The sequence below is a fragment of the Arachis ipaensis genome, chromosome B3 (assembly GCF_059453495.1).
Source record: "Arachis ipaensis isolate K30076 ecotype BB chromosome B3, ASM5945349v1, whole genome shotgun sequence".
NCBI lineage: Eukaryota > Viridiplantae > Streptophyta > Magnoliopsida > Fabales > Fabaceae > Arachis > Arachis ipaensis.
Genome location: NC_142438.1, coordinates 108,262,243 through 108,334,331, shown reverse-complemented (window position 1 = coordinate 108,334,331; position 72,089 = coordinate 108,262,243). Strand labels below are relative to the sequence as shown.

The 72,089-nt window shown below is 35.9% G+C and overlaps 1 protein-coding gene across 1 annotated transcript; it reads right to left on the bottom strand.

The window, feature by feature from the left end:
• Positions 1-50,706: 50,706 nt before the first annotated feature.
• On the bottom strand, positions 50,707-51,631 carry LOC107630738 (dirigent protein). Its single transcript, XM_016333954.3, has one exon. It carries the CDS (start codon positions 51,520-51,522, stop codon positions 50,950-50,952), a length of 573 nt encoding a protein of 190 aa, XP_016189440.1. The 5' UTR covers positions 51,523-51,631; the 3' UTR covers positions 50,707-50,949.
• Positions 51,632-72,089: the final 20,458 nt, after the last annotated feature.

Sequence of the window (72,089 nt, the reverse complement as noted above, 5' to 3'; positions counted from 1 at the left end):
GTTGAAGGAAGTGAGAGATTCAACTTTTTATGAGCTTTTAGTTGATGTCCTTGATCTTTTAACTTGTGTTCAGTATCATTCAACTTAACCTTTTTCTCTTCATTGATCATTTCTTGCTCCTTTGCCTTTTCTTTCCATGTGTAAAATTCTTGCTCAATATTAAAAGCATCTTTGGATGTCTCTGAGCAATTTTTAGAACCTAACTTTAAAGAGAGATCTATACCAAAAGAACCTAAACTAAAAGCAGCTTTCCAGTTTCCACAATACATAACAAGCAAGCTATTAATTCACATAAGGCAACCATATGAAAATAGATGTCATCAAATTGAAGTATACAATTCATTTCACATTCAAGTATGTATGCAACAAATATTAATGAAGTGAATACTAACATACAAGAGATTAATGAAGAAATACTTTGCATCCCCTGTTACTCTGCATTTCAGCCCAATTTACAGAAAGCAGCAACATAAATCCGACTTGCATTATTCCTACATCCCTTTATGTCTTCAAAATATCCTCCACTATTTTATCTCACAGACCATTATTCAACCTGATAGAATGTCTTGCTCCATCAAGACAAGAATCAAAATGATTCCAGCAATATGCTCAGGTTTCTAATGGATTACATGCCTTACCTCTAGGTCCATAAAATAGCATAATGGTCACAAGCAGCAACATCATTAAATAATAAAATTTGCCATTATGATTCAAAATAAGTCGTTATTATTAATAACTAAATACAAGGTAAGCAACTCAATATTCATACATTAAAAAAAAGGTAATCCTGCAATTCTAAAGCATGAAGGTCAAGGGAATGGCACAAAATCTTGCATAAGAGTCATGTCAGCTTGCATAACATACAAGAGAGTATTTATTATCACTTATCAGCACCCACCTATAAATGAAAAGTTGACTTCACTACCCTTCTTTTAGTTCAAATCTAAACATGATAGTTTGTGAAACTAAGCTCATTTGCGAATGTTCGCAATCTTGTACATTGCCCCATATGCTAATCATGGACAAAAAAGGAAATTGGAAATTTGAAGCATTGAGTACATTAATTACAAAACTTTCAATTTTGATGATTGGAGTATGTTTTTTTAACAAGAAATGGCGGCACTGTTGGGTGGTTCTTTAAAAAACCCTACATTCATTTTTTCTTTAATAAAACTGATCAAAGGGAAATTAAATGTGCTTGATGAGCGGATAATTTATACCCTTTTTACCATTATTTTTAGTATGTTTTAGTTACTTTTTATTGTATTTTTATTAGTTTTTATGCAAAAATCACATTTCTAGACTTTACTATGAGTTTGTGTGTCTTTCTGTAATTTCAGGTATTTTCTGGCTGAAATTGAGAGACCTTAGCAAAAATCTGATTCAGATGCTGAAAAAGGACTGCAGATGTTGTTGGATTCTGACCCTCCTGCACTCGAAGTGGATTTTCTGGAGCTACAGAAGCCCAATTGGCGCGCTCTCAATTGCGTTAGAAAGTAGACATCTTTTGCTTTCCAAAAATATATAATAGTCTATACTTTGCCCGAGATTTGATGGCCCAAACTGGCATTTAACGCCAGCTAGAGACCCTTTTCTGGAGTAAAATGCCAGAACTGGCACCAAAACTGGAGTTAAACGCCCAAACCGGCACCCAAGCTGGCGTTTAACTCCAAGAATGGCCTATGCATATGAAAGCTTCAATGCTCAGTCCTAGCACACACCAAGTGGGCCCCGGAAGTGGATTTCTGTACTATCTACACTTAGTTACTCATTTTCTATAAACTTAAGTTACTAGTTTAGTATAAAAACTACTTTTAGAGATTCATTTTGTAACTCATGACATTTTACATTTCATATTGTATCTACTACAGCATGAATCTCTAAATCCCATAGGTGGGGGTGAGGAGCTCTACTGTGTTTCAATGGATTAATGCAATTACTACTGTTTTCTATTCAATCACGCCTGATTCTATTCTAAGATACTCACTCATACTTCAATATAGAGATTATGATGATCCGTGACACTCATCATTATTCTCAAATCTATGAACGCATGCCTGACAACCACTCATGTTCAATCTGAGCTCAACGTAATCATTGGGCAACAGCTTGAGTGTGTATCTCTTGGGTCTCTGATCCACGGACCGAGTCCGTGAAATTAGAACCTTCGTGATAGAGGCTAGAACCAATTGGCAGCATTCCTGGGATCCGGAAAGTCTAAACCTTGTCTGTGGTATTACAAGTAGGATCTGGGAAGGGATTACTGTGAAGAGCTTCAAACTTGCGAATATTGGGCGCAGTGACAGTGTGCAAAAGGACAAGGGTCCTATTTCGACGCTAGCGAAAACCAACAGATGATTAGCCGTGCGGTAGCTGTACCTGGTATTTTTCATCCGAGACGAGAAATCCGACAGTTGATTAGCCGTGCAGAGATCGTACCTGGTATTTTTCATCCGAAAGGATCATACAGCTTGCAATTGAAGGAAGCCATGCGTGTTTGGAAAAGAAGACAGTAAGAAAGTAGAGATTCAGGCGACAGAGCATCTCCGGTACCTCAACCTGTTCCTCATTACTGAATCACAAGTACCATTTATTTCATGTTATTTACTTTTCTTAAACAAAAATCATTTTTATCATTGATCTCCTGACTAAGATTTACAGGATAACCATAGCTTGCTTCAAGCCGACAATCTCCGTGGGATCGACCCTTACTCACGTAAGGTATTACTTGGACGACCCAGTGCACTTGCTAGTTAGTTGTGCGGAGTTGTGAAAAGTGTAATCACAATTTCGTGCACCAAGTTTTTGGCGCCGTTGCTGGAGATTGTTTGAGTTTGGAAAACTGACGGTTCATCTTGTTGCTTAGATTAGGAAAAATTTATCTTTTTGGGTTAGAGTCACTAAAATTGCGTCTTCTATTATTGTTTTTGGTTAAAATTTTAAAATCCTTGTTTTCCTCTTTCTAGAATTTTTTCCGAAATTTTCTATATAAATAAATAAAAACCAATAAACTAATAATTGAGTCTTTTGTTTGAGTTTAGTTTCATGTTTTAAGTTTGGTGTCAATTGCATATTTTTATTGTTCTTCATATTTTTAATTATATGTTCCTTGTTCTTTCTTAATCTTCAAGTTGTTCTTGTTTATTTTTCTTGTTTGATCTTTAGTTTTTATTGTTTTGTGTCTTTCCTTGTTTTTCTTGTGTAGTTTCGAATTATTAGTGTTCAAAGTATAAAAATTTTTAAGTTTGGTGTCCTTTGTGTCCTTACTTCCTTAAAAAAATTTTCAAAATTTGTTCTTGGTGTTCATCTTGATCTTCAAAGTGTTCTTGGTGTTCATCTCCACATTCAAAGTTTTCTTGTTTGTTTTCTTCGTTTTGATCTAAAAAATTCTAAGTTTGGTGTCATTTTATTGTTTTTCTCTTTCCTCATTAAATTTAAAAAGAAATAATATATATTCCTTTATTTACTCATCAATTTCGAATTCCTTAGGTTGACTTAGTCAAAATTTTTAAAATTTGGTACTTTCTTGTTAGTCAAGTTAAAATTTCAATTTTAAAAATTTATCTTTTTAAATCTTTTTCAAAACAAATTCTTTTTCAATTTTCTATTTTTATTTTTGGAAAATATTTTACAATTTTTTTCAAAATCTTTTTCTTTTTTTATTTATTTTTCGAATTGCTTGTCTTATTTTATTAGTTTGATTGAAAAATTTTAAATTTGGTGTTTTCTTGTTAAGAAAGTTTCAACCTTTAAAAATTTTAAAATCATACCTTTTTCAAAACTTTTCTTTTATTTATTTAATTTCTTACAAGTATCTTTAATTTTAAGATATATCTTTTTCAAAACTTCCTAACCACTTTCTCTCTCTTCATTTTTCGGAAATCCTCACCCATAATACTTCAAATCTTTTTAATTAATTAATCATTTTAGTATTCGAATTTCTTTTATTTCTTTTCCTTTAGTTTTTGAAACATATATCCTATTTTCTAATTATTTTATTTTATTTTCTTTTGAATTCGGTTTATCTTTAATTAAATAAAATAAAAACAAAAATATTTTATTTTATCTTGTGTTTTATTTACAATTCACATCACTTCCCTTTCTCATATGCTAACCCCACTACTGCTTCATATGGGAGTAGTATTTGTATACCCCCCGTCAGAGCCAGCAGTTTTGAGCTAAACCCTCAGCTCATTATCATGGTGCAGCAAAATTGCCAATATTTCGGTCTTCCATAGGAAGAACCTACTGAGTTTCTGGCACAGTTCTTACAAATTGCTGACACAGTACGTGATAAGGAAGTAGATCAGGATGTCTACAGATTATTACTGTTTCCATTTGCTGTAAAAGATCAAGCTAAGAAGTGGTTAAATAACCAACCTACAGCAAGTATAAGAACATGGAAACAGTTATCAGACAAATTCCTGAATTAATATTTCCCTCCAAAAAGGATGACACAGCTAAGGCTGGACATCCAAGGCTTTAAACAAGAGGATAATGAATCTCTTTATAATTCCTGGAAGAGGTACAGAGAGATGCTAAGGAAATGCCCTTCTGAAATATTTTCAAAATGGGTGTAGTTAGACATCTTCTACTACGGGCTTACAGAAAAGGCCCAGATGTCTCTAGACCACTCAGTTGGTGGATCTATACACATGAGAAAGATAATTGAAGAGGCTCAAAAGCTCATTGATACAGTTGCTAGAAATCAGCATTTGTACTTAAGTAGTGAGTCCTCCATGAAAGAAGAGGCTAAAGCACTATCCACTGAACTTAGTCCTCTAGAACAAGTTGTTGAACTCAATCAGCAATTGCTTCTTATAACAAAATAGTTAGCAGAATTCAAAGAGATGTTACAAGACACTCAGAATGCCAATAAGAATATAAAAGTACAATTGGATCAGACAAGACAACAGCTATCTAAACAGATAACAGAAGAGTGCCAAGCTGTTCATTTAAGAAGTGGGAAGACACTTAATGTCTCAACTCAAGGCAGCAGAAAGCCAAGAAAGGAACAACTGACAGAGGATGATCAACCCATTACCCAAAATCTCTCTGAGGATAGTAAGAGCCTAGAGAGGAATGATTCTGGCATTTGGGGGTGAAAAAGTGGCGTTAAACGCCCAGTGGATGTCCAATTCTGGCGTTCAAATGCCAAAAAAGGGTGAAAAGTGGCGTTAAACGCCCATGCAACTTCCAATTCTGGCGTTCAAACACTAGTGAGGGTTTAGACACCTGCAAGTGCTGATAACAACCCCCTTAAGCAGGCTTCTCCAACCACTTCTGTAGGAAATAAACTTACAGCAACTAAGGTTGAAGAATATAAAGCCAAGATGCCTTATCCTCAGAAACTCCGCCAAGCAGAGCAGGATAAAAAATTTGCCCGCTTTGCAGACTATGTCAGGACTCTTGAAATAAAGATTCCGTTTGCAGAGGCACTTGAGCAAATACCCTCTTATGCTAAGTTCATGAAAGAGATCTTAAGTCATAAAAAGGATTGGAGAGAAACTAAAAAAGTTTTCCTCACTGAAGAATGCAGTGCAGTCATTCTGAAAAGTTTACCAGAGAAGCTTAAAGATCCCGGAAGCTTTATGATACCATGTACATTAGAGGATGCCTGTACCAAGACAAATTTATGTGATCTTGGGGCAAGTATCAACCTAATACCTGCATCCACTATCAAAAATCTTGGTTTAACTGATGAAGTTAAACCAACTCGGATATGCCTCCAACTTGCTGATGGCTCCATTAAAATTCCATCAGGCGTAATTGAGGACATGATTGTCAAGGTTGGGCCATTCGCCTTTCCCACTGACTTTGTAGTGCTAGAAATGGAGGAGCACAAGAGTGCAACCCTCATTCTAGGAAGACCTTTCCTAGAAACTGGACGAACCCTCATTGACGTCCAAAAAGGAGAGATAACCCTGAGAGTCAATGAGGATGAGTTTAAGTTGAATGCTATCAAGGCTATGCAGCATCCAAACACATCAAAAGACTGCATGAGCACTGACATCATTGACTCCTGGTGGAAGAGGTCAATATGACTGAGAGTCTCAAATCAGAGCTAGAGGATATTTTTAAAGATGTTCAGCCTGATCTGGAGGAACCAGAGAAAAACAGAAGAACCTCTGAAAATTCCTCAGAAAGAGGAAAAGCCTCCTAAACCCGAGCTCAAACCACTACCACCATCCCTAAAATATACATTTCTGGGAGAAGATGACACTTTTTCTGTGATCATAAGCTCTACTTTAGAACCACAGGAAAAGAAAGCATTAATTCAGGTGCTAAGGACACACAAGACAGCTCTTGGGTGGTCCATAAGTGATCTTAAGGGCATTAGCCCAGCCAGATGCATGCACAAGATCCTATTAGAGGATGATGCTAAGCCGGTAATTCAACCACAGAGCCGGTTGAATCCAGCCACGAAGGAGGTGGTGCAGAAAGAGGTCACTAAGCTACTAGAAGCCGAAATTATTTATCCTATTTCTGATAGCCCCTGGGGGAGCCTTGTCCAAGTTGTCCCTAAGAAAGGAGGCATGACAGTGGTTCACAATGAAAAGAATGAACTGGTTCCTAAGAGAACAGTTACAGGGTGGCGTATGTGTATTGACTACAGAAGGCTCAATACAACCACCAGAAAGGATCATTTTCCTTTACCATTCATTGACCAGATGCTAGAGAGACTAGCAGGTCATAAATACTACTGCTTTCTGGATGGCTATTCAGGTTACAACCAAATTGCAGTAGATCCTCAGGACCAAGAGAAAACAGCATTCACATGTCCATCTGGAGTATTTACCTACAGAAGGATACCATTTGGTCTGTGCAATGCACCTGCAACCTTTCAGAGGTGCATGCTCTCTATCTTCTCTGATATGGTAAAAAAATTTTTGGAAGTCTTCATGGATGACTTCTCAGTATTTGGAGACTCATTCAGCTCCTGTCTTGACCATCTAGCACTTGTTCTGAAAAGGTGCCAAGAGACTAACCTGGTTTTAAACTGGGAAAAATGTCACTTTATGGTGACTGAAGGAATTGTCCTTGGGCACAAAATTTCAAACAAGGGAATATAGGTGGATCAAGCTAAGGTAGAGGTAATTGAAAAATTACCACCACCTGCCAATGTTAAGGCAATCAGAAGCTTTCTGGGGCATGCGGGATTCTATAGGAGGTTTATAAAGGATTTTTCAAAAATTTCAAAACCTCTGAGTAATCTGCTAGCTGCTGACATGCCATTTATCTTTGACACAGAGTGTCTGCAGGCGTTTGAGACTCTGAAATCTAAGCTAGTCACAGCACCAGTCATTTCTGTACCAGACTGGTCATTACCATTCGAACTAATGTGTGATGCCAGTGACCATGCCATTGGTGCAGTATTGGGACAGAGTCATGACAAGCTTCGACATGTCATTTATTATGCTAGCCGTGTTTTAAATGACGCACAGAAGAATTACACAACAACAGAAAAAGAGTTGCTTACAGTGGTTTATGCCATTGACAAGTTCAGATCCTATTTAGTAGGATCGAAAGTGATTGTGTACACTGACCATGCTGCTCTAAAATATCTCCTCACAAGATGGGTGTTGCTTCTGCAAGAGTTTGACATAGAAATAAGAGACAGAAAAGGAACCGAGAACCAAGTAGCTGATCATTTGTCTCGGATAAAGCCAGTAGCAGGAGCGTCTCTCCCTCCTACTGAGATCTCTGAAACCTTTTTGGATGAGAAACTCTTTGCCATTCAGGAAGTATCATGGTTTGTAGACATTGCAAACTATAAAGCTGTGAGATTCACACCCAAAGAGTACAGTAAGCAGCAAACAAAAAAATTGATTTCTGATGCAAAGTACTACTTGTGGGATGAACCATATCTCTTTAGGAGGTGTGCAGACGGAGTAATCCGTCGATGTGTGCCTAGAGAAGAGGCACAAAAAATCCTTTAGCATTGCCATGGATCACAATATGGAGGACATTTCGGAGGTGAATGAACAGCCACAAAAGTTCTCCAATGTGGCTTCTACTGGCCTACTCTCTATAGAGACTCCCGAGAGTTTGTACGTAACTATGACAGTTGCCAGAGAGCTGGTAATCTGCCTCACGTTTATGCCATGCATCAGCAAGGGATCTTAGAGATTGAGTTGTTTGATGTATGGGGTATTGACTTCATGGGGTCTTTTCCACCATCATACTCAAATACTTATATTCTGGTGGCAGTAGACTATGTATCTAAATGGGTAGAAGCAATTGCAACACCCGCTAATGATACTAAGACTGTGATGAAGTTCCTCCAGAAGCATATTTTCAGCAGGTTCGGTGTCCGTAGGATACTGATCAGTGATGGAGGCACTCATTTCTGCAATAAACAGCTTGACTCTGCTCTAGTCTGATATGGAATTAACCACAAAGTGGTGACTCCATATCATCCACAGATAAATGGGCAGGCTGAAGTCTCAAATAGAGAACTAAAACGAATCCTGGAACGGACTGTAAGTACCCGTAAAAGAGATTGGGCAAGAAGTCTGGATGATGCTCTGTGGGCATACAGAACAACATTCAAGACCCCTATAGGGACCTCTCCATACCAGCTTGTGTATGGAAAAACTTGTCATCTGCCAGTGGAACTGGAACACAAAGCCTACTGGGCAACCAGATTCCTCAATCTTGATGCTAAGGTAGCTGGAGAGAAAAGATTACTCCAGTTGAATGAGCTGGAGGAATTCAGACTCAATACTTTCGAAAATGCTAAAATTTATAAAGAGAAGGCAAAAAGGTGGCATGACAGAAAGCTGTCATCTAGAGTCTTTGAGCCAGGACAGAAGGTTCTGCTGTTTAACTCCAGGCTCAGATTGTTCCCTAGGAAATGGAAATCCTGGTGGAAGGGACCATATGTGATTACAAGTGTGTCACCATATGGATATGTGGAGCTTCAGGATATTGACTCTAACAAAAAATTCATTGTTAATGGACAGAGAATTAAACATTATCTTGAAGGTAATGTTGAGCAAGAGTGCTCAAAATTGAGACTAAATTAACAGCTAAGTAAAAGTCCAGCTAAAGACAGTAAAGAAGCGCTTGTTGGGAGGCAACCCAGTCATTATCAAAAAATAGATGTTTATAACAATTATATAAGTCCATTTAATTTTGTTATTCATGTTTGTTAATGCTTTTCAGTGAACAAGTCAAGGAAATGAAGGCTCAGAACATAAAGCAGAGGAATCACAGAGAAAAAGAGCTCACTAGCGTTAAAACGCCAGTAAAGAGGCAATTTGGGCGTTAAACGCTAGAATAGGCAGCATTCTAGGCATTTAACGCCAGAAATGGTAGCATTCTGGGCGTTCAGAAAAACACCCAGTGAAGAAGGATTTCTGGCGTTTAACGCCAGCCAGGGTACCTGGCTGGGCGTTAAACGCCCAAAATGGCCACCAGATGGGCGTTAAACGCCAGAATGGCTATCATTCTGGGCGTTTAACGCCAGCACAGCAAGGGGGAGGTAATTTCGTTTCCAATTCAAATTTTTTCGAATTTTCATGTTTTAATTCATAATTTTCTGCATTAAAATATTACAAACATTCACTTTTTAATTTCCATTCCCAAAAATTACTAATCTTATAAATTCTTTTTAATTTTTTTTCAATTCTTTGCAATTCTTTTTCAAAACGTTTTTGAAAACTCATTTATCTTTCCAATTTCTTTTCAAATATTTTTAATTCATTCATATCATCTTTTATTTCTTAGATGCATAAATGAAAATTCATATTTAACTTCCTCATATCTTTTTCAAATCTTTCATATTTTACAAATTGTATCTTTCATCAATCATATCTTCCTATCTTATCTTTTTCAAAAATAAATTGAAACACATTCCCTCCCTCCCTTGTACATAAACATTCAGCCAGCCCCTCTTCCCTCGTCATTTGAATCCTTCTCTCCATCTATTCTTCTTCTTTCTTTTTATTTTTGCTTGAAGATAAGCAAATCTCTAAGTTTGGTGTGATTCCTGTAATCCCTGAGCTAAAACAAATGAATCTCATGGCTCCCAAAGGAAGACAAACCACTTCAAGAGGCAAGAAAGAAAGCAATCCAAAGCCACTATGGAAGCATGAGAATTTCTGCACCAAAGAACATGCAGACCATTACTTCAAAATTATTTGCAGAAGATCAGTGATCCTAGAAGTTAGGTTCAATCTGAAAGAAGATGAATACCCGGAGATCCAAGAACAGATTTGAAACAGGGGCTGGGAAGTCCTGGCTAATCCTGAGATACATGTTGGGAGAAACATGATCCAGAAATTCTATGCAAATCTGTGGATGACGGAGAAGCAAAGATTAGAGGGAACTGCTTTCCACTCCTTTCGGACCATGGTCAGAGGGAAAATTATTCACTTCCACTTTGACAAGGTGAGAGAAGTTCTCAAGCTTCCTCAACTACAAGATGATCCAGAATCCTTTAATAGGAGAATGGCCAAAGATAAAAGGCTAGATCAAGTTCTAGAGGACATATGCCTCCCTGGAACCGAATGGATTACCAATACAAAAGGTTTCCCAAACCAGCTAAAGAGAGGAGATCTCAAACCAGTTGCTAGAGGCTGGCTGGATTTCATTGGGCGTTCTATACTCCCAACCAGTAACCATTCTGAAGTCACTATCAAGAGAGCAGTGATGATTCACTGTATTATGCTGGGGAAAGAAGTAGAGATTCATCATCTGATTCCTGGTGAAATTTACATATTTGCAAACAAGGAATCCGCTGATGCTAAATTGGCTTACCCAAGCTTGATCAGTCTGTTATGTAAAGATGCGGGGGTACAGATAGGCGTGGATGAATATATCCCAGTTGAACGCCCAATCACCAAAAAGGTGATGGATGGACCTCAAGTTCAGGACAACCCCATCAAAAGGAGGGCACATGAGCTCCTCCCAGAAATTCCTCAATTTGAATATTGGGCCCTTTCCAAGTAATTGACTTATATTCTGGGAATGCATATCGCATTAAGAATATCGATTCCGATGTTGAAGTTAAATCAGTAAATGGAAAATATTAAAAGCGATATCGATGTTGGGAGAATAATGTTTAATATATGAAAAGAAACAGAAATAATATAAAGGAAGTTTCAGAAGTACTATTTTTTTTTAAAAAAAAAACAACATTCTAAATCTTCAAAGATAAGGCTCTGGTAGTTCTTCTAGCTCGAATCGAAGACGCGCTCTTTCTTCATCATAAGAAGAATAAACCATGATCTCATCGTGCTCTTTGATTTGCAATCTCTCATATTTCCTCCTGATTTCAGCTTGTCTGTTTTCTATTCCACAATGGTCTCGAAGGAGATCTTGCTTCTTCTTTTGTACTTTAAAATAGGGCCCGTCCAACAAAGCTTCTTCCTCACAAATTTAGGCAAGTTCTTTTTCAAGCTCTTCCCTGCGTTGTGCTAAACGAGCTCGAGTGTTAGCAGCGTGGGCAACATTGACTTCATATTCCTTAAAATCTTTTTGTGTTGACTTATAGAAAGTATCAAGCTTAGTGGATTCTTCTTTGATGGTGGCTATCCCTTTCTTCACTTTATCCATCTTGTTTTGAGAGATGGAGAGATTGTTGGTAACCATTTTGAATTTTTTCATCACTCTGAAAAAATTGAGTGAGACTTGATATTCGAGGGTGTACATAAAATATCGGAGAGGATGGTGTTAAAGTCATCTTGATTTACCCACTTGTCGATGGGGTGTGTTAGAAGGCTAAGAAGGGAAGACAATCTTTTGATAGCTTGAGGAGTCAATTTTTTTGGGAGATTTTGTTCTGATAATTCTTCTATGGTCAGAATCGAAGTCGACATCTCCATTTTATGAGTAATTTTGGACATAACAGCAAGGAGCTCAGTTAAATCAGCATCTGTGGATTGGAAACAGTATCTAAAGGCACTTCTTTGATCTCAAGATCATATTGTGAAGATTGCCCAGGCTGATTGATTGAATATGATGAGATTTTGACCCCTGAAATAAGTTAAAAAAGAGATGCTTTCGTTTTAGTATCTTTTTGTAGGTGGGCTTGCTTCTTTTGAAGGAGAAGGGTTGATGGTAAGATCGACATCAATTGAAGGAGAAGAAGGGAAATCATTCACAAGTTAAATTGGTGGAGATTTTGCTGTAATCGATTATGTGTTCCTCGATGATTGGCGGATCGATGTTTTCAACAAGAGCGGTGGCCTCTTTAGTTATATGCTGATTGGGTTGCTGGACCTCTTGACTAGTTGATAGGTAATGAGAGATCACATTACCACTGGAGGATGAACTTGAATGATGCATTCTTTTCTTGTCAGAAACTGCTTTTGCCACAGAGGTGGAAGTAGGTTGTTGAAGGGGTGCATCTGCCTTCTCCTATTAAAGTAATAATAAGTAAAATAAAAGATTAAAAGCACTAATTGATAAGATTGATGTCGTGTTAGTTGTGAATGTACTTTAATGGTTGTATCAGGTTCAAAATTTTGGGAGTGAGTAGAATTTTTTGATGAGCTACTTGATTTAGAACTGTTGGAAACAAAAGAAGAGTCGCTCGAATGAGAGGAAGTTACTTTGGTGAGGGTTTAGCATTTCTATTAGAAGATTCTTCACTGGAAGACTATTTTTGTGATAAAGGAAAAGGGGTTTAAGATAAGAACTTTTTTTAAAAAAAAGGTGAGAAACTTAACAAAGTTTTGCCTTTTTTGCCGTCGCAGTCTTGGTAGAAGTTTTTTGCACCTTTCATTTATGTTGTCTCGTTGTCTCCACTTTTCTTTTTGAAGCTTTTTAAGGAAGTACCTTAGAGGGATCAGGAAAGGTTTTTATTGCTTTCTTCATGATATGATCTAAAGAACGATCATATTGAGAGTAATAGTTGTTCCACCATTCGATGAAGAACTTGGTAACAAAGTCACTATAAAGAAAAGTTAGGGGAGAATAATGACTTTGATTTTTATCACTGAGATCGAGACATTTTTTGATATCTTCTTTCGATTTGAGGGTAACATGACAAAGAGCTGGGGGTTTTCTTGGAAAAGGAGCTGAAATAGCTTGTGAGAAACTCAGTTGTCTAGTCACATAGTGAGGGGCATGAAGGGTTACTTTGAATTGTTACTTTTTGTATTGAGGTATGCCTATTGGGAAGATCTGGATAGCAAGAACATTAGACCAAGTCACATTATTCGAGACATGGCAGGTCCTCTTTTCAAAAATCTTTGCATGAGTGAAATTTCGAGAATGCTTCCTAAAAAAAGTTTGTCAGTCGAACGTGCATTCTCGAAATCTGGTTGCAAGGTGACTAGTTGAAACCCTTCAATATTTTTGTTTATTAGAACTCGTGATTCCTCCTTGTTTCGTGTGTTTTTCGAATATGGCATTGAGCCAAAGCTAAAGTAGCCAAAAGGGCCCCCTGCACTGATTGATGTTCTTTTTCGAAGACTCTCGACCATTTGCCCCAGTTCATCGTACAGATTGCACAGGAGTAATTTGGCTAAGTTAAATTTTTGTCCCTCGTGGAGCAAGACAGCCAAGGGGATGAACAATTTTTGCATCGAGACACTTCTCGAACAGTAAATAATAGCATTTAGCCAGTAGTACAAAAATGATACACACTCATCATCAGTGACATGATGTTTTCTTTCCCTGTATTGTGTTTAATAAACTCCCTATAAGAGTTTTTTTTTATGATATTGTAGTATCGATTAGGCTTTATTTCGAATGTGGCAACAGGATTGTCCATCAGTAGTCCAATAATGGCGGCCACATCGAAGAGTGTAGGGCCAACAATACCACACGAAAGGTAAAAATTGTTGGTAGTTCTGTTCCAGAAACAGAGTGCAGCGCCGATCATCCAATGATGCGTAGTTGGTGTGAATGAGAAAGTCAAAGGAGATCGTGAATACCTTGTAACATCCAGGTTTCACCTTTTGCATATATAACCCTTTATACCAAGAGAGAAAGTTGGCGCTTTTGAAAGAGATTTTAGGGTTGTTTCGAAAAGATTTTTTACCATCAATAAAAGGTGCCATGAAAGGTATCGTTTAATGAGTAGATTTTCTCCCTCAGCATTAGGAAAATAATGGGCAATTTTTCGGCTTGTTCCGAAGAGTGCAAAGGCTGACGAAGCAGTAAGTGTCGTCCTCTACAGTGAACGGGAAGAGGATTTTCTTGTCATTTTCTATGTTACCTGGGTTTTCAATAACAATGTCTCCAGTTCGGGATAACACCTTTAAATCAGATTGTACAAAAGTGTCAATCATGATTCGTTTGCCATTATCTTTGGTTGATGAGGTTTCTGTAGCTTTGGATGAGGCCATTGATCACAAAGGGATAAAATCAGAAAAAGAAAGATGAGGCTGAAGACAGAACGATCACGGGAAAGAATAAGGAGAATAGTAAAAGGAAGAACTAGAAAGTAGAAAGTTAATATTACTGCTTGTTGAGATGGTGTTGCCAAAGAGAATAATAGAAGGTAAGTAGAATCTTTCCTTTTGTGGTTTATTTTTTCAAATTTGAAAAAAGAAATCTTCCTTGAGAAGGTAAAATTGAAGGAGAGAAGCGGTAATTAATGGGAAAACGAGATGTAGTGGGCGTAATTATTGAATTTCTGGAGACATGGGTAGTTAATGAGCCTCGCATGAATTAATTAATTAATTATGGTATTTAAAGGAAATTTTAAGATAGGATTAAGTGTTTCATCTCCAGTTTGATTTCAAATAGACGCGTTAATTCTAAGGGGCCAATTCGTTAGTCAAAATAAAATAAGCTTTGAGGTATCGAGGCCAGGACTTGACTGGTATCTTCGAAGGACATAGGGTTCACCAAAAAGGACTTATCGATGAGAGAGATAGGTTTGATCAACAAGACTTATCGAAAGAAGAGAGGTTATCAAAAAGGGAGAAAATTGACAAGTGAAGACGATTAATGGCAATTATTAACATAATTCAAAGTGCGGGAACAATTATCTAAGAATTAACGCACATGGGAAATACATTAGAATTTGATTAGTCAAGGAGTCTTATAAATAGTTGAAGATTGGAATGAACAAAGGGTTGGAATTCAGTTTTCAGAAAATACTCTCACACACTCACATCCCAGCAAATTTCTGAGTTTGCCAAGAGCTTTATTTTCTGTAGAATTTCATCCGTGTCTTTTACTTTTCTTTTAAATTTCTTAATCTTTTTCTTCTTGCAAATTTATCTTTTCAGCAAAGTTGTTCTTTTCATTTTCTTTAGAGTTTTCGAACTTTGTATTTGAATTCAAAGTCCTTCGATCTTGTCGAAGGTAGTTTATCGTTTTCTTTAATTCAAAAGTCATTTTTTTTTGTTTTCAGCCATTTTAAAATTTGAAGTTATCTTTCTTTATATTTTAGATTTTCTTTTGTCATTTTAACCAAGTAAAAAAGGATCTTTGATGTACTTTCAAAAATTAGTACCGACAAAAGGAGTAAGTTTCGTTCCCAAATCACTAAATATCGAACCAACCCAGATTTACAAAAAATCTGCATAACAATAGTATTGGTGGATTCATAAGAATAAAAAGGAGAAGGCTTTTTAGTATCTGAGTAATATCAATAAAAAGTCATGTTATGCTATTGATATTTTGATTAAGTCTATGGAAATATGCCCTCTTGAAATTAATTCATTAATAACTAAGTACTAATCAACTCATCATCGCTTCACATTATCTGGATTTAAAGAATTAATATAAAAATTGAAATAAAATTAAAATATCACATTTTGGTAATAGAATTATAACAACTGAGATATTGGATAAAAAAATAAAAACGAATTGATTATAATTTGTAAAGTAATAAGAATATATAGATAAAAATAAAGGGTGAAAAAAAGAAAAAAAAAAGATAAAGCAATGATATAAAATTTGAATATACAAAGATCTTATGGTTATCTCATAAAAAGAGGAAGTATAATAAAACATTAACATTAACTAAATTATATATATATATATATATATAGGAATTGTATTTGTGAGACTTTATTGTAAAATTTCAGATCTAATCGTCAATCAAGAAGTGATGGAAACGACAAAAATTATAAATACCTAAAATTCATTTGATGGGAAATTCTTTGGATTTTATTCACCAAGCATCAACCCTCCTTCCTAGATTAATCGATATTAAATCAATCGAACTTTTAATACGGTAACATTGAAGAATCTCGCTATAACTTCCTTATGAAGCTTTTAACACTAAGATTACAAAGTCAAGGACGGTTGTTTTTCAAAAAAATAGCATGCATGGTATGAAGTCACCACAACCACGTTGTCATCAGTTTCATGGATTAGAAAGAATTTCTGTATCAATTGCATGTGGACACCTTACTTGACCTTCAAATAAATATATAAGAAAAATCAGACAAAATACTGTTTTTTTGGGCCATGTGACTAGTTGGTAATAAATAAGTGTTAAGCACGCCATGCAGTAGGTTCATTTTTGCCGCATCATAATAGACTATGTCGTCATGAACGTAATGCTCCAACCTTCAAAATCCCGCATGCATGGACTGCGATTTAGATCTTGGCAGGATTCGTCCCATCAGAGAGTGGTTGAGTAGGGTATATACAGTAAGAAGGATAAAATTATAGGTGAATGTTACTGTATCTTTCACACTTTACCTAAATTACTAAAAAAGAATAAATAAATAATATTTAATAAATTTTAAATAATTTATTTTTTATTTTAAAAAGTAAGTAGGCAATTTAGCCGGCAGAATAAAGACGAGATAATACTTAATTTGGTCCCTAAACTTATACGCGAGTCTCAATTTAATCTCTGAAGTTTCAATTGCCTCTGTTTAGTCCCCAAACTTTGTGAACATAACTCATGTTAGTCCTTGAAACAATTTTCAACGTACAAACGTTAATGGAATACTGTCGTGACAGCCGGATGCCACACTAAACTTTGTAAACCGATGTCGTTTTGGTTTTGGCACTCAAATAACCTAAAAACAACATCTTAAATGGTGTTTATTAAAATTTTACCTAACAAAATAAGTAATACGATGTCGTTTTTGAGCTATTTAAATCTCAAAACCAAAACTGCATCATTTTACAAGTTTTAACGTGACATGTGATAGTCTACAACAGCGCTCTATTAATGTTTTTATACTAAAAATGGTCTCAGGGACTAATATCAGACACGTTTATAAACTTCGGAGACTAAATAGAGGCAATTGAAACTTCAGGGACTAAATTGAGACTCGCGTATAAATTTAAAGACCAAATTAAATATTATCTCAAACAAAGACACCATAAAATTTACCAAAATTATAATAGTGCATTTTGTCTCTGCTTCTTTCTTCCACAATACGCAAGGTCCACAGGCATATTTATCTAATTTTAATCCGGCTAATCAACTAATTTCCTAGTCTATTGACTTGGCTCGAATGAGTTAAGCGTTCAGCATTTTTCTTTTTTCAAATTCGAATCCAAATTCTTTATACTAAATACTTTCTCGTTAAAAAAAAATAACTTTTTTATACTGACTTCTCATATAAAGACATTTTTTATTCTCGAAGATGATAATTAAAATATGAGTAATATTATAAGTCAAGCACAATTATTTTGGCAGGCCTAGTGTGTTTGGATATTTCATGTTGACGTGCAATGGATATACTCGGGTACAGTCAAGGAGCATTTCCAGAGTTGGACCGATACATCAAGTAATAAAGAGGAGTGCAAGAGTTGGATGATGTGCTTTTGTGCCATTATGTAGAACATCTGGTTGAAACAAAACCGAAGAATCTTTTAGAATAAAAAAAAAAGAGTTGAGGAGATTATCAATTTGTCAGTTCAGAGTTATACTGAGTGGTTAGATGTTGACCTCTTTAGTTGTTGATGACAATGACAAAAATGACAGAGGGTTAGATCAATAGGTCTAGTTGTTTACTGTTTTGTATTTTTATTTTTATTTTAGTTATGTCCTCGCTCCACTTTTGTGTTGAGCTCCTACTTTCAAAAAAAAAGATAGTTAACCAACTAAAAATGTAGTATTGTAATGGTGAACTACATATGTTAGGTTGCTGATAAAAAATACTAACTAATATCAATTAAGATTGCTGGTACTCAAACTTCCTTCTTAAAATATTCTACTTATTATGTTAAGCATTTAAATTATTTAATAATTTTTAATTATTATTTTTACATAAAAACATTTTAACGTGTATAGTCAGTATATCTATTGTAATAATTTTTTTTTCATTGGTGAACATATATTGTAATAATTTAAGTCTTTTGTAATAATATTTTTGTTACTTTAAGGACAGATTAATTCGCATTTTGTATCAAGCTAGCAAGCTGACAAGTTGGTAGTAATAAACTAATAATAGCACTTGCTGCTTTGGTTCTTAAAAAGTTAACTACTTTTTAATGATTATAAACATGATGGAATACTTTTTTTTTATTTTTAAAATTTGCGTTTTTCACGTTTAATAAATAATTCTAAAAATAAAGACACTTTTACTCAGGTTCTCAAAAAATCAATCAGTACAGTTATTAATTTGGTGCAGGTTTATTAGGTTATGAATATGGATTATATATTCTCATAACATTACTTATATTAAAAGTAGTAGATGAAATGTAAGAATTTTTTAGAATTACTTATATTTCAACAACTTATCCTTATGTAAGAATTTTTTCTTTTACTTATATTAAATTTCCTTTTTTTTGGTAATAAGAGTTAGAGTCTAAATATTTTTTTATAAAATTATTCATCTAAAAAATTTATTAAATCGACTTGTTTGGATAAATGAGACGTGGTCAGGAGGATATTTTCATTATTTTAGAGCTAAGGAGTAGAATGATAATCTCGTCACGTTCAAAGATTTGAATACTAGAAGAATTATACCATGTCGGTGTTGGGACATCAAAAAAACCAAGAGTCTGTCTCAAAAACAGTGGTGCTAAAATCGTGACAACTCATAAGGCTTGTTGGGCTAACAGTGTTTTTCAAGTCCAGTAGAAGACACAAATTTAATTTAATTTTCGAAATTATTAGGCCTATATTTTAGTTTTCTTTGTTGTTTAGGTTTGTTAAAAGATTTATTTTAGTTCTGATTTGCTTAATAGTATTTTTAAAAAATTTAAATTTAAATCAGATCTAATCTAATCTAATAAGATCAAATCTGATTTAAATTAGTTGTTATATCTTTAAGATTTTAAATTTAATCAAATCTGATCTAATCCAATAAGATCAAATTTAATTTAAATTAGTTATCTTATGTTTAGAAGATTTAGGTTATGTTATCTTATCTTATCTTTTATTTAGTTTGTTAGGGGCCTATTTAAACACCTTTCGTGAAACCATTTACACAATTTTTGATGAATAAAATTTTCAGTTGCTTTATGCACTTTTTTTAGTGTGATTAAGTGAGGTGAGTGATTTGCTTCACTTATTGCATGAAGAAAATTGAAGGATCCAACGCTAAAGTAATTCTGTGTGCTAGTCTCTTCAATTTTCAGCCCTTTCATCTTGGTTGTCAAGGAGAGGTTCTATAAAATTCGAGTAAAAAATATCTTTCGCTGACCTAAGTTGTTAAGAATAGGTTTCTTAGAAATCTAGTAGGAAAACTCCTTATCTATTCTTTTATGTTTCCATGGTGTCTTTTGAGGTGTGTCTTTTTATGTCATTCTTTTTTTATCCCCCTTTCCAACTTTTCCGTTGGGACTTTAATGCTTCGTCTTTATTAAACTCCTTAACCCCTAAAAGAATGCACAACATATTCGAAAAAGCTTCAGATTCAACTTTCCTAGAGGCAATAAAACCAGAATAAATTCTATCTATACTCTTATGTTTATGAGGCCAATAAAAATATATATATGAGATTCTTTTTATTTCATTATGGCACTTTAAATCAACATCTTTACAAACAACAGATATAGAATAAAAATAAGATTTAGTTGCATAAAAATTCTTCATATAATCGAATACTAAGAATTTAGGAGTATGAGTTATGATTAAATCATACCTCATGGACAATTCATTAGCAATCATCAAGTTCTCATTACCTTGTCCAAAGTGTGAAATTAGTTATCTTTCTTCTTTTTTATCCATATTAATGCCTCCATAATTGATTAGTGAATCTGCAAAATCTTAAAAAATTGACATAAAAACACTAGGAAGTTCATGGTTAGAGATATATGAGAAATTAAAGACTCTTTAGAATTCAATGATACTAAGCACTCTTGTCTAAGTTAGAACTTTCTAGATCTCTCTCACAAGTGTGTTTATTACTCTCAGTTTTTTTGTCACTCATTGACTCATCTGTCTCACTATTCTCATCTTTTCTCTCGAAATTCTCGCTTTCAATTAAACATTAATCATTTTCACTCAAACACGCACTCACTCTCTTTCTCTATTTCTTTTCTCTCTTGATTTGTAAATTTCTCACATTCCAAGGACCTACTTGATAAATTCTGTACTTTTGGATCCTCCAATTACACATCACCTTCTACAGCATACTCAACAAATTCTTCTGTCACTGGCTTAGAAGAAGAATGAGAGATAGACTTAGAAAAAATCTTCTTCTTATGTCGATCTATAATAGTCTTTCTTATATGCTCCTCAATGGAAACATTGACTAAATTCTCCGTGCAATAGTAAAGTTTGACATTATCTGTAATGTCTTTATTTAGTCCAATAAGAAAGCATCTCATAAGAACATCAGGACACTTTGTAATATTAGCCTTGGTTCCCAAAGACATCAAATCCTTGTGGTACTCCATTACTGATTTTGAACTTTGTTTCAACTGACGAAACTGTTCAAGAAACTCATTGTGGTATGATGATGGCACAAATTGATTCCTCATGATTTTTTTCATTTTCTCCTAAGATTGAATTGGTGATTTTTCAATCCGACTTCTATTTTGTCTAACTTAGTCCATCAGACAAGGGCATAATCTGGAAATTCTACAGCTGCTAGTCTTACCTTTTTCACCTCAGAATAGTTTTGACTGAAATATGAGCTCCACCTTCCGTTCCCATTTCAGGTAAGCCTCAGGGTCACTTCTGCCTTTAAATTTTGGGATATGCATTTTGATAGCATTGAAGTTATTATCAACATCTTCTGATTGTCTATGACGCCGGGATCTAGGTGAAGCATCCTCCACAGACTTCGTAGAATGATTATGTATAGAATCTCGGGACCGCGCTTGTCGGCTAGGGGATATAGAATTAATTCTTGAAACGATGTCATCAAGAAGTTGTTCAATCCTTTCCAGTACACCAATGATTGCGTTGACGCAGAAAGTCAGTTGTAGATCGGGGGTCTTTTCATCATTAGCCATCACTGAAGAACCTGTGAAAGAAAAGACCTCAGCATTCTTTTCACGTGAATCACTTGGAATAGTACACTCGTGTTTACACTCAATATGTGGCTTTTACCTATTGTTGAGCTCACCACTCTTGCCGTTTTCCACTCTTTGATTGCTTTAATAAGTTGCAATTTAGAAAATGCGAAATTGAGACATTAAATTAAGATAATTTAAATGCTAGAGAAGTTCAACTTGACAAGAAGATAACCAAAGTATGTGACAAAGGAAGGAAAATAATAAGTGATACTAAGATGGCAGAAACTAAAAAAATTGAATCCTAATTGGAACCCAAAGAAAATTTGGAAAGCTAAATCTAAGCTGAAAAAAATGATGATCCTTTTTTTTGTGTAGCAAATGCTGAAGTAATTGCAGACACAAAAAATTCAAAGATGAATTTTTGTTTCTTTTACGTTTTTTTAGACCTTGACTTTAAGATATAATAATTGTAGAAACAAAATTAAATAAAAATTTTCATTTTTTTAACTCTAAAGTAAATTTGTAGAAATTGAAGAGAAAAATAAAGAGACTAAGCAAGAACCCTAGAATGTGTAGATAAATAAAAATTTACCTACGACCTATAACTAATACCAGATGATAAGAAGTTATTGGGGGTTTAGGGAGTTTAATAAAGACGAAGCATTAAAGTCCCAATGAAAGGGTTGGAGGGGGGATAAAAATAAGAATGACACAAGAAGACACAGCAAAAACATAAAAGGATAGATAAGGAGTTTTCCTACTAGACCTCTAAGAAACCTGTTCTTAGCAACCAAGGTCACCAGAAGAAATTTTCTACTAGACCTTCAAATATGTCCTTGACAACCAAGATCAAAGGGCTGAAAATTGAAGAGACTATAACACATAATTACCTTAGTGTTGGATCTTTTAATCTTCTTCATCAACAAACGAAGCAAATCACTCACCTCATTTAATCACACTAAAAAACGTGCATAAAGCAACTGAAAATTTTAATCAAAAGTTGTGTAAATTATCTCACGAAAAGGTGTTTAAATAGGCCCCTAACAAAACTAACTAAAAGATAAGATAAGATAACTTAATTTAAATATTATAAAGATAAGATAGCTAATTTAAATTAGATTTGATTTTATTAGATTAGATCATATTTAATTTAAATTTAAAATTCTAACGATATGATAACTAACTTAAATCAGATTTGATCTCATTAGATTAGATCCTATTTGATTTAAATTTAAAATTTCTAAAAATACTACTAAGCAATCCTTAACTAAATGAAATCTTCGATAAACAACAAAGAAAACTAAAATATAGGCCTAATAATTTCAAAAATTAAATTAAATTTATGTCTTCCACTGTACTTGAAAAATACGGTTGGGCATCTTGCTGTCTTGACTTAGCTCAATGGAACTTATGAGTTGTCACCATTTCAGTATCACTATTTTTAAGATGGACTCTTGGTCTTCTTGACGTCCAAGACCGGCATGGTATAAATTTTCTAGTATTCAAATCTTTGAACATGATGAGATTACCATTCTGCCCCTTAGCTCTAAAATGAAGAAAATACCCTCCTGACCACATATCAGTAAATTTCTAAGAAAAAATATTGAGTTATCTTTTTTGTTAAAAGATCTTATAGAAAAGTAAAAATATTTTATGTTTGGATATTTCTTGCAAAAAAATCTTTTTATTTATCAGTTATGTTTAAAGATAACAATATAAAATTATTTTTTTGTTTATTTATTATGTAAAAAATATTATTTTTAAGAAAAAAATGTTTTAAAAAAGATGTAAATTGTAGCTTTTCAAATTTTTTTATTTTTCTAATATTTTTACTTTTACAACTAGAAATTTCTAATTACGTTAAAAAAATAAAAAAAATTAATCAATTTAATGGTGTCCAAATAAGCACATAAAGAAGAATATACATAACTAGGCCACGTCTCTGGTGGCTAGTGGCGTTGACCGTCGAACGAGAAGATGACAAGTGGCGTTTTTGTTAGTTAGATTAATCTTTATTTAAGTGATTAACCACTGTAATTTTTATCTCTTTTACCAGGGGATATTAGTGGAAATAGCTATCTATTAGCAAGGGTATGAATGTCAACAGGTGCAATGGGTATCGGCTGGCGACTGTAGGAAATGGGCTAGGTTCACAGCAGATGCCATTCGAGAAAATGAGCTCGAAAGTTGATAAGCATTGGTTAATTTTGTATCGATGGTGTTGAGGCTGTTCGCCAGAGGTATGGTAAAACGCGAAGTGCTGATTTTGAAGTTATTACTGTGTTTAATGGTGAAGATGGGACTAAAGCCACACTGGTACTTGCGGCAAGGATGTTTGATAGTGTCATTCGTTGTAGGACCAACGTGTTGTAGTTAGTCAGGTGTGCTTCAACCTCCGGAGCAAAAGATGACAACTTGGATGTGGCGCTCCTCCCTTGCTGATCACCGATGTATGAATAGAACATCATTCCGCTTATAACGCTCCACCTACACGTTCAAAGACACTATCCACAAACACTATTGGTATCATCTTCTCCTCCACACTGCCACCAAGTTGGTGCTAGAAAAGAAGACCCCCTGCTGCAATAGGCTCATGAACAACACAAAAGAAGCATAATTCATTTTTCTAAATAAAATACTAAACAAAAAATTAATTTCTTTTAAACTATTTTTTGGTAAAATTTTTGTTAATTCAGTTTTAATTAACCATGGCAACATATATTTATCATGCTTCATTAACAATTTTATCTTTATTGACATTGTTAGATTGAGAGTCAACTGACCTCCAACTCTCTAGATGTCAAGCACCTATTGGTTCAGGGAGCCTAGCCATTATACCTTAACGGCCACCGAGGGGTGGCAGTATGTATCCTATCCGTTAGTACCCAACCCTATCCAACTTGATCAAGTATGATTGTCAACCCGATTCACTGCAGGTAGAGTTAAGTGCGTTGCAGATTTGAGTGCGGGTTGAGTCTCAACCCTACCTGAACAACCCGCACCCTATATATGTATATATTATAAAATATGTTATACATAGATATTGAATCAAAGATCTCTCTCGTAGTGCAAAAAGTCTTTATCATTGAGCCAATAAAATCATCAATTGATAATTTAACAATTTTGTTTATATATAAACTATTTTTATTTTAGTGATATATTAATACAACATTATATCACAATATTTTATTTGTGTTTGTGTTATTAATTTAAGCATGGACTTTTTTGTAGAACTGAACATTTGATGATTTGTTTGTGGGATGATTGTTTTATTTGTGGGATGATTGTGTTATTTGTATTGAATTTTTACTTTGTATGCTTATTAGGTTATATAATAATATTGCATATTTGTGAAAATTCGCAGTTAGAGTTTGTTGTTATCAATCTGCAGATAGAGTAGAGTTAAATTTTAGTAAAAAATTCAATGCACAAATAAGTTTAGGATTGGGTTCAAACTCTACCTTACTTATTGTCATCCCTACTACCACCATCGAAGACACCAATTAATTATATATAAATATGTATTAGTACTGCACTATATCAACCTAAATCACCTAACTCTATAAAAGGAAAAAACAAGCACCAACAACAACAGGTTCAATGTGACTGTGTGAAATACCCTTTCATTAATGTGAATCATTCTAGAAGTCAATTGTTTCTACATTTTGATGAATCAAGAACATCTTTTTCCTTAATTTGTTTTACAAAAAATTTTAGAAAACAAAAATTTTAATTGTCAAAATTTATTATTTTTTATTTTGTTTCATGCATCCTATAATAAATAAATACTAAATAAAACAAATTTAGACTGTTTGGGCTAAAATTTTAAATATTTTTTGTATTATCATTTTTTTTGTCACCCTTGTCAAAAGAAGATTTTCATGTCTAACAATTATCACCATTCATCTTCTTTTTTAACTTTATCCTTTGTATAAGTACTATTTTTTGCCCCTATTTATAAATTATTTTTGGTGCATATTAGAAAAATTCAAAAGACTTGATCTTACTAAAGACAGACCCATTTTATTTATTGTACATATGCCATATATAATAGCACAAATTTATTTATTGATACTTTAAAACTTACATAGAAAGACAAATTTAAAAACAAATACAATCAAATATGAAATAAGTAAAAACATACGTTAATTTAATTTATAGAAAATAAAATATACAATAAAGATATTATTCAATATTTTCATTATTGAACAGATAACCAATATTCCTTCAATATTTTCAAAGAAATCAAACACATCATAATGAGTTGTGGTAGGAACATCTGTTGAGTTAAGAATATAACTAACTTATATGATGATGACAAACAATATGTAATTGGGTTAAACAGCCAATTGGGTTCTGATTGTTTAATCTAAGTGATGCAGGCCCAAATTGATTAGAGCATCCCAATTCAAATGGAACAAAGAAATAGAAGCTGTTGAAGTTTACAAAATGCACAAACAAAGCCCAAATGGTAAATGACAAAGAAATCATATGGGCTGAAAGGTAAGTGAAGTAAATCCAAGCCCAAGATGCATCATCCAGCTGGAAGCCTTCCAAAGGAATCATTTACAATGTTCTCTTCGGTTAGACTCATAAAGAAAGAGAGAGAGCTTCTTCCTGGTTCATTCACCAGAGAAGGAAGAAAGAGAAAGGTAAATGACAAAAGAAAATGTCTAATCACCCAAATCAAAACGAGCTAAGCTTAGTCATAAGTTAAAGGTGACTTATTTCCATTTGCATGTAATTTATTTTCTTCACTCCTTCTCCAACTTTCTGCGATACCATTTTGGGATAAATAGAGAAAGAAATCTCTAATCTATGATGCTGTAAATCAATGGTCCACAAAGTTACTTGGAGGCAAAGCACATTCTTAATGGTGTAGATTTAGGGCTTATCACTGAACACTAATCCTTTGCTGCTCAATTGATCTCGGTTAAGCAAGAAATCAGAATTGAAATCCCTAATTTAGGGGTTGATTAAAGAAAGTGAAGGGATGTATTTTCAAAACTCAAAGTCCGAAAAGTTGACCAAGGGAGAAACCCTATCTGTGATCCTGCATAATGTACAAAAAGAAAAACTTTCTGGTTGGCAAGGCAAGGAGAGAGAACCAGATTTTGAGTTTGTTCTGAAGAGCTTCTCTATAGAGTTCATCAACTTTGAACAGTGTTTTCTAGTTAAAGAAGCATTCTGCCAAGATGAAGAACTTAATCAGAGTCAGCTAAATCTGATTCAACTTATAGCAACAGAGGCTATTAATGCATTAATCTCCTTCATGTTTTTACAGTTTGTATTTCATTTTCAATGTATATCTTTCTGTAATTTTTTGAGAGGTAAAAGGCTGAAAGTGAGAATCCAAGAAAAAGCCTATGAGTGACAAAAGGCATAGTGACACACTTGAGTGAAAAACCTAGAGTGATTTCAGATTTCTTTTGGTTGTTTCATGTGTCTTGTATCTTGTACCTGTGAGGATTAGCATAACCAAGTCAAGTTAGTTGAGAACTTGAGAGTGAAGAGTTAGGTATTAGCATAACCAAGTCAAGTTAGTTGAGAACTTGAGAGAAAAGGATTGGGTGAATCCTATGAATTGGTGTATGTAATACATTAATCATAGTGAAAATTCCACCAGTGTTGTAGTGGAGACTAGATGTAGGTTGCATTGCACAAGGCAACTGAACCAGGATACATGCCTGTGTTATTTCTCTTCTCTTTCTCTGAGTTTTGTTTTCTGATATTTATGAGACAAAATAGAATTGTCTCATAAAGTTTTCGGCACAGTACAAATAGATTCTAAGTGAAAGTGTAAATCCCGTTAAATTAGTGAACAATTAGCCAATAAATTAGTTTTTATAAAGAAAATTAGAAATATGAATATTATATTAAATTAGGATAGAGTTCATCGAAACGAGAATTTTGACACTAATTTCAAAAAAATTGGTCCAAGATTGGACCGAACGAGCCGAACCGGTTGAATCGGGCCCAATCGGGCCAGCCTTTAAATGAACCCACATACCTTCTCTTCCCCATTTTAGTAGCGTTGAAGCACACAGCGGAAAGGAAAGAAGGAATCCCGTAACCCTTACAGTGATTTCAAAATCCCGTAACTCCTCCGTCCGAGCTCCGATCGCCGCACCGTTTGTGGTCATGCGACCACTGCGTCAAGCTCTACGTTTCTACCAGAACAATTTCATAGGTAATCTGCTTATTCACCCTCAGCCTCTTCCCTAAATTTTGGAAAAATAAGTGGAGATATTGTATTTCTTGACTCTTTGATGTTTTAGGATCCAATTAGCTTGAGAAAAACGTTCACTCTTGCTTATGTGAAGCTTCGGTAAGGTGAGGATATCATAATTCTATTTTAATTTCACTGAATTTGAGCTTTGGGTATTAAATTGGATATATATGTGTTATGAATGTGTATTAGGTTGTGAATAAATAATTAGAGCTTGAAATTGTGAATATCGGAACTTGGAAGAAGCTATTTTGTTGAGGTTTTGGGGCTGTCTTGGTTTTAATTAAATTGCCTTGATCATTACGAGGAAAATTGGCCAAGGTATGGTTTAGGTTTCTATCATTTAATATATAATGTTCTGTGAATACTTAGGCTAGATGACCATAGGATAAGTTGGAATGCAGGTGTATATTGAATGTTTAGTAATTTGTTGATGAACATGTTTGGTTGATGCTTGTTGGATAATTGGTGATTTGATTATGTGGTGGAGATTGTTATTTATAATGATGTTAGAAAGAAATATGGTTGAGTTTTTTATTATATGTTTACAAGAATATTGAATGAAAGCATGAAGGAGTTGTTGAAAAATGAAATTGTCTAGTGTTTTATTGAATGGTGGTTAATGGAATGGTGTAGAGTTGTGTTGAGGTTTGTTGCTACCAAATTGTATTGGTATTGACAGGTTTAATAATGAATGGAATGGAAACTTTGAATGAACATGAGGTTTAAAGAGTTTACAAAAGTTGGTTTTTGGGCCGAACTTCGGCGGGCTATAACTTGGCTTCTGGACCCTTAATTTGTTTTTGGGTTCGTGATGTTTATGCCATTCGAAGAACGGGTGAAAAATATTTTAAATCGAAGAAGTTATGGGTGTTGGAAGATCATACCTCAAAACTGCCTTTTTTTTGCATTCTACAGACTTTGCTACTGAATCTTCTTTTTTGAAAGAACGTACGCGTGACCCACGCATACGCGTAACATGGAGTTTTGGCAATGCGTATGCAACTGGTCCCAGCGCACGCGTAAGGGGTTAGCAAGCATGTCCACGCGTACGCATGACCCACGCGCACGAGTGACATGAAGTTTTCACCCACGCATACGCATGATAGAGGGACACGCGCAAGTTGCACCTTTACACTCCCACGCGTACGCGTGGCCCATCTTCCAGCAAACATGATTTTCTGGGTTTAAAACTTTGTTTCAAACTTCTAAACCTTTATTTTCATTCCTTTAGTCATAAATAGTAGTAGTAAACCTGATAAATGAGATGAAGTTAGGAATTGGAGATAACTTGGAGGTGAAGTAAAACTGAAAAGTGATGAATTGGTTATGAAATGTTACCAATTATCATGTATGATACTTGGCTTGATTAATTAAATGATCTGAGATACGAGATTCCCTAGACAAAGTACCGTGGCTTGTCACTACGTTTACCAGGTCGAAAACTCGATACTCTGTTGACCCTACGACACATGGGTGACCGGGCACTTATAAATTCTCGAGAATGTTAACCCTCATTGAGCAATATTGATTATTTGAGAAAAAGCTATGCATAGACTCTTGGGGATGCATGTTGGGGGACAGTCTAATGGTTAAGCAAACCGGACTTGTCGGGTTGGCTTGATAACCGACAGATGAGACTCATCATCCATAGGACAAGCATGCATCATGTGCATATTACTTGACTTACTTGTGTGTGCTTTAACTGGGTGTGCCTAAGTGTATTTGCTATGTTAAATGTATATTTGCTACCTGTAGTACTTGTAACCTTCTTGTGTTTGCCTTTATCTGATTATTTGTCTGTGATATGTTATCGAAGATGGAGGAACGGAGGAAAGGCGGTGGAACTTAGATTTAAGACTAAGTTAAGTCAGGCTTAGATACTCCTAGAAAACCACCTTTTATGACTTCTGTTTAATACCTTAAACTCTATAATCTGAGTGTTGGCGTTCTAGGATTGCCTCTGGCATTCCTAGGACCTTATATATTATGTGTGTGGCACCTTTACCATACTGAGAACCTCTGGTTCTCACCCCATACTATGTTGTTATTTTTCAGATGCAGGTTGAGAGGCTCCTCCTTAGGCGTCTGAGCTTTTATAGCGAAGTGGTTGTCGGGTTACTTTTTGGATTGTATATGTAAGACCCAAAACCTTTGAAAAAGGGCTATCATTAGCTAATTTCAAATTCAGTGTTTCTGTAGCTTTAATTTCAGAAATTTCTCTATTAAAGAAAATTAAAACAAGTTTTGATTTATTGAATTTGAAATAAATTGAGATTATTATCCAATTTTACAATTATTGGATTACTTCCTTTATTTGCATTATAAAGTTGATAGTTATGAAATAATATGAATTTTATATATGATTCGGATTAAATAATTAGTATTTTAAATGTTAATACTACTGTTTTGGGAAAATAGAGAAATTTAATATATTATTTCTAATTATTTGATTTGGGCATTTTATTGAAAATAATTTATAAAATTGGTGAGCAAATAGTATTTTCTATATACTAGTATTGGATTTGATTTGGATTTCAATTATTATATTATTCCCAAATTTATTTAAAATTACTAAAATGCCCCTAACCCTAATTTTTGAAAATGAAACCCTAACCCTAAAACCCTACCCGGTTACCCGTTGCTTCCCCCCATGCCCCAGCAGCCAAACACACACAGTTTCCCCAACTAAATGAAAGAAAGAAAGAATGGGTTAGGAGGAAACAGGAAGAGAGGCAGAGAGGAAGAGATCCGGGGGGAAAAAGGGAGATCGGGAAGGAGGGGACTGCGTGCAGTCGTCAGCGCCGCGCCACTGCTCCGTCGTCGTCGCGCCATACCACCACCGCAGTAGAAGGGCCGAGGAGAGAGAGAGCGACGCATTCGAAGAGAGGAGAAGGGAGAGGAGGCCGCGCTGCCGCCGCCGCCGTTCGGTCCAGCCACGAGCTGCTATCGGAATCGTGCAAGGAGGAGCGCGACCTACTACGCGGAGCTGCGCCACCGTGTGCTATCGCCGTCGTCTCGGACTACTGCCGCCAGAGCCGCCACGAAGGAAAGCAAGAGGCAGAGAGCTCGCGGTGGGGGAAGGGCCAGGCGCCGCTGTGCTATGGAACAGAGTGAGCCGCGCCGGCGCTGTTGGGGGTCTCACCGCCGCCAGAGAAGGGTCCAGGCCGCCGCTAATGGAACTAGCCGGAATTGTTCCAGGATTTTGCCACTCATTCAGATCCTGCTCTATTTTGGTTAGTGCCGTCATCATTGTTCTGGCCGCCAGAGAACTCTGCCGTTGATCCACCGGAGCTTCTGGCCGAGCCTCAACCGCCGGAAACGCCGCTGCTGCCACCGAACTCCATTGCTGATAAGGCTTTTAAGTTGAGTTTCCCTTCTGTTGAGTTTCCTGGAACTTCATCGTCGCTGCGAAAGTGGTTCAGATCGCCGTTGCTGCTTGGGGCTGACTGTCGGGTTATCGCCGAACCGGTTCAAACACCGCCGCTGTTTTGGTTCAACCGTTCCTTCTTCGGTTCGGTAAGCGTTTCGATTTGAAAGCCCTTTAGTTACTGTTCTGTTATCATACGCTGAGGTTTGTGGCGTTAATTGCTATACGATTGAGTTTCGGTTGTTGTATGTTGCGATTAGAGTTGTTGAGGTCGTTGCGAAAGTGGCTTGGAACCGAGGTTTTGGCTGCCGAGATTTTGATTGTTGACCTCGGGTCGAGGCGGAAAGGATTCTGTGATGAGTTTGGGCTATGGTTTTGTGTTCTGAGGTAGGGGCGCTTTCCGAAAACTATATTTTATATGTTGGAATTATTACATATGGATACTGTTGTGAGACAATTTTGTATTTGGTGATGATATCAGCCTTATGTATTATTGATTGTCTCAAATGATTATGAATGTTTGCTTGGCTGGATTGTTGTGTGTTTTTGTGAAATGCAATGTTTTGAAGTTGATTCTTTAAAGGTCTGAAATATGAGTTTAATCCGTTGAGGATTGATTTGAATTGAGTTAATTAGTTTGATGATGTGAAAAGTCGAATGCACTTTTGAATTCATCCTGGTTTACTTTAACTGACTTGATCTTGGACAAATGATTTGTTACTGAACCATTTCTTTAAAGCTTTGGAAATGAGTTAAATCGGTTGATATTGAGTTGACTTTGAAATGGTTTTCTTGAGATATGTGACGTTAGGATTTTTACCAATAAAGAGATTCATAGAAACAATTGCGTTGTAGATATAGTCTCTAAACCGACAAAAATCCCTTCGTACAAACATGTTGGGTGTCACAAGTAACAAACCCCTTTAGAAATTATTAACCGAGTATTCAAACCTCGGGTCGTCTTCTCAAGGAATTGCGAGGAAGTATGTTCTTATTATTGGCTATAAAGGTTGTAATCGGGGTTTAGAAGATGAGAAGCAAGTAATTTAAATGACAAGTAAAGTAAATGGCAATTAAAATAAATAAATATTGTAAAGCAGACTTTTGGCAAGGTAAGAGAAGTTGGAGGTCCAATGTAGTTATCTCTCTCAACTATAATGAAAGTTGAATCTAAACTCCACTTGGTCAACCTTTACTAGGGCAAAGGAAAGTCAGGGGACTAATTAAATTGACCTTTGAATCCTATTTATTTCCTAAGAAAAGGTTGGAATTACTTAAGTCAGCTCAATTGGCAAGATAACGATTATCAATTATGTTGAGTTTAATAACTGTTGAGTTACTAAATTCTTAACCAGGACCAAAAGGAGAAAAAGTAAAATTGCTGGAATAATAAAAATGTCCTTAGATGGGAAGCAATGGTAACTTAAATCAAAGAGAACAATCATAAACTGAAAATACCTCAATTATCATTAATTCAAATAACAATCTATAACATAGAAGAAATTCATAAATTCACTGATCAATTCAAGTGCTGGAATAAATAAAAGTAAAAGGAAGCTAAAACAAAGAAACGTAAAACCTGGATTGAGAGTCACTCTTAAAAAAAGAAGAAATCCTAAATCCTAAGAGAGAGAGAGAGGAGAAGATCTCCCTCTCAACTAAATCTAAATCATTGAAAAATAAAATATGCGAGCTCTCTTTGAATGGATGCATTCCCACACTTTATAACCTCTGGTCTATGCTGTCTGTACTTGGATCTGGGCCAAAAAGGGGCTTCAGAAATCGCTATGAGCATTTTCTACAATTTCTAGTGCGTGGCCTCTGTCACGCGTCCGCGTGGGTCACGCGGTCGCATCATTCGGAGCTTTTCCTTGCCACGCGGTCGCGTCAGTCATGCGACTGCGTCATGTGCGTTCTGCTTAAGGCGCGCGGTCGCGTCAGTCATGCGACCGCGTCGCTGCATCTTCGCTTCTGGCACGCGATCGCGTCATCCATGCGATCGCGTGAATACCAGTTTCTTTAAAGCTCCATTTTTCCTTCTCCTTCCTATTTTGTATGTTTCCTTTTCCATCCTTTAAGTCATTCTACCTTAGAAAATCTGAAACTACTCAACACACTAATCACGGCATCGAATGGAAATAAAGGTAATTAAAATAATTAATTTTTAAAGCTTAGGAAACATGTTTTTCACAATATGACATAATAAGGAAGGGAAAGTAAAACCATGCAATTAATGTGAATAAGTAGGTGAAGGATTGTATAAATCACTCAAATTAAGCACAAAAGAACTCATGAAATATGGGTTTATCAACCTCCCCACACTTAAACACTAGCATGTCCTCATGCTAAATCCAAGGTAAATAATTAAGGTTAAAGTGATGGAATGTCATGCAATGCAACCTAATTTAAATGCAACTACCTAAATGAATGATGCATCATGCAACTCTAAATTATTCACTTATATATAAAGCTTACATGTAGTCAAGTTAATTCACATTCTCAAGGAGTCATGTATATGTATAGCCAACCCTTAAATAATAAAGCATTTTAGCAAATGAGATGGGAAAGAAAACATTGTACAAACTTGCAAAACAATTAGTAAATTTAAGCACAGATATATGTTGATGAGTTATTGAACCCTCACTGGATTTTGTGTTTACTCTCTAGTCACTCAGTGTTTATTGGGTTTATTCACTCTATTTTTCTTTTTATTCTTACTTTCTATAGATTTGTTCTTCATCTAACCAATCAACAATTATAGAATATAGTCATACCAAAAAGTCTTGAGGTCTTTAATTGAGGTTGTAATGGGGCCAAGGTAAAGGTAAGGATTTATGTATAGGGTCAAGTGAACTAATAAGTGAATCCTTAATTAGACTAAGATCTCACCTAACATACATATTTAGTAAAACAAAATTTCTTTACCTATTTTTCCATATTATCCCACTTATTGTTACATACTCATGTTTCACTTTTTATTATTTTTTTTATTCCATGTGCATTATTTTTATTTTGGATTGGGGAATTTCTTTTGTATCCCCCTTTTATTTAAATGCTGAAAAATAACTCTTTTTTTTTTCAAGGCACATGGCAATTAAATCACTTTGATTTTCTCATGAGCATGCTTCCCAAATTTATTTTATTTCTTTTAATTTCTCTACCTTTTTGTTTCTATCATCCATGTTCCCAAAAGGTTTCCCACATTTAACTCTATTCATGATTTTCTATCTTAAGCTAACCAAAGATTCACTTGGGATTTTCTTTTGTTTTTCTGCTTAAGGCTAGTAATTTGGCTAAATAGAATAAAGGGATTTTAAAAGGCTCAAGGGGGCTAACAAGGGTGATGTAAAAGGTAGGCTAATTTGGGGTAAGTGAGCTAAAATCAAATGATGGCCTCAATCATTCTCTTGGTATGTATCTATTCTATATTCTATAATTGGACATATAGATTAAAGCAAAGTAAAGAACATCAGAATAAAAAGAAATGAAACACACAGAAATAAAATTATGGTTTGAATGCAACCATACAATTAAGCTCAAGACTCACAGGCTGTGTGTTCTCTAACTCAAGCATCATATATCATTTATATATTGTATGCAAGTTTAGTTAAAAATTCCCATTATTCTCATAAAAAATTTATTTAGGGTAGCTTTTAAAGTTTTAATGTTCCTCCTTGATGAAATGTTGTCAGCTTAACTACATCATGTAATGCTATATATAAGGTTTGTGGATTTAAATCTGATATGTTCAATTTCCTAGCTTACTTCCTTTTTATTTTTCAATTTTAAACTATACTATCTTATGCTAAAAAGGGTAAACTATACTAATTAATCCACTAATAAATCAGAATTGCAAACTAAACTAAATAACTAAAATAAACTAAATGGCTAAAATATGAACTAAAGATGCAAAATGCAGAAAATAGAGTAAAAATACATAAAAGCAATGTATAAGTACTCAGAAAATAACAGTAAAAAGAAAAAAACAAAAAAATATCCAAAATAAAAGAAAAAGTATGTAGTGGTTCACCAAAATAAACGCCAGAGATGGTGACCTCCTGATGCCAAGGCATCTTAGGCTAGTTTCACTAGCATTTTTCTGTTAGTTTTAGTTGTTTTATGCATTTTCTTGAGCTTAAAGTAACCAAGAATGGTTGAATGAATAACAAAGCAATGAACCATCCAAACAATATGATTTTGATGCAAATTCCATGAGTTTTTAGTCATATTACTTGAATGCTATGAATGGAAGATTTCTCATGAAATTTTGCAAGACTTTGATGCAATTGTTTGGATGATTTCAGGGAAGAAGAGGCTAGGCAAGGAAGCAACAAAATCAATAAAGGAAGCTTGAATATCACATGTGGAGTTTAAGTTCCAGTTTAAGCTTAAACTGGAACTTAAACTACCAAGCCATATAATGCTGGAAATGGCGTTTAAGTTCCAGTTTAAGCCTAAACTGGAGCTTAAACGCCAGACTCATGAAGGCTAAGAAATGCTGGAACTGAAGTTTAACCTCCAGTTTAACCTTAAACAGGAGGTTAAACGCCAGAAGTAAGAAAGGCACCAGGGAGCATTTCCACGTTTAACCTCCAGTTTAACCTTAAACTGGAGGTTAAACGCCAGAAGTAAGAAAGGCACCAGGAGCATTTCCACGTTTAAGCTCCAGTTTAAGGTTAAACTGGAGCTTAAACGTGTTCGACTATTTCTCTCCTCCAGGGTTGCTTTCTCATTTCCACGTTTAAGCTTCAGTTTAACCTTAAACTGAAGCTTAAACGTGTTCGACCCAATTGCTCCTCCAGGGTTGCTTTCTTCATTTCCACGTTTAAGCTTCAGTTTAACCTTAAACTGAAGCTTAAACGTGTTCGACATTTCACACTCCTGGGTTGATTTCTTCCATTTCCACGTTTAAGTTTCAGTTTAACCTTAAACTGAAACTTAAACTGAAACTTAAACTTCACTTTTTGAAAGGGGTTTCTGGGCCAAATATATTGAAGTTTAAGTTAGCATTTGAGCACAAACATTAACTTAAACGTATTATGGTATGAAACCCAATTGAATATCATGGTTTATGGAATTGGGCCTGAAGAATTGATGAGTCTGGAGTTTCAATTTGTTGAGTCTTGTGTCATTACTTGTTTATCACTAAGTTTGCTCAATGAATGTTACAGAATTGGATCACTGCCTCATCAGGATTATGGACCATAAACCCAAAGCAAAAGGAAATCAGGGAAAGGCCTCAAAGCCCAAGAAACACATCAGAAGCTCAATTTAGAAAGTGTATAAATAAGATAGAATTTAAGTTAGTTGGAAGTTTTGGGAGAGACGGAGAACTTTGGATCATTTTCCTTTAGTTTTGTAATTGAATTCAGAGCTATGACTCACTAAACCCCTTTCATTGGGTTAGGGAGCTCTATTGTAATTCAATGAATCAATAATAGTTTTATCTTCTTCTTCAATATTTTCTCTTGAATTTTGTTAGAAAGCTTCTCGATCTAATTCCATTGGGTAGTTGTCTTGGGAAAGAAACTGCCCATAATTGGAATCCTTCGGAACCTTGGGAAAGGAATGGAGGATTCATGCTAGAGAAGCTTTCTCACAGTGAATTGGACTGGGGTTTGGATGGATATTGTGACATGTAATCCTACCAAATTGTGGTTCATGAAACTGTGTGGTATAATCAGTGATCGAACATCATCTCTTCTTATGAACATTTAAACCAAGGGATTGGGAATTTGTTTGTTTTTAGAGAGAATTGGTGAGCCAAGGGATTGGGATCCAATCATATAAGATTGCCAAGCAAAATTCAATGAATGCATTGGTTGAGGAAGGGATAAAAGTTGTTTTGATTCGGAGATCTCAATATCTCCTAACACCCAATGAACTCCCCATTTCTGATTTACCACTTTCTCTTTACATTCTGCAATTAAATTCATGCAATCACCCCCATCCCTTTTAATTTCAGCAATTTAGCTTCTCGCTCTTTAATTCATGCAATTTTACATTCCGCAATTCTCATCTAAATCTTGATTCCGCTCAACTAGAACATACTTCTAATCCGAATTGCTCACTCAACCAATCCTTGTGGGATTCGACCTCACTCTATTGTGAGTTTTTACTTGACGATAACCGGTGCACTTGCCGGAAGGAATTTTGTGGATCGTGCAATTTCCTAAATCGTAGCATAACAAGTTTATGCGCATCACCTCCCCACACTTAAAAGGAAGCATCGTCCTCGATGCTCAATCAAGCCGGGTGTGAAGGGGTGTCATCACTGGAAGGGATGGTAGCTGGAGTCTCAGTGGTGGTAGGCTGGGAGTCTGGCTGCTGTGGAGGAGGTGCTGACTGGATCGGGATCTCAAGATCCGCAGCCTCAATCTGATGTGGGACCGCTGCCTGTGGTGCGGCTGGTGCTGCCTCCTAGGGATGGGTCTCTGCCTCGGGTGCATCCGCCTCCTCCTCAGATGCCTCGGACGGTGTGTCGGGCTCGGAGGGGATGTCATCGGATCGTATCATCAGCTTTAGGTGCTCATAGCGCCGCTTGTTACGACACTCCATCTGGTCAAGTCGTCGAAACAAGCGGTGCACCAGATGATAGACGGGCTCTGTGGCAGGTGGAGGTGCAGTGGTAGTAGCAGGGGTAGGTGGTGCAGCAGTGGAGGAAGAGGGTCCAGCAGACGGTGGGGCTGACTCATTAGTAGCAGTGAATGGTGGTGGTCTATGGCCCAAGGCTAAGAAGTTCCGGCTGTGCGGAATGATCTTCCTGCAATCCGCCGCTGGTGGTCTCTCATCGGCAGCCTCCCATGGCACGTCAGCTCGACGGCCAAGCTGTGTAACTAGATATGGAAAAGGGAGGGTGCCTCGGACGTGGACCCTGGCCATATAGTGCCGAATGAAACGTGGCAGATAAAGGTCCTTACCCTCCAGCACACACCAAAGGAGGGTGATCATAGCAGCCGGAATCTCCGTCTCGTGAGTATTCGGCATCACATAATTACTCAAGATCTGATACCATAACCGAGCCTCATCGTTTAAGTATGCTTTCATGATCCCTCTAGGCATGGTAGTGTCCTGACCCATCTCCCAAGGGACTGTCGGGTCGAGAGCTATCCGTGCCTTTACAGCATCCCAATCAAACTGCATCTGACGCATGTCCTCCTCAGCCTTTGAATAACCATCAGGCTGATCGGACTTGGCTGGGAGCCAGAGAATGTCCTCTAAGGCTCCTCAGTGACCAGAATTTGTTTTCCTCAGGTTCACTGCATCTAGGGTAGTGAGATAGTAGTTGCAGTAGAATTCCCGTACCCAAGATGAATTGACCTCTGTCAGTGTTCTTTCCAGAAAGAACCAGCCCCTTTGCTTGATTTGCTCAGTGGTGTACTGCTGGAGTGCTTCTGGAATCTTCAGAGTTCGCTCCAGGTATAGATTTCTGGAGTTTGCAAAAGTCGGGTACTTCAGCTCACAGTACCGGTTTGCAAATTTTATAGGATTATTCGCAGGGAGCAGCTGGTCAGCTTTTTCCTACTGTGTGAAGTTCTTTCCCGCCATGAAGAATCGTGCATTAGAGCAATGATGGACTGAGAGGAATCTCCTCTCTTGCGCTTGCCAGTAGCCTTGCCTTTTCCTTTCCTTTGTGAGGCAGACATTCTGAAAAACAGAAAATCAGGATATGGATAAAAATAGGAAAGCAATTAGGCAATTAAACAAAGGAAACTTAAAGCGGCAAGGGAGAAATAGAATAAGGAAAATAAGTAAATGAAATGTGATTGAATTTATGTTAAATGGAAAAATAAACAATATGCCATGGTTAGAAAGTTAGAGGAAAGTGAAAATAAACAGAAAAGAGATCAAAAGGGTTAGTATGGTTAGAATTTGAAAAAGAAATTAGTAAATTAAAATTAGTGAGTTAGTAAAGTGTGGGTTAAAGTAAGTGGCATAGAAAAATTCCATATAACAAGGATTCACAGGTAAGAATAGAAGTACTCATAATCGAACAAGGAAGACAGGGTGATGCTGATTCGAATAGAAATAAAGAAAGCAAAAATTGGAATCAGTGAATCACAAATGCAGTTTATGAACCAGAAAATCAAAGAGGATAAGAAAGTCTGCCATAGCAATCATGAAATGGTTTGGGTAAAGCAGAGTAAAACAGAGTTCAGAAATGCCAAACCAAAACAAGAATGAAAACAATTTACAAAAAATTTGGGCAGCATTCCGGCTAAAATTGGATTGTCCCGGAAAATAAACAACAATCATAGCAGTTCATATGAATTAAAAACTTGCTACAGTTACTAGTAATGAATAGAAACAGGAAAATTTAGAGTAACAAGCAGCAATCACAGCATATGAACGAGGTCACAGGAACAGCAGAATTGCAGTTATGATAAAACATAAACAGGAACAGTGCAAGTAAACAGACCTAGATCCACTAACCAGAGCCTAAGCTACCTAACAACCTAGAAATCCACTACAGCATGCATATTTATCTATCCTAATGATGAACAGAAACAGAAAAAATACAGAAAAATGACGAACGGAAAAAAGGAGATTGCATTTTGCGGAACCTGGTAGGCGGGAGGGGTGGAACGGGGAAGAAGGTGGCTGCGGCGGCGTCCGGCGCGGTGGCGGGGCACGGTGTCATGGTGGCGGCTGAGGGGGGGCGCGGTTGGATGGTCGGCGGTGGTGGGTGGTGGTTCGGAGGGCAGTGGTGGAGAGGGGAGGAGAGAGGAAGAAGGAAGGCGGCGGTGTCTGGATGGCGGTGGCGTCTGGGTGGTGGCGCGGTGGCGGCTGGGTGGTGCTGGGTGGTGGCTGGAGGAAGAAGAAGCAGAGAGGGAGAAGAGGGTTGGGGGTGGGGGGCTGCGCGACTAATAGGGTTTGCGTGGCTGGGGGTTATATTTTTGAATCCACGCGGCCGCGTGGGGCACGCGGTCGCGCGGTTTAGGGCGAAAATGGGAGGGACGCGATCGCGTGGGGCGCGCGATCGCATGAGAGGGGGGAAAGAGGGGTGACGCGATCGCGTGGGTCACGCGATCACGTCGCTGGAATTCGTGCTAAACGCACGACTCCAGCGCCATTTTAGCGCAACTCTCTGTCTCCTTTTGGGGTGATGTGCAATCCATGCGACGCGATCGCGTCGCTCACGCGGTCGCGTGGGATTGGTATTGTGCAAGTGACGCGATCGCTTGGGGCATGCGATCGCGTGAGCCAATTTGTGCGAAACGCCCAAGGGCCGCACGATTCCAGCCTAACTTTCCGTTCGTTGGATCCTTACGCCGATATATATATCACGCGGTCGCGTGGGTCACGCGATCGCCCGGGTGGTATTTTTCGCAATATGACGCGATCGCATGGGGCATGCGGTCGCGTCGTGCACCCCTTTTTTTATATGCATGAAAAATGCAGAATGCAATGATTAACATGAATGCTATGCATGATTCTAGGTTTAATAAATTGAAATGAAAAAGGAAAAATGAAAGCAATTAACAAGAAAATAAATTGAAAAAGGAGCGACCATACCATGGTGGGTTGTCTCCCACCTAGCACTTTTAGTTAAAGTCCTTAAGTTGGACATTGGAGGAGTATCCTGTTATGGTGGTTTATGTTTAAATTCGTCTAAAAATCTCCACCAGTGTTTGGAATGCCAATAGCCTCCGAGGTCCCAAACTAGGCATGCAAAGCTTCTGAACAGCTTCAAATATATTGTTAGGCTCCCGGGGTGACAAATGTCAGAATAAACTCCAAGATTCCAAGCCTTGCTTTTAAATCCGCCTCCGTCTTGATCTACATGTCTCCATCCAGGCGGGTTAAAATGTAGAATCTCACCTTGGTGACCAAACGCTTTCCATGATCCATGCAATTGAGCATGATACCAATCCGTGTACTTTGAGGTGAAGCGTGGAACCTTATTGAACCTTGTGCACCAGCTCTGAGTACGAGCCATTTCCCTCTTACTCTTAAAGCCGCAGAGAGCTCTAAGCTGGCCATCTGTTTCAAGCAAACCATATTCAAGTGAATAAGTGAAGTTATAAGTTAAGGATTGTACCCACTTGAAGCTTGTATTAGGTGGTAATGGCCTTGGGATAGGTGTTTTTGGTGGTTTTGCAAGTTCCGTTTCCTTGTGCTCTTCTGTGAATTCCTTCACTTCTTTGCAAAGATCTTCAATTGTATCTGTGTCCTGGTCAAAGTCTTCTGCGTCTTCCTCATCACTTGAGTCATAGATTGGAGGTTGAGAGAAATCTACCTCCGCATCATCTTCATATTCACTTGGGGAAGATTCTTCGATCCCAGAGAATTCACTTGTGGATACAAGTTCATCACTAAGAGAGCTAGACTTGTGACTATCATCATCAAGGGAATTCGCTTCTTGGATTATTCCGTCTGATTCCTCATAAACGACTTGCCTTGGAGATTGTACAGTATCCTCCTTAGCATCAACTGTAGCATCTTGGACGGAGTTTTCCTCAATTCTGGATTCCCATGGAAGTTCAGCATCTCCTAGGTCTTCAACCAACTCTTCTTCTTGAACAAAGACAGCTTCTTCTAATTGTTCTAGTACAAATTCATTCTCTGTCTTGTCCACTGGAGTTTCTGGTAGCGCCTTCATGCTACACTCTTCATTGGGTTGTCCACATGGATTTGTGGCTGATCCTTGTGTATTTGAGCGCCTAGAAGCCCATTGAATTATCACTTGCTCCAGTTGTTGAATGGTTGTTTGAAATTTTCTTACTGTTTCCTTTAGGCGATCCTCTGCTTCTCGGGTTGCTGGACTTGGACATGATACAAAGGAAATTGGTGGTGATTGGGGACGATTGGATTGGTATTGGGGTAAGGAAGGATCATATGGTGGCGAATGGTAAAGAGAAGCTTGTGAGTGTGGTGGTCCGAGGTTATGTTGAAAGGATAGTTTATATGCACGGGGTGGGGCTTGTTGGTAGTTACAACGTTGTCCACCATGTCTTTCAGCTGGGTATGCACTGTAGAATAGTCTTTGTCCAGGATATCTCGGAGGGTGTTGCTGCCAAAAGGGTTGATTAGATCCTCTTGGTCCCATCCATCCTTGATTGGTCTGACCTTGATGCATATTCCTACTGTAACTTCTATTTTCTTTAACAATATTAGAACCAAACTCAAAGCGAGAGGGGTGAGAGTTCATAGTAGCAAATAAAGATAAAAAGAAAAAAAAATAAATAAACAAGCAAAAGAAAAATATTTACAATAACCAATAATAAGGCACACGTTAGCAGTTCCCCGGCAACGACGCCATTTTGACGTTAGGATTTTTACCAGTAAAGAGATTCATAGAAACAGTTGCGTTGTAGATATAGTCTCTAAACCAACAAAAATCCCTTCTTACAAACGTGTTGGGTGTCACAAGTAACAAACCCCTTTAGAAATTGTTAACCGAGTATTCAAACCTCGGGTCGTCTTCTCAAGGAACTGCGAGGAAGTATGTTCTTATTATTGGCTATAAAGGTTGTAATCGGGGTTTAGAAGATGAGAAGCAAGTAATTTAAATGACAAGTAAAGTAAATGGCAATTAAAATAAATAAATACTGTAAAGCAGACTTTTGGCAAGGTAAGAGAAGTTGGAGGTCCAACGTAGCTATCTCTCTCAACTATAATGAAAGTTGAATCTAAACTCCACTTGGTCAACCTTTACTAGGGCAAAGGAAAGTCATGGGACTAATTAAATTGACCTTTGAATCCTATTTATTTCCTAAGAAAAGGTTGGAATTACTTAAGTCAGCTCAATTGGCAAGATAACGATTATCAATTATGTTGAGTTTAATAACTGTTGAGTTACTAAATTCTTAACCAGGACCAAAAGGGGAAAAAGTAAAATTGCTGGAATAATAAAAATGTCCTTAGATAGGAAGCAATGGTAACTTAAATCAAAGAGAACAATCATAAACTGAAAATACCTCAATTATCATTAATTCAAATAACAATCTATAACATGGAAGAAATTCATAAATTCACTGATCAATTCAAGTGCTGGAATAAATAAAAGTAAAAGGAAGCTAAAACAAAGAAACGTAAAACCTGGATTGAGAGTCACTCTTAAAACAAGAAGAAATCCTAAATCCTAAGAGAGAGAGAGAGGAGAAGATCTCCCTCTCAACTAAATCTAAATCATTGAAAAATAAAATATGCGAGCTCTCTTTGAATGGATGCATTCCCACACTTTATAACCTCTGGTCTATGCTGTCTGTACTTGGATCTGGGCCAAAAAGGGCTTCAGAAATCGCTATGAGCATTTTCTGTAATTTCTGGTGCGTGGCCTCTGTCACGCGTCCGCGTGGGTCACGCGGTCGCGTCATTCGGAGCTTTTCCTTGCCACGCGGTCGCGTCAGTCATGTGACCGCGTCATGTGCGTTCTACTTAAGGCGCGCGGTCGCGTCAGTCATGCGGCCGCGTCGCTGCATCTTCGCTTTTGGCACGCGATCGCGTCATCCATGAGATCGCGTGAATACCAGTTTCCTTAAAGCTCCGTTTTGCCTTCTCCTTCCTATTTTTTATGTTTCCTTTTCCATCCTTTAAGTCATTCTGCCTTAGAAAATCTGAAACTACTCAACACACTAATCACGGCATCGAATGGAAATAAAGGTAATTAAAATAATTAAGTTTTAAAGCTTAGGAAACATGTTTTTCACAATATGACATAATAAGGAAGGGAAAGTAAAACCATGCAATTAATATGAATAAGTAGGTGAAGGATTGTATAAATCACTCAAATTAAGCACAAAAGAACTCATGAAATATGGGTTTATCAATATGCCACTGAGGCGACTGTTGGATTTAGCTTGCTTTGAATTGATTTCTGGTTTGAGCTGTTGAAAAGGAATGAGAAACGGTTTAGTTGGGACCCGAACCGGGTGGCAAAAGTCCAAGTTTTAGGGGAGGTGCTGCCGAAAATTCTACAAAATCCCAGTCTTGTTTAAAAAGTTATTTAAAAAGGATTGGATTTGAGAAGTTGTATTATTTGATTTATTAAGATAATATTTATATTTTCAAGCTTAATTTATTTAGCGAACTTTATGCCTTGAGTTTGACTTATTTAGAAATGAACTATTTTTATCGTTTGAATCACTGAAGGAAAGAATGATGCTCTAATATTGATTTCAATATAAAAAGGAGCTTTTAGTGATTTCAAAGGAATCTAGACTTTTGATTGAGTAATTAAGTTTGAGGCATTTTGGAAGAGTTAGAAAAATGGATTCCAAAAAGAAACCTGAAAGTGGTTTGATTCAAATGAACCGGTTCCTTTTCAAATGAGTTGATTTTTGGACCGGATTGGAACTTGTGATTTTGTATGGTTGGTTTCATAATAAATTCAGTTTTAATTACTTGAACCGAGAATCCATGATTTTAAGAGTTTCAATGAATTTTAAGGAATTGATATAGGGTTGACCTTCCCTAAAGACTTGGGACTCTGCCGAGAAACTTTTGTTATGAAATCCCATTGTTGTATGGGTGATTTTGAATACTTTGAAATAAATCCTTAACTTGCCATGGTTTTGGAAGTTTTGGAAAGAGAATACCGAGAGTGACTTTGTTTTAAAAAGGGAACTCACTTTGAGTAAATTTGGCTTATGAGCCTGAGATGATTTGAGAAACGAGATTTCTAAAGCCAAGGCTGAAAAGAGTTGAAACTTGATTTCAAAGTGAAGCAATTTGAGAAAAAGTGATTTATGGCTTAAATGCCGGTTTTATGAATTTGATGATGTTGGATGGTGGAAGTGCTATTTTGTTATGGGCCGGAATGGCTGTGTATGATTATGAATATTGGCTGGTTCTGGATTGAACCGTGAGCTGAAATGGTTGTGTATGATATTGATTTATGGCTGATTGCTGAATGAGTTCTGGGCCGTATGGCTGACTATGAATTATGAATTTAAGCCGGATGGCTGAGATGGATGTTGATCCATGGCTGGGACTGAATGAATATATGCTTGAGATACCTGGGTAGTAGCAAGGGTTGTGGTTCGTCCCACTTGCTCCAGGTTAGAGACTGTGACGCCTGGGTAGTAGCGGTAGTAGTGGTGATTCCACTCGCTCCAGGTTGAGCTTTTAAACACCCGCCTGGGTAGTAGCCGCAGTAGTGGTTATTCCACTGGCTCTGGGTTGAGCGGGTAGTAGCAATGGGGTTGTAGCTCAAACCTACTTGCTCTGCGATGGGTGTTTCTGTCCATGGTTAGCTACCAGGACGTGTCGGGTTGGCTATATAACCGACAGATGATATCATCAGCCACTAGGGACAAGCATGCATCATATGCATTTATGTGACATTGTTTGGGTGTGCATATTATACTTGGTTTGCCTATGTGATTAATTGCTAACTGTTCTACTTGCAATAACTGTTTGTTTGTGCTTGCATCTTCCTATTTGTGTTTGCTACTGGGACTCTATTGAACTGTGGTGATTGGTTGTTGTTGGATTGTTTGGGCCTAGGTCCGTGGTTGGAATGAGATGAACTGATGGTTGATTTCGGTTTTGTGTTTCTGGTTTGGAATAAAATATGAAAAGCTATTTTGGTTCCGCATAGATAAACCGTTTTGAAAGGCTTTTGAGTTTTTGAAAATTGAACGGTTCTTCTTTTAGAAAAGATTTCCGACTTTACTTTTATTGTAAACCGTTGTTTTTGAAAAGAGGCATAAGTCAGTTATTAATCACTGGTACGGTTTATCTTCACGTATCCTATTACAGTAATTCCCAAAAACCCTCTACTGAGAACCCTTTCGAGGATGATGTTCTCACCCCCCTACATTTTTCCCCTTTCAGGATATGGGCGCAGAAGTTACGAAGAGTTTATTTAGTTGTTGTTGAGATGCTCTGTATTGTTTTAGTTATGGTTTATTGAACCCTCGCCATTATCTTGATATATTCTGTAAGAGGGATATGAATTGTATTGGATAATGATTGTAATATTATATATGTATATATATGGATGTACTCTTTATGAGTTTTGTAAGTTGTATGGTATCTATGGATGTATGTTATCGGATGAAAGTATTTTGGGAGCGGTTTCACAGTTTAAAGTTTTAAACAGGCTCATATTTTAATATTAAATAGTATAAGTGTCGTCGTAATGTCCGAGCTATCAGAGAAGCGCAGCCGAAAGCGTGAACTTTGGTAGTTAGGGTGTTACATTATGGTATCAGAGCCAGAACCCGGATCGATGATGTGCCAGCGAGGGCGCTGGGCTCCCTTAGGGGGTGGATTGTAAGGCCCACATCGATTGGAGAGGGGAACGAAGCATACCTTATAAGGGTGTGGATACCTCTCCCTAGCATGACGCGTTTTGACGAGTGAGTGTGGGGGGCTTCGGCTATCATCCCTATCGTCAAAGGCAAAACCGTGAGGCTTTGTGTGCCAAAGCAGACAATATCGTGCTAGCGGGTGGTCTGGGCTGTTATAGTATATTTATGTATATATATGAACCTAGCTTTCTCTCGGCATTACTTGTTCCATTTGATCCTCTTAGAGGCTTATGGAGAGATAGGATTTTGTTTATGTAAATTTGGGTTTTGGATGTGTGTGTGTGTGTGTGTGTGTGTGTGTGTGTAATCTCTGGCCAGTCTTGACTTCCCAGGCTGAGTTAGGAGCTTGATATTTTGTACTCCTGATCCTCTACTTCTGTCTTTATATATGTATGTTAGTGATCTTTAGTTTTCTCTTCACGCAAGTAATCGCGTTTCTTGAGCATTGCGATTTTATTTTGTGATTTTTGTTTTATCTACTCTTCAAGGCTCCTTGTATACTGTACCCTTTTTCCATATTATATATATATTTTAGAGGTCGTAGCGCCTCGCCACCTCTATTTTACATCCTAGGTGTAAAGTTCGGTGTGGTAGGGTGTTATAGAAAGTTTGTAATTAAAGGCTTAATTCATTAAAGCAAAAGAAGGCCATAGATTCAACCCCCCTTCTCTAAGCCTTCTATAACCTTCAATATCTCTTGTGATAAAGTTAGTTTCAATCTTTTTCTCATTTTTTGTAAAAATACTTGGTAAAACTCAACTAGGTGCTTTGGCATACGACAAGTGCATGCTCAATGTCCTCTAACCACCATAACGATGACATCTGCTTTCTATTTTTTATTGTGTCCATTTTTCTTTTCTTTATTATCCCACCTTTTATAGGATATCTTTTTATTGAAGAAACTTTTCTTCTTCTCATATTTATTACCAAAATCAAAACCTTTATCATTTTTGGGATTACAAACGATCACATATACTTCTAGAATGAAGCAGAGCTAAATGGCCAAGCTTTATGATTTTTTTACGAGCAATTCATTATTCTGTTCTACCACAAGTAGGCATACAATTACATCAAAATATTTTTTAAATTTCTTCTCTCGATATTGCTACTACAGGAGCATATTCGAAGCATGAAATTAAAGGTCGAAATTATTTTCTCCAACATATCTTTATCAATAATATTTTCCCACACAATTTTAATTGTGAAGTTATTTTGGACATTGTAAAATTATATTCAACGATGTATTTAATCATGTAACCACAAGTGTGACCATTCATATTTGGCATTTAGAAGAATCACGAATTTTTTGTGATAATAGCTTTTTTCTAGACTCTTTCATAATTTTTTTATTGATGTATTATTATTTGTCTTAATGACATCATTGAGACTCATTGAATTAAAATGAATTTCAGCATCCACACTTTATGACAAATATTTTTTTATAAATATAAAATGGTAATAATTTTAATAAAAAGAGATTTGATATAACTAAAATTTTTTATCTTAAAAATTTTTATGTTAATAATGTGTTGTGAAATTAATAAATAAAAAAATTGCGATTATAAAATTAAAATAGTAACACTCTCAATATATCATATATCACAATAATACACACATATATATTATTTGCACGACCTTATGCAGCTTTTGGTTATGCTTTTAATGTTTTTTTGTTTGTGTTTTATGATGGAGTTTTACACACACACAACCTTATGTAGCGTAGCTTTTGGTTATGCTTTTAATGTTTTTTATGAATTGTGTTTTATGATGGAGTTTCACAGCGGATTTATTTATAGAATTTTTATGGGTGCCTATATTGACATTTTGGTCATGATTTGGTAATAAGTTGAACATAATTTTCAATATCTATTTTGGTGGTTTTGGACATATGTTATATCAATCTCAGGACATTTGTATTTATTTTTGGAGACATAAGGACACTTAAACAGAAATAATAGAATAGAAACACTAAAAATTATTTTTTGTGTATTATGTTTAGATATAGTGTACAAGATACTAATGTAATGTCCAGTATTATATTTGGATACACATGGATAAAACTAAAATATTATATAAAAGGACTAAAATAACCATGTAATTCCAAATTTTTCGCATCAAGTACAAACTAATTTAATATAGAATGAGAGTACGTAAAAGTATAGGAGATTATAAGAAGAATTAGTCTATGATCCAACAAGGTAAAAATGGTATTGAAGTAATAACGATAACATAAAAAAGAAAGAAAGAATTATTCAGCTAAGTAAAAAATTCTACAAAAAAAAGAGAGTACCTGACAAAAAAGAGAAAAAAAGAAGAACACATAGATAAGAAGGTAAAATAAAAAGAAGCTCAAATTAGGAAAAATAAGAAGGGATAATAGTAGAATAATAAAAAATATCTTTAGACAAAAAGAAAAAAAATGTCATAAAAAAGTCCGTGTCTATTTTCTCGGATTCCGTGTCCATCATTGTCCTTTATACAAGGTGGGCACAAAAATATAAAAAATTATTTTGGAGACAATGTGTTCAGTGTTTATGTCTTTTCTTTCAAACACTTTTTAAACATTCGTTGTGTGTCCTGTCTTCAAAAACAAACGCTACCCAATTAATCTATGTATATTTTATACCAATGCTATTTTTATCAAAAGAGGAGAGAGTCAAAGAGATGAGTATACTTGGCAAAGAAAATATTAGTTTAAATTTTTAACAAATATGAATAATAAATATAAAATTAAAATTATAAAAGATACTAAAGATAAAATTGATAAAAATTAAATATTAGAATATTTTTAAAATTTTTTAAAAAATATTAAAATTAAAAAATATATTTTACCTAAATTGTTATACGAAACAATAAATCACATATGAGATAATTAATGCAAAGAATAAATATAAAAAATTAACATTTAAATAGATAATTTTAGTCAATATTTTTGTTGTGAAATTATTTTCTTAAGTATTATTTTTAAAAGATTTAGAGTTAGAATTAAGATTTATAATTTATAATTTAAAATTTAAAACTTAAAATTTAGTGTTTAAGATTTAGCCTGATCATCGAGAATTAAAAATAGATATTGGGATATCAGAGAAGGGGGAAGACGAAAGAAATATGATAATGAAAAGAGTAAACTACCATTTGTACCCACGAAAGTTGAAAACGCTGACATATCTACTCATAAAAAAAAGAAATTACCATTTGTACTCATAAAAAATTATTTTTACAGGCAAAATTATCCAAACCCTAAAAAATTATCTAAAATTCCTAAATTACCCTTCTCTCCACACTATCATCTCCTTTCTCCCTCTTCTCTCTCTCTCAATGTTCTCAGCCACCCAATCCCAGCATCAACCACAAACCACCGTCTCACCCTCCTCATCATCGTTCACCCTTCTCAGCCACCACCACCACCACTAACCCTATCCTCTCTCTCACCAATAATCAATTGATTTTCAAACAATCCTAGCAGCAATTTTTTCAACCGCGAGCCACCTCTCCTCCTCCGTGACAAATGTCGCAGCCTCTGTTTCCGTTCTTGCAGCCTCCAACATCAGCGTCAGCGATCACCCCTCCTTCTCTCCTTCCTTGTCTCGCCCTTGCCGACCAGAGGAACTTCGCACCATCCCCTGCTTCGCCGCCCCCAGCAGCCCCCTCCTCTCTTCACCACCACCACCCTCACCTACCGTGGCTACCTTCTCTTCATCACCGAACCAGTGCCCCCGACGGGTCACCGCGCTAGCCGCCACCACCGTGGTCTCCTTTGCGAACCAAAACCGCGACAAGCTCTCTCCCTCTCTTTCTGTCTCTTTCGCCATTTTTTTTCTCCCAGAAAAAGTGAATCCAAATACATGAGACTTCTGTGCTTGATTATTCAGATTTGATCCTTTCTCTTTAATCTCTTCACACCTTAGATCTGTGTCCTTTTTCACCTTATTTTTGTCGGCTTTCTCCATGACATCCTTTTCACAGTTTTCCTTAAACAGCTTCACACTCAGCTGAAACTAAGGTTCAATTTTGACTCTCACCCATCGTCATCCATTTTAAATCCCTCTCTGGATTGATTGTGATTCCTCCAAAGGTGTTTTTCTCCGAGTTAATTTATGAGGTCACTATTTTTCAATGCACTGTGCTTTAATTGAGGTGATAAAGGTTATGGTGATGAAGGAGCGGCAATGAAAGAGAGGAGGGTGTGGCAAGGAGCCATTGAAGCAGCGGTGGAGACTGAGTGGAAAGTAATGGTGAGAGTGTGTTAGAAAGGGAAAGAGGGGTGGTGGCTGGGTGAAGAGGGTGGTGGTGGAATTTGAGATTAGAAAGAGAAAGAGGGGTGGTGGCTGGGTGAAGATGGTTAGGATTAGAAAGGTAATTGGGTGAAGGAGGTGGTGTGGTGGTGAAGATAAGGGTAATTTATGAATTTTAGATAATTTTTTATGAGTACAAATGGTAATTTCTTTTTTCTATGGATAGATATATCAGCGTTTTTAATTTTTGTGGGTACAAATAGTAATTTACTCTATAAAATTAAAAGTGACTTTAAAAAAGTTGACAACACAAAAAAATAATTAGATCGTAATTAAACAGTTATTTTAGTTCCAAATGAAGTCAACAAGAAGTGACGACACCAACACGTTGGTGTGCTATTGTGCCGCAAAGTTACAATGCTTGATCCCAAAAATGAAAACTCTTATCACCAAGTAAATAATCCAGGAATAACCAAAGAGAAAGTAATACAACAACGACTCCAACAACAACTAACAATAATAAAATACAAAATGCGAAGAGATACTGTTGTATCCAACATTTAGTTACCAACATTCATACAAGTTCATATCAACCCTTAGCCTGAAGTAAACCTCACCCTCAAATGCATCGGTTGAGAGAGTGGCCACTCCCCTAGTCATGAAGAAGTCACCAGTGCCACCAATGACGGAAATGTCCCTGGTCTTGTTCATCAAAGGGTCAGCACCAGCAAAGTTTATGCTACCCTTATGTTGTGTTGAGTTGAACACAAAGGAGAAAGCAAACCAAGAGGTGAAAATCTCTTTCTTGTCGTAAATGTAAAACCCTTGCGCTCGTCCCACAGGAGGCGAGTGCAAGTTGTTGTCAAGTGTGATGGGGTCGTCAAATACGACCACATCACCAAAGTGGTTCTGGCCGGCTAGTATAGTCTTGTTGCCCCACGAGGGCGCACCCACAATGGCTGATGTGGCATTCTTAGCATTATGGCCGTTGTAAATGATGTCATGAAAATAAAGGACCAACTTCTTGCAAGGCTCTCGAACCCTCTTTTGCCAATGTGTTGGAGAGGCAGAGGATCCCACCGTGATTAGGAGCAAGAGGAAGAGTGCTGAAATGAGTCTCCTCATGGTGGATTCCATGTTACTCGTCTTACTTGTTTAGTTGCTTAGGCTCAATTGTTCGATGAATATGTTGTTTCATATGGAGTTGAAATTTATAGGTGTTATGTGAAGGGGATGCGTAAAGCAAATTGATGGTTATATATTAATTAAATTACAACTATCCATCTTTTTGTGGCAATGTTCCACATGTGATTGTTTATATATACTTCATCAATATTAGGTGCTGAAATTGAGGCTAAGCTTGGCTTTGAAGATATGATTACAATTTTTATATCAAACAAAGGGGAATAGAGAAAAAACAAATTGTACGCAAGTCTTTATATAGCATGTGCTTCCTTAATATGTATATTATTATTTTCTTATGAACAAAAAGATATAAAAAATCCAAACTTTTTTTTATTTAGAATAATAAATGGTACAATTTTTTTAAGAGACATCTTAAAAGATTCCAACTCCTATTATTATAGGCACGAAAATATTTGAGGCAACTTGTTTTTTTTAGTTTTTGTTTATATTTATTAATTACTGTTGAAATAAATGCATAATATTAAACGAACAATGTTATATAACTAATAAAATTTATTATTTTTGTTTTGGATTTAATTAATAATATTTAAAAATATTAATTAAAAAAATATAATATTAGAGTGTTAAACTAAAAATATTGTGCTGCATGCTGATTAAAAGAGCCGGCCAATTTTACTAGTCCTTAAATTTTTTTATATTAAATATAATAAATATATAATTATAAATAGGCCAGTTCTCTAGTGACACAAGAAATGGTGTCTAGTGGTGGCTAATTGTTGATCCACTAATAAATGTATGACACTTGGTAAAAAAATTATGAAAGGAAACTTGTTTAGTTAGTGCTAAAAATGATCAAATTTGTTTAATTGGATTCTCTTGCTCTTTTTTTTTTTTTTTAAATGTGGATAGTAGATTATCAAATTTATATTTTACAATACATGACTTAAAAAAAAAACCCAATTTATAAGGGAGAGAAAAAAAATAAAAAATAAAAAAAAGAGAAAAACACTTCTGATAATGCTTCTTCTCTAGTTGAAACTCTTTTCTCTCTTTAATGGTTTTCTTTTTTTTTTTTTTGGACGACAAAATTCTATTATTTCTATTAGTATTCATGAACACTAACATATCTTATAAATTACAGATATTTAATTTAAATATTGTAAGATTAATTGTATGGGTTTAAAATTTCAGTGTTTATAAATTTTTAGTGTTTATAAATATAAACAAAAATTTATTTTAATTTTTAAATATAATTTAATTTTTGTTTGCTATAATGATCGGTCTTCTCAAACTCAGAAAATTTAACTCATATATATTTTAGCATTTATAGAGGATATGCTAATATCTATCTTTTCTTTATTTTTTTAACATAAAAAATTATTTTCTCCAAATTTACGTTTAAAATGTTTACTTTAACTATTAGTTCAAAATTTCTTTAGAAAAATCAGATTTAGCACCTCTTTATAGTCATCATAGACATAGTAAAATAATAGGTATTACACAACGTATCAAATAAATATATAAATATTAAATTAAATAAAATAATTTTATATTATTTTTTTCTGACATTACTCTTTTAGGTAAACCTTGTTGAAAACTTAACTTACTTTCATTAAACTAACTCCGCTATCTCCACTTGCTTTCCCTTATTGTTTATGTTATTTAATTTGGTGTTAGCTTTATGTCTACGACTAGTGAAATGATTGGCGGTGCACTAGATGGACAGGACGACTATTGGGATTTGGGGCAGATCGAAGTGGATATGGGTTAAAGAGTGTTTCCGGTGCAATTACCTAATTAACCAAACTCGGAGCTTGACCTTATCGCGGTTGGTGCTGTAGCAAAAGGAACATGCAGCAAACATATCAACTCCCCTTCCTATATCAGATCAATCAAAATGGGAATATGCGATATAATTAAAGAATAATTACACAGATAACGCATGTGTTCTCATTGGAGAACCATGCTAATGCTTTTGTTAAGAGCTTAAACAATCTTCAATATGTCTGCGCTTAATTTAGTATTCCGTTAATTATTTCTGTTTCTTATATGTACAAGTAAAACGCTAATTAACCAAACATTTAATAATATAAAAATGTTATTTTTATATCAAAATCAGTTACTAAAATCAATTATTAATGTATTTGTATATAAATATATATATATATATATATATAATTTAATTTATTTTTAATATATATTTATATTTTAATATATATTTTATATTAGTGACTAATTTTATTTGATGATTAATTTTAGTATATACGTAACATAATTTTTAATAATATAATAATAAGATGAACGTTATAGTATTTAAAAAGTGATGTTTACTTATTAAAAATAATTAAAAATTAATATTTAATTTAAAAAATATAAAAATAAATTATTTTTAAACAATTAATTAACCTAATGATAATTAGGCCAATGTTACGATGCTGACTCAGTATTATTTTACCCGATGTTAAAATGAAGTGGATGATAAGAAAAATTAATACGTGTTACTGACACATGCAGACCCAAACTGAATTGTGACAGGCGTGACAGTAAAATTGTTGAAGTTTTGATGCGGTAATAATTAGTGTGATATTTGTTGTAGGTAATGATGATTAAGCATTTGGGTTAGATTTTTTATTGAAAAACAGCGCTGTTGTTTGAAAGCGTGGGTTTGGAGACTTTAAATGGGTATTTGAACCGTGTGAGGCAGCGTTTATGTTGTATATGAATAAGAAGAAATATATAATTGTAAATGTGGAAATTAGGTCTTGAAATAAAAAAAAAAAAGGTATAATAAGAAGAATTGTAAATGTGAGTGTAAGTGTGTGATGTAATGTTTAAAATTAGAAATTGTCTAATCTATTTCAATAAAAAAAAAAAGAAGAATTAGGCTAAATTTGTAAAAATAGAATTATAGTAAATTTAATTTCAAAGTATAAACTGATAGAGTAATGTAAATTCGAAAAAAAAATGTTACTATTGAAAAATGATAGAGCAATGTAAATTGGAAAAAAGATGTTACTATTGAAAAATGACAATCACTGTACGGTTAAAAAAATTAATTTATTAAGAGTAAAGATTGAGACATAATTATCATGGTATTTATCATGGAATAGAAAATACGAAGAAAGTATATAAAGGAGAAAATGGGTCGAGTCAAGCTGAATTTTATCTTAGACGAGTTTGACTCACGTTGTAAATAGAAGGTCCAAACCTAGGTCTGTTACCTCTCATATACTCTTTTTTAAGGTTGAGTCCAGCTTAATTAAAATCTCGACAAGTCCATGAGCCTATTTTAAAAGCCTATTTGGTGAATTATAACACAAAATTATAAATTTAAAAAATCTAAATTGACATTAGATGCTTTCTAAAATTTATAATTTATAATTTATAAAACATAATTTATTTATATAGTTAGTCATATATCATAAGTTCATAATTATACTTACAATTTATAATCATAAATATTTTATTTAAACAAAATAAAATCACAATTTTGATTAGTCTTGACTATTGATTATTTTGGTTTTGTTTTATATAAGTGAAGTTGAATGTTCAGACAAAAAAAAAATTATTTTTAAAAAATAAATTGCGACAAACTAGTCTAACGAATTTCCACTACAAAAAAAGTCTATAGTCACGGTTTTAGTAAAAAGGGTGACCATAGGTCTATGGTCACGGTTTTTTCGCCGTGACCATAAACCTATGATCACCGTTGTAATGTTCAAACTCTGACATTTTAGGCCACGTTTTTTACCGTGACCATAGCCTTATCTATGGTCATGGTTTTCACCGTGACTATAGCCTCTATAGTCACCCCTTCCCAAAACCGTGACCATAGCCTTATTTATGGTCACGGTTTTGGCTGTGACCATAGTCATATCTATGGTCACCCCTTCCCAAAACCGTGACCATAGCCTCTTTGGTCACCCCACCAAAAAACGTGACCATAGCCATATCTATGGTAGCCTTTATGGTCACCCCACCTAAAAATCGTGACCATAGCCCCTATGGTCACCCCTCCTTAAACCGTGACTATAGCCTTATCTATGGTCACGATTTTTCGCCGTGACCATAGTGTCTATGGTCACCCCACCTTAAAACCGTGATTATAGCCTTATCTATAGTCACTGTTTTCACCGTGGCCATAACTTATCTATGGTCACCCCTCCTTAAAACCGTGACCTATCTATGGTAACCTGTTTTATTTTATGAAATTTTTTTAAAGCATAATCACATCCCAAAATGATGATAATCACAAAATAAATCTAAGAATGAGAAATTCAATAAATGTAAATCATAAAAGTTTTATTAAAAACTAGATATCCATTACAACACTAATCAAAATAGGGTGTAATTTATCCATTACATGTAATATCGGATAAAGTCTCTTATCAAAATGTAAATAACACATCAAAATAATACATTTAGATAACCAAAATCATTATAAGACCTATCCCATCTTATATTTGTATAAAACATATTTTCTTCACATCATGTCCTCCTGCTAGCAAAAGAAATAAAGAAGTTAGAACAGAACAAAAATATTTTGATGATGGATGCAGTACAGTTGAGTAATGAATATGGAGCACAAGTTAAATAAGTCAATCAATATAAAAATTTCAACCACTAAATAATAAGGAGCATTTGCTAAGGTTTTGAGCTATTTGGTAATGTTTATATGTTTTTAATCTATCTTTGAGGGGAACTTCAACTCCCCTATTGAAGTCGCTTAAAACTGAAAAAAATTCAACACAAAGAAATAACCACAACCAAAATAGAAGCTTAAAAAACAAGGTAATACCGAAATACTATTATTAGCTTCCAACCCATCAAACAAATCAAGTCATCAACACTAGCGAAACAGAAAAATCAGATCGAGTGTGAAATCAATAGACAAAGTCAAATTTAAAATAATAATAATGCTGATTGCTATATATTACTGAGTACTGATTTAATGCTGATTACTACCCCTTCACCTTCATGTATTATTATTGCTTTATCTATTTTTCTATACCTTCTGAAAAAAATAATGGTAGGTTATACATCTTAGTTCGTAATTAGTTTCTTACTCTTCTATTCAATAAGTACTCATGGAGCCAATTAGCCAAATATCCAATTTGATGACCATGTAACATATTTTTAATTTGATAAAATAGTGTAATTATTTTATATAGTGGTTGAAATTTTTAATTTGATAATGAAGGCAAACTCTAAAAAATTATTTACACCAACTATGTACTCGTTCTCAATCTTGGTAAATCCATCCAATCTTTTGAGAAAACATGATTAAACCTAAGAATGCAAATATCTAAACTTACTAAACATGATCTAATAGGTCAATTATAGTGACAATCTAGCTACCATATATTCGCTTACTACCCTAGTTAAATGTGCTATCAAATTATTATATATGGCAATTACGAGATAAACTTACTGCTTAGTTCTTTCATTTTGAGATGCCATATGAAGTTGTTATAAATAGTGCCGCAGTAACTACTCAATTCCTGTTGTCTTTACCAGTACGAAAAAATTATCCTGTACACAAAATAAAGTCAAAATAATCAAGTTTAGAAAGGGAAAACCAAATAATGCCTAATTTTATGTTCGTATATTAATGTACATTTTTTTGCACTTATTAAGTCAACTTTTTTTATTAACATGGGTTCGCATCTAAAATAGGCAGAATAATTTCCATTAGTGTCCCATGATCTTGATATATACATAATATAGAGTAGCAATGCTAAGTGCTAACTAATAATGCAGTGTAATAATGGGGAATAAGGTTGAGCTTTAAATTACCGAGTCAATGTTGCAAAACTGACGAGCTCAAAGAGACAGATTAGACTTCAGAATCCAAAAACATCGTCACTTTGTGGAGGTAAAGACTATGAAATAGATCTGTGAACAAGAATTTTCTATACATGATTTAAAAAATTTTCTATACAGCAGCATAACAAATAATCACCCCTAAATTAATTCAAACCAGCAGCATAACAAAATCACTAATCACAAATCACAAATCACTTATTACAAATTCAAAATTCAAAACACTTAGTGCCATAAGTCCATAACAAAATAGCAGCTTAACAAGTCACTAATCAACATTTTATTATTACTTTATTTATTTTGTGTAAACTATCTATTAGAGTGTGCATCTGAAAATATATTTTCAAGCTTACAAAAATTTTAAAAGTTAAAAATAAGTAGTTATAATTACTTTTGAAACATACCTTAAATATACTCCAGACACATATATTAGTGTGATCATGTAGTGTAGTATATTTAGAGTCTCTATAGTCTCTTGATTATTGAGAATCAAATAATACTCTCCTACATACTTATCTAAGTTAGTTACTTCATATAAGATAAATTGAACTTTTTCTTTGAATGAAGTTTTTTTAATACATCATCATTTAGCTTTCAAATTATACGATTATTAACAAGTCTTGAAGAACACGCACGAGCCAGTTTGATTTGAACTCTTCTGATACAAAACTTATTAATAATTCTCATAGTTTAATTTGCAACGATTTTATTTCATATATGGCTCGTACCTAATGAGATTTGTGAAAGTGATTCAGGGGCCTTGATTGCAGCACGTAAATCCCCCTTTGCAAATCCAAAAAGAAGATTATCAGAAATTGGTTACAGAAAATAAATTGAGAAAATTTGAAACGCAAAAGGAAAACGGCGTACCAAGCAGCACCGAAAACTGAGACACCGATAGAGATGCCGATGTCGAGGCGGAGAAGGTGTAAAGAGAGATCTTAACGAGCGCAGTACCCCAAGAGCAGAAGCCACTAACCTTCGACGAACAGAGAAGCCAACAAAGATGAAGACGATGTGCTGAGTTTTCTGGGTTTTGCAAAATAGGAAAGAGGAAGAAGCGACCGCACTGAGGAGCTTGGGACGGCGGCGGCAATGAGGGTCTAGGGTTACGAATTGGGGAAAGAAAGAAAGGAGGTTTTCAATTTCCTTCGGTTCTTATTCACAATGTTACGAATTGGGTATTTAGATTTTTATTTTCTTTTATTAACGTTAAAATAAAAAGAGCTATTACTATTTAATAATTAACATATATTACTATATATATACATCAGATCAATTCACCTAAAATAAAAAAAATAGTAAACTAATAAGAAAACGAGTGTTTAATTTTTTAAATTAAGATAATAAAATTGATATATTATATAAATTACAAATTTTGTAATAATGAGTCTTTTATTTTTATTTTTTACAGTATTATTTTATCCAACATACCAAGAATTAATTTATCCTACGCATTTAAATAAACGAACAAAATTAACCAATCAAATAATTTAAATTAATTACGATATGATGAATCTTTCATTTTAACATTCTACAATCATTTTAATAAGTTTTAAATCATATTTTAATTTAAAATTATTAATAGTATTCAACCTAATTTTATATTCATAAAATTAGATTTAAAATTTTAATATTTAAAGTAAATTATATAAAATTATTATTAATTTTTAATTATTAAAATTTTTTAATTTTAAAAAGAAAAAATATTTAAAATAATTAAAAATACATAAAAATCTTAATTAATTAAAACTCAAATGATTAAAACTGTGACCATAGACCCTTTTAGGTCACCCCCTCAAAACCGTGACCATAAATCCTTTTAGGCCACCCTTCCGAAAAATCGTGATCATAGATTTTTTTGGTCACTCTAAAAAACTATGACCATAGACATCTTTAGGTCACCTCCAAAACCGTGACCATAGAGGGTCTATGGTCACGGTTTTTTACCGTGACCAAAAAATTCGTGGCCATAAACCCAAAATGTTGTAGTGTTCATAAACTTTTTTTAAGCCTATAACATCACAACTTGCTTATCGTCGCTCCACCATCAATTTTTCACGCTCCAACACAAAGTAACACTAGAGATGTCCCTCCTCCTTCCTTAGTATCTAGCCCTTCAATGTTGGCAATATTTTTACAACTCTTACATTTATTGTTGTTGTTGTTGTTGTTGTATGGTTTATAGTTTCTGGTTTAAATTTAAAAGGTTAAGAATTTAAAGTTTAGAATTAGGGACTAAGATTTATGAGCAAGTTAAAAGGTTTAGGGTTGAATTTTAGGGTTTAGTGTTTAAGAGTTATTTATTTAGTATTTTTACTTAGTATTCAGTGTTTAGAATTTATAGTTTAAGATTTATAGTTTAAGTCTTTAAGATTAGGTTTTGGATTTGTGGTTAGATTTTAGGTATGTTCTTCAGGGTTTAGGGTTGAGGAGTTATGTGTTAGGGTTTATAGTTTAAGATCTGAAGTTTACGGTTTATGATTTAGGATTTATATTTAAAGATTTAAGATTTAGGGTTTAGTGATGTGTACTTTTTTTTAAAATTAGTTTATAAAAATTAAATTAGTAAAAATTAATTTAAAATTAACAAAAATTTAGTATAAATTAAATTATTTAAAAATAAATAGTATAAAAAATTTGATATTGTAATTTAAAAATACAATAAATTAGATTATGTTTAGTTAATGAAAAGATATCACAATTTTTATTTAACTGATATTGGTTTAGAGCTTAGAGTTTTTTAAAGTTGATATTAGTTTATAATTTTTTAAACTGAAATATAAGTTTAATAATATTATTAGTGTGAAATTATAAAATTTGAAATAAATAAAGGTAGTAGAATAAATTTTAGAATTTGAAATAAAAATTGAAAATAAAAAATTTAAAATATAAAATTTAAATTTTTTAAATTTAAAATTATTGATAATTAATGTAGCAAAGGAGTTCGTAACAAAAAGAAATAAAAAAAATATTATATAATATGATAAAGGGATATTTGAAATTGAGAGTTTAGAGTTATTTTTGTCCTTCATTAGAGTATAGACACAGATGATAATTCTCCTAAAAGGAACGGTCTATTATTAGTCCTGTCCATCTACTAGCAAAAAAGCTCCACTGGAACAAAAAGATTAATTCAATTCTTATAAAGGATTAAACCCTCAAATTAATACACTGCCTCACATAATTACCTCCTTACACTTCGACAACCATTTTACTTACTACTGTTTTGGCTCAGCTGATGTTTTCCCCTGTCACAGCAAAACTAACACGCGTCTCTTATACGGTGTGTCCAACTCATTTCAGCAAGTGTTGAAAAAAATTATTTTAACACCGTAGTATAACCCTAATAATAATGGTTCAACTTAGAAGAAATAACATGGCACTGTATGTACAATTTTCTCGCTATTAATTATTCAACTTAAGTTTTCGGAGAAAATTAATGTTCTGGGTGACTTGTCAATTAGTAGCTACTCCTGAATAATAATAATTAGGGTTTAGGGTTTAGTAGCTACTCCTGAATAATAATAATAATAATAATAATAATAATAATAATAATAATAATAATAATAATAATACCAACATTCAAATGGAGTGGTTGTGTGATATATTCATTTTATACATACAGTTAAGGGTGTGCATGGTTCAGTTTTTCTATAAACTGAACTGAAACTGCACTAAACCATTTTAAATGGTTTAGAAACTGAACCAAACTGCTTTGTCACATATGAAACTGGTTCTAAACCAGTTTATAATACAGTGCACCAGTTTAAACCAGTTCATAAAAATAAAACTGGTTTTTAGAACCAGTTTATAATACAGTGCACCAGTTTAAACCAGTTCATAAAAATAAAACTGGTTTTAATTAAAAAAACCAGTTTAAACTGGTTTATAGGCTAAAACTAGTTTTCACACTCTCCATCTATCTTTCTCTCTCTCTCCCCTATCTCTCCCCACTCTCTCTCTCTCCCCTCTCACTCTCCCTCCTCTCCCTCTCTCTCTCCCTCCCTCCTCCCTCTCTCTCTCCCTCCCTCCCCCTCTCTCTCTCCCTCTCTCTCTCTTCCTCTCTCTTTCTCTCTCTCCTTTCCCTCTTCCGCTCTTTCTCTCTTCTTCCCTCCCTCTCTTCTTCTCTCCCTCTCTCTCATTTCTCTCTTTTTTCTCTCTCTTCTTCTCTCGCTCTCTCTCCTTTCTCTCTTTCTTTCTCTCTCTTCTTCTCTCTCTCTCTCCCCTCCTTTCTCTCTCTCCCTCCTCTCTATTTTCCTTTTCCCTCTCTCTCCTCCTTCCCCTCTTTCTCCCCTCCCCTCTCTTTGTCTTCCTCTCTCTCTCTCCATCTCTCCCTCTTCTCTCTCCCTCTCTCTTTCTCTCTCCCTTTTCTCTTTCTCTCCTTCTCTCCCTCCCCTCTCTCTCTCTACTTCTCTCTCTCTCTCCCTCCACTCTCTTCCTCTTCTCTCTAATTCCCCTTCTTTCTCCCCCTCCCTTTCTTTGTCTTCCCCCCTCTCTCTCCACATTTTCTTTTCTCTCCCTATCTCCATCTCTCTCTCCCTCCTCTCTCTCTCTCTCCTATTTCTTCCCCTTCCCTTTCTTTCTCTCTCCTTTTCTCCCTCTCTATCCTTTTCTCTCATTTCTCTCTCTCCCATATCCCTCTCTTTCTGTCTCTCACTCCCTCTCTCTCCCATTTCTCTGTCTCTGTCTCTCTCTCTCTCTCTCTCTCTCTCTCTCTCTTTCTCTCCCTCTCTCTTTCTCTCTGTCTCTCTCAATTTTTCTCCCTCTCTCTCTTCCTCCTTCTCTCTTTCCTTGCGCTCTTTTTTCCCTCTCTTCTCTCTCTTCCTCTCTCTCCTCCTCCTCCTCCTCTCTCTCCTCTTCTCTCTCTCTCTCTCCTCCTTCTCTCTCTTATTTTGGAGAAAAGAGGGAGAGAAAGAGAAGAGGGATATAGAGTGAAAAAAGAATGAGAGAAAAATAGAAAAGAGAAAAAGGAAGGAGAGAAAGAGAATAAAGAGAGAGATGAAGGAGAAAAAAGAGAGAGAGAAGGAGAGAGAAATAAGGGAAGGAGAGAGAAAGAAAAAAGAGAAAAAATGAGAGAGAGAGAGAGAGAAAGAGGAAGAAAGAGGGGAGGTGGAGAGAGGGCGGAGAGGAGAGAAACAAAAGAGAAAGAGGGAAAAGAGAAAGAGAGAGAGAGAGAAGGGGAAGGGAGGGAGAGAGAGAGAGAGAGAGAGAGAGAGAGAGAGAGAGAGAATGGGATGGGAGGGGGAGAGGGGAGAAAAGGAAAGAGAGGGAGAGAGCGAGAGAAAAAGGAGAGAGAGAGAGAGAGAGAGAGGAGGGGGAGAAAGAGGAGAAGGAGAGAGAGAGAGAGAGGAAGAAAGAGGGGAGGAGGAGAGAGAAAGAGAGAGAGAGAAGAAGGAAAGGGGAGGGAGAGGGGGAGAGAGAGAAAGAGATAAGAGGGGGAGAGAGAGGGGGAATGGAGGGAGAGGGAGAAAGAGGAAGGGGAAAGAGAGAGAGAGAGAAGAAAGAGGGGAGGGGAGAGAGAGGAGGGAGAGAAGAGAGAGAGGAAGAGAAAGGGGAAGGAAGGGAGAGGGAGAGGGGAAAAATGAGAGAGAGAGAGAGAGAGAGAGAGAAAGAGAGAGAGAGAGAGAGGGAGGAGAGAGAGAGAAGGAGAGGAGGAGAGAGAAAAAGAGGGAGACAAAGAGGAGGGGGAGAAAGAGAAAGAGAAATAGAGAGATAGAGAAGGGAGAGAAGGAAGAAAGGGAAAGAGAGAGAGAGAAGGGAGAGAGGAGGGGGAGAAAGAGGAGAAGAAGAGAGAGAGGAAGAAAGAGGGGAAGGAGAGAGAGAGGAGGGAGAGGAGAGAGAAAAAAAGGGGGGAGAGAGAGGGGAGGAGAGAGAAGAAGGAAGGGGGAAGGAGAGGTAAAGGGGGGGGGGAGAGAGAGAGGAAAAAGAGGGAGAGGGAGAAAAAGGAAGGGGGTGAGAGAGAGAGAGAGAGAGGAAGAGGAGAGAGTGAGAGATGGGAAGGGAGATGGAGAGAGAGAGAGAGAGAAAGAAAGGGGAGAGAGAGAAGGGAGAAAGAGAAAGAAAGAGTATGTAAAATTAATTTTGGAGTTTAAATAAAACCAGTTTTAATTTGGTTTAAAACTAAACTGAACCATAAAAACTGGTTTTTAATAAACTGGTTTTTCATAAAAACTATGGTTTCAGTTTAGTTTTTTATTTAAAAAAACTGGTTTATTTAAAACAGTTTCAGTTCAGTTTCAATTCAGTTCAGTGAAACCAGTTTTTTTGCACACCCCTACATACAGTAATTAGCAACAAGTAGGAAGTTCAAAGTATATTATCTAATTAATTTTGTTAGGTAATTGTTGATATCCTAACTCAAAATATAAGTCAGGCCCAAAAATAGAGAAAGCTCAAAAAGGTAGCTACCACATAATTGATCTCTTAAGAGGTCGGGCAAAACGCTGCACTCCATCCTGAAGGAGTTACAACTAACTCCTAGTATCTCTCACCCACTTCTAGAAGGGAGATCTCAACAATTCATAGATAAAAGGGATAGTTATCCATCAATAGTGGATCCACTCCAATGGTGGTTATTGGCACATCACCTATAAATACACTAACACCCCTCAGGTATCTCTAAGTTCTAATATATTCTAAACCTGCTTAACACCTTGCTATTTAGGCATCGGAGTGTCTTCGCAGGTACCATCCCCCATTCTTCAAAACACACAACTCAGACGGCGGTTCCCAGACAGGAACAAGTCGGAGGCCACCTTCCTTCAACGTTTGGGCCTTCCATTCGAGCCCAATCATCCGGTTCTAGGTAAGCCCCAGAACATTGGCGCCGTTGCCGGGGACCTGGAGCTCAACCCTTGATAATGGCGGATGATCAACAAGATGGTCAGACAACCACTCGACATCGATAAGATGCAAGCATGTTAAAAAGAAGCTGGAATACAGTTTCTGTGGATACCAGAAATCCTGTAAAAACTTCTCCTAATGGACAAAGGATATCAAATAGGGATGATGATTATACTTCTACAGTTAAATTGGATTAAATATATCAAACGGTAGAGACGAAGACAATGCACTCGTAGACACCAACCTTGATGGATTGAAAACTGCAAATTCGTCACCGTTGTAAAAAAAAAGAGGGGTAAAAGGGAACGTGACTGATCCCAATCTCTTCGTGGAAAAGGATAGACAACGACATCTGTGCCAACTTACAACCTCGAAAAGAATCATGATACCCACTCATGGTAGTGGAGCAGTTGCATGTTCCAAATACACAGGTTTTATTAATAAATAAAATGTCTCATATTGGTCAGCAATTGAAGAAGGAATGGAAGTTGATAAAAACAATGAAACCTTTCTTCCCAATTTATGCCAAAAAATACAGCATCAACCAATTTGAATGCAACCCAATCCGACAACGGATTGATGAATCCAGTTTTTTCTTCATTGGATTCACATATTGATGCATGAAAAATCTGTATCGCTACAAATTTTCTTCGACAAGTATAGCGAATTGTCGTCAAGTAAAAACTCACAGTAGAGTGAGGTCGAATCCCACAGGGATTGATTGGTTGAGCAACTTTAATCAGAGGAGTGTTCTAGTTGAACTAAACAGAGTTGAATTGAAATTTGCAGAAATTTAAATGGCGAAAAATGTAAATAGCAAGGAATGTAAATAACGAAAAGTAAATGGCAGAATGTAAAGTGCAGAAAGTAAATTGCAGAAACTTAAATGGAAATGGGGTGATGAGCATAAATATATATAGCAGAATATAAAGAATGGGAAGACAAGAATACGGAAGCTCACTGGATTCAGGAGATGTTGCATTCTCCGGATCAAGTTCATTCTCATCTCTTCCTCAATCCATGCAACTCATTGATCTCTTGGCAATCTTAGGTGATTGAATTCTAATTCCTTGGCAATTCAATCTCTTTAAGCTTGAACAATTGCCAATTCCTTGATCTAATTGATCATGGGAAGAGATGAAGTACGATCATTGATTATACCACATGTTTTTCTAGATCAAAGTATTGGGAGGATTATATGTCACTATATTCATCCAACTCCCAATCTAGTCCAACATGAGAAAGCGTTTCTAACATGATTTCCTCATTCCTCTTCCAAGGTTAAGAGGAAATCCAAGTATGAGCAATTTCTCTTCCGACACAATTGCTCAATTGGATGAAGAGCGACGCTTTCAAGCAAATCAAATTGAATGGAAAGAAGAAGAAGAAGAATAAGAGCTATTACTGATCCATTGAATTACAACAGAGCTCCCTAACCCAATGAAGAGGGGTTTAGTTGTTCATAGCTCTGGGAATGGAAGATGAAAATTTAAAATACACTGAAAGTAAAATTGAATTATAGAGAAAAGTAAATACAGAATGTTTACAATCCTGGATTCCCCAGGTCCTAATCTCCCTTTTTTTAGTTCTAAACTACCCCTATATATACTACTTCTCTGATCTTCAGTTCAGTCTGCAAGTCTCTGGATGTGGGCCTTTGAGCTTAGTTGAAGCAGTTACAATCTCAATGGGCTTTGCTCAGCTTGCTGGAAGAGTTTGAGTTGGGCATCATTCACGTCAGTCAGGCTGTTAGTGTGGTTACGTCAAGTGTAAATTCCTGGTTCGAAGACGTTAGTGACACTAACTTGGTCACCAACGTTCCCAAACCCTTTGAGTCACGTTAACCCCACCGTTAGTGGCAGTAACGTGGCCACTAACGTAGCCTTTCCTAACCCTTGGTCACGTTAATGGTGTTAATTTCACCATTAACGTCCAAAACACCCTTTCTTCCACGTTAATGGCCCACGTTAGTGGCATTAACGTGGGCAAACCTTGGCTTCGAGCACGTTAGTGGTGCTAACTTCACCACTAACGTTTCACTCTCCCTTTTTATCCACGTTAATGCCCACGTTAGTGATGTTAACTTCACCACTAACATCTTGATCTCTTCATTCTTCCACGTTAGTGACCACGTTAGTGGCACTAACGAGGCCACTAACATGGGCTTAATTGGCCTTCGAACACTTTAGTGGTGCTAACTTCACCACTAACTTTGCAAGTTGTCCCCCTTTTCCACGTTAATGGCCACTAACATGGCCACTAATGTGGCTCTTCTCTGCCTCTTCTTACCTGAAATCAATCAAATAAAGTGTATCAAAGTCTTGCTCTTAATCATGAGATGATGCATCATTCATTCTATCATTCAATCCTTGCATTATTCTCATGAAATTGTTTAGAATTCAAAATGTTTGCTTGAATAAAGGTATGAATGCATATTCAACTAAATACTTGCTTATTGCCTAAGAAAATGCATGAAACTAACCTAAAACATACTAAAATGGCTTGTGAAATTAGCTAAGATGCCTTGGCATCACATATCAATCACAATAAAGCATTGTAGAATTTGATACTGTATGCACACCAATCAAGATAGATGGCATTTAGAAAGAAAGCACACCACAACCAAAGCAAAGGAGAAGAAAGCACCGTCCCAAGGTCATTGTAAAAAGCAAACCAAGACGAACTCGAAAGCCAACTGAGTAAAAGAATTTTCAAATCAGAAAATTCAATTGGCAAAAGAAGATACGTGAAAAAAAAGAGAATAAACAAAAGTCCTACTACTCCAGCAGAAGAAGCAACTAGTCTGATTAAAGACTTAATGGCAGAATCTACAAAAAAAAATAGAGATCCCTTGAAAAACGAGTTAGAACGACGAAGAAAATCGAGAGCCAACTCTGAAAAGAGCTTCACAATAGAAGAGAGATTAAAGATAAACTAAGAAAACTGGAATTCGAGCCAGGGAAAAAAGAAAGTCAGGATGACAAAGACTTAGTCTTCATTGGAGGGGACAATCTTTTCTCTAAAGAGGTTATGCGTACAAAGGTTCCAAGAAATTTCCAACGTAGATTCCTATGATGGACCTACCAATCCATATAGCCATCTCAGTAATTTCAAAGAAGTCTCCAGATCGAAAAATACTGTACAAATTCTGACCTCTTTTAGAGCTCACAGAGAAAAATCCAACTTCTTTTAGAGCTCACAGAGAAAAATCTGACTTCTTTTAGAACTCACAGAGAAAAAAATCCGGCTTCTTTTAGAGCTCACAGAGAAAGTCTGACCTCTTTTAAAGGTCAGACTCTACAATGAGGTTAAAAACCTCCAGACTGATAAAGAAAATTCCGACTTCTTTTAGATTCCACGAAGAAAGACCGACCTCTTTTAAAGGTTAGACTCTACAATGAGGTCTAAAACCTCATTGCTCACTGATAAACCACTATTTTATGGTTTATATTGTGTTCAATTGTGTGGTTTTATCATGATCCTTACCCACTTATTCATTAAATTAGCATGCATTTAGATTTCCTTCCTGAATTTATTACATGTTTGAAAACTGCTTCCTAGAGACTTTAATTATTTATTTTTAATTCTCTTTTATTCCATTCGATGCCGTGATCTATGTGTTGAGTGTTTCAGACTTTACAGGGCATAAACGAGTTGGAGATTGGAAAGGAAGCTAGCAAAAATGGAAGGAACACAAGAATTTGAGGAGATAACCAGCGAGAAGTGACGCGGTCGCATGGCTCACGCGACCGCGCGAAGGAGAGCGAATCGCAGTGACGCGGCCGCATGGCTCACGCGGCCACGCGGATTGGAAAAGTTCTGGCGATGCGGTAGCGGGGACGACGCGAACGCGTGGCAAGGAAAAAAAACACGGATGACGCGTCCACAAGGATGACGCAATCGCGTGACATGTGCGATCTGCATAATCTGCAGAATTCGTTGGGGGCAATTTTGGACCTTATTTCGACCCAGTTTTCGGCCCAAAATAGCAGACTAGAGCCAGAGAATATGCAGAAACAAAAAGAGAACATTCATTCTATACAGTTGACAATTTTAGATCTAGTTTTACTCCCTTAGGTTTTGGTACTCTTCCTGGTTCTGGCGTTTAACCTCCAGTTTGAGGTCAAACTGGAGGTTAAACGTGGAACTCCTCCCTGGGTGGCATACTCATTCTGGCGTTTAACCTCCAGTTTGAGGTCAAACTGGAGGTTAAACGTGGAATGCTCCTTAAGTGAGGCTTTTCATTCTGGCGTTTAACCTCCAGTTTGAGGTCAAACTGGAGGTTAAACTTCAATCCCAGCATTTCTTATCCTTCATGATTTTGGCGTTTAAGCTCCAGTTTAGGCTTAAACTGGAACTTAAACTCCACATGTGATATTCAAGCTTCCTTTATTGATTTTGTTGCTTCCTTGCTTAGCCTCTTCTTCCCTGAAATCATCCAAACAATTGCATCAAAGTCTTGCAAAATTTCATGAGAAATCTTTCATTCATAGCATTTAAGTAATATAACTAAAACTCATGGAATTTGCATCAAAATCATATTGTTTGGATGGTTCATTACTTTGTTCTTCATTTAACCATTTTTGGTTACTTTAAGCTCAAGAAAATGCATAAAATAACTAAAACTAACAGAAAAATGCCAGTGAAACTAGCCTATGATGCCTTGGCATCACAACACCAAACTTAATACTTGCTTGTCCCTAAGCAAGTCCTGAGTTATTTGAGAAGAAAGTATGAACAGAAAGTAATTACATTGGCTATATTAGCAAGCATTTGAAGTTCATCAGAAGGGTTCTATGCAGAAAGTTGCAGCATCACTTTTTCATACTTATCAGGTAGGATTATCACTTTTTCATTGCATCCGTCAAAAATTGCTATGGCCTCCTGTTATTCTTATGTCTTTGGCACTTCTCTTTTGTTTTTCTTTTCTTTTTCTTAGAGCTTCTTTTGCTCCTTGTTTGCTTAGTGTCATGTGTTGCACAAGCCTTTGGCATTTTCTTTTTTTTATCAGTGCACTACACATATCCACTTTAGGCATTTTAGTTCACATTTCTTCTTGAGACATTGGTGCCCAGCACCTCTTTGTGTGACTAAATGTTTTGTATTGAGGTTGCTCTTGATAATGGACTTTTGGTTGATAATCCCGGGTTAGTTAACCCAAGTTACCAAGTGTTGAAACACTCCTCAGAACCTATTCATCCAAGCATATCCTTAATACATAAACACCACAGGCATTTGTCTCAGAAGTTCAAACCATTGGTGCCTAGCTTATTTTCTCAATTTTTTTGCTTTTTGGTTGCCTTTTTCCGTGGCTTTTTCTTTCTTTTTCATGGCCAAAGACATTTATTCATCAAGATCCATAGACAATTTTTACTTCTACATAAAAAATGATAATTCTACACTCTAATTTTAGTGATGTGACTAAACAATCAAGCATGCATACCACCACTTAATTCTACTTGATTTGTCACTAATTTAGCCAAGTTACTTTTGTTCAAGCTTTTCTTTTATTTTTGGAAACAGAACAAGCATGGCAGGCACTTGTTTAAGAAGGTGAAGTTATATCCAAACATCTAAGCATTCACTTTATTCAAAGCAATTAACAAAAAAAACTACACATTCCAGAAAGAGTCAACATTTACAGTTTAAACCAGAACACGCATGCTTTTGTTTAACCTTTTTAAAGAATTATCAAGGAATAATACCACCTTGTGAAATTCCTTGTTTTCTCTTTGTTGTCAGGAAACACTTTGATTTCTCCTTCTTCTTCCTAAATGTTGCTTCATGCTTTAAGGTTCTTGTTTCCTTTCCTGCAAAGAGTAATGAAGTTGCTTGCTCCTCAAGCACTTAAGTGGTTAGCTCAACTATGTGTGGGTAAGTATCGGATTCTTAAGTTGGTGTGTGAACACCAAACTTAGTCTCCCACTTACTTCTCTGTGTTCTTTGAATCCTTGAGTTATCTTGGAATGATGTTGCTACTAAGGGTTTTAAGCATTTCTGTGACTGCTTAGAATAGTTGTTCCTTTCACATAATTCAAAGGTTGTTGTGTTCAGTTGATCTTTATGGTGGAACACCAAACTTAGAGTCACACATTCCCCTTTGACTTATGGATCCATGAATTCATTGTTTGGTGTGAAACACCAACTTAATTCTTTGCAATGCACAGAAACTACTTTACCCCTTTTATTGAAACAAATAAAAGAAACAGCAAAAAGGTATTACCTCAGGTTGGGTTGCCTCCCAACAAGCGCTTGTTTAACGTCATTAGCTTGACGGTTGTCCCTTGTTAGGGTGGATTGTAGTGCTTGACGTCCTCTCCTCTCACTATGAAAACGTCCCCTCTTGATTCATTCATGACCTCTAAATGTTCCATAGAAAGAACTTTCTTGATTGTGAACACTTGAGGGAGCTGGGAAGGAATGGTCTTGAGGCCAGGTGGGATTGGCAGATAATGACTTGAGATCACTTTATCTCCCGGAGAAAAACCTTCAGTGGGAATTTTCTTGTTTCTCCATCCTCTTGGCAATCTCCCTATCACTCTTCCCTTTCTCTTGAGGATTTCTTCATTGACCTTTATGTCAGGAGGATCCTTCTGATCTGTTTCCACTGATTCTTGTGGCTCTAACTCTTGCAACTCTTGTTTGCCTTCCAATGACTGTTTTAGAGTCTCAGCTGCTGGATTACTTTCCTCCAAACACGGATGGCTACTATCATCTTTAGGCTTTTCAGATTCTGGTTCAGGCTCAGATGCAGGTTTGAAGACTTTGAAAATGAGCTGTTCATCATGTATTCTCAGAATTAGTTCTCCTTGTTCTACATCTATGAGCGCTCTAGTAGTGGCTAGAAATGGTCTGCCCAGAATGATAGGGTGTAAATAGCTTTCCTCCATGTCCACAATGACAAAGTCTGTGGGGAAATAATAATCTCCTACTTTCACCAGCACATTTTCAACTACCCCTTCAGCTTGCTTCTGAGTTTTGTCAGCCAGTTGTATGATTACATCAGTGGATCTCACCTCGTTCAGTTGTAGCCTCTTCATAAGAGTTAGAGGCATCACATTTATGCTAGCTCCTAGATCACAGAATCCTCTGTCAATTTTTGTTTCCCCTATGATGCAAGGGATATGAAAACTTCCTGGGTCCGTTTTCTTAGAGAGTGTGTCCTTCTTGATGAGAGCACTGCATTCTTTGTTCATTGTTACCGTTTGTCCTCCCTTCAAAACTCTTTTCTTGCTTAACAATTCCTTTAAATACTTGATGTGTGTGGGCATTTGATGAAGAATCTCAAGAAAGGGAATATTGACATGCAGAGAATTAAATGTATCTAGAAACCTTGAATAGGTTTTCCTTTTTTCACCTCCTCCTAACCTCTCAGGAAATGGTGCTTTTGGTTGGTATACTTCCATCATGCCTTTTTGCAGATCCTTGGCTTGCTCAGTTCCACTTTCCTGCTTAACTTCTTCCACATCTTCTTTCAAGATTTCTGGTTCCTGCTGTGAGGACCTGATTCCTTCTTCTTCTGAGACTTCCTTCAATATGGTGATGGCCTTGCACTCTTCCCATCTTACTCTCTTTTGTTCCCCCTTAGGATTCTTTTCTGTGTCACTAGGGAACACTGCAGTTGATTTGGGTGCCTGTTGAGATAGCTCTCCTACTTGAGATTCCAACCTTTTGAGTTTTTCACCATGGTTTCTTAAGGTAGTTCTCACATCATCCCTGAAGCTCTTCAATTCAATTATGTCTTGGCTCATGGTTGCCATCATTCCTTCCATCCGGTTTAATTGATCTTGAAATTGTTGGTTCGGATTAGGTTGGGTATGTTGATTATTTTGGCCATGATATGATGATTGGGGGTAAGTGTTTTGTGTGGCTTGGTATGATCTTTGGTT

Coding starts and splice junctions, on each gene's coding strand:
- LOC107630738 (XM_016333954.3), bottom strand. CDS start 51,522: ATGGAATCCACCATGAGGAGACTCATTTCAGCACTCTTCCTCTTGCTC.